The 72,089-nt window shown below is 39.5% G+C and overlaps 1 pseudogene; it reads left to right on the top strand.

Annotated features, from left to right (window-relative positions):
- Positions 1–27,592: 27,592 nt before the first annotated feature.
- Positions 27,593–49,954, top strand: LOC122068846 (annotated as a pseudogene).
- The last annotated feature ends 22,135 nt before the right edge of the window (positions 49,955–72,089 follow it).

Genomic DNA, 72,089 nt, shown 5'->3' with positions numbered 1-72,089 from the left:
ATATTTCCTTAGTCCCATGCCAGGAAAATATTATATATTCTTCATCATCTGATTTACTGGCGGACTCCAGATTGCTTCATAGTTAGCCAGGATTTCCTCCTTTGGAACTTCTTTGGCAATGGTTGCTCAAGTAGTATCTAATTCAAAACCACTTAGTTGAACTTTCTGGTCTTGTTCTTCTCCATTTTCAATATTGGATAAGGTGTTAACCACCTCGGGATCTCTGGCTACCGTGATCACCTTTTCCTTCATGAATGAACTTCATTTTTTGATGGAGACTAGAGGACACTACCTTCGCATGATGCTACCAATGCCTTCCCAAGAGCATGTTAAAAGTTACCGGTATATCAATGACTTGGAAATCAATATCAAACTTCACCGGGCCAATTTTTACAGCAAGGGTGAAGATGCCAAGAATCGTTCTCTTGGTATTGTCATATGCCTGTATGGTTTGGGTAGTTGGCCTCAATTCTTCTAGGTTGATGCCAATACTCTTTTCCGATCTCAAAGGTAGCACATTCAAAGCAGACCCGTTGTCAATAAGAACCTAGGGAACCACCTTATCAAAGCATTCTACCGTGATGTGGAGAGCTTGGTTGTGCTAGACCCCTTTGGGGAGCTCTGAATCTGAGAACATCAAGGACTGTACCACATAGGTTGCCCCTACTATATGTGCGAGATGTGCTAGATTTATCTCGATCGGCACCTGTACATTGGTGAGAGACTTTAAAACTGCTTCACGATGTGTGGGGGAGGCCATCAATAGTCCCCAAATTGAGATATTAGCCTGAGACTTCTTAAGTTGAGCTAGGACAGGATTCTCAGGCTCCTTCTTCAAGTTGCTGGTTCTGGTCTCATGGGTCCCTGACTGTTCCACTGCTAGAGCCTTGCCCTTATATTCTCTTCTACTTCTAGTTTCCATCACGTTGATAGGTTTCTTCACAATAATCTCTATGGGATAACAATCTTCATCATCACTATTTGTTATGGTGATTATCCCTACCAAGGGATGACCCTCTTCTTCTGATTCTCCCTCCCTGCTTGGGGTGGGAAGTCGAGGTCCTCCACAAATATCCACAGCCTGGTTCGTAACTTTTTGATGCATTAGAAAGCTGTTGGAATGCAACGTCTACTACCTCTATGAATGTGTCATCTAGCCCTATTTCCTCCAGATCATTCAGCTTCTCACGGTAGTAACGATCACCAATAGTTACTTCACCCAGCATGTTGTCAATTTCTTCTACTCTTTCTTGCATCCTCAATGTGTTGGAGTACACTTCACACAGCTTTTCTTCCACTTCTAATGTGGAGTTATGTTTGTCCATATAGACTTATGTTGGCTCTCCAGATTCCTCATCATTTTATGGATCTGATGTAGAATCATCTCCTCCCATGCAGAGGGAAGACTGAATGCCACCTGTCAGATCGACTATTAGGTCATCGCCACTGATAGTGTAGATTGAGAAACATGTTTGGTGATCTGGTGAGTAATATTCTGACTCATCATCATTATCATTGTACTAAGGCCCTTGGTAGTCATCCCAGTCTGGATAGTCATCATCCTCTTAAGAATCAAAGTCATCTCCATCCTTCTCATATTTATTCTCATCCTCGTCGTTGTCATCATCATCCTCTTCTTCACTGATTTCCCTCTCACTTGGTTCTCCACCAGATTCCTCTTGACTATCAAATTCTCCTGCATCCAAAAGCTCGCAGTATTTAGAGCGTATAGACCGAAAGATCTCCCCAGGTTTAGACTTGACTTCACTGGCTCAAATTTGGATCAGACCTGATTCATCATCCTCTGTGTCACTCCCTGTGTGGATTAGGGAGGTGTGCTCTTTGATCTGTTCCTCTATGGTCAATGCAGTTACTGCTTTGAAAAGATCATCTATAATCTCTTCAATTACTTCTGGATTGTCCTCTGAAGATATAGCGGACTAAATTAGAAAAGTGGGATCACCCTCCTGGTCTTCCTCTTATGCTTTCACTAACCCTGTTGATGAAGTCATCTTTGGGGATTCTGGTAGTGCAAGCATATCCTTCCAATCGTACCCATCAGTCCATCCTTCTTTTGGGTTATATACTGAACCTTGAGAATGGGATTGGTATGAGGGTAATGAGGGATATGAAGTGGGATAGTATGAAGATGATGTAATGTGAGAGGTAAGATATGAAGATTAGGGGTGATAGGATGAGAAATTCCTTCTCCTTGATGGTGGGGGGAAGGTTGATGATATGGCAGAGGCTGGGAGTAATATGGTGGAGGCAGGAGGTATGGTGGAGGTTGGTAATATGGTATGGTGGATCCTTCTGTTGATGAGGAAGGATGAATGGTGGGAGTCTGATCTTCTGATTCTTCTTCTGATGATTCTCTCCTTTTGGGGGTCCTTATGGCTCTGGCCCTTTGATTCATGATTTTCCTATAAGTGCGAGCATTCATATGATTCTTCCAAGCTCTAGGTACAATGAGTTGAGTGGGATCACTCTCTGTGGCTTCATCATCTAGATTGTTCATATAATTGGGGAGTAGATTGGAATTGACATTGGGAGGTTGCTTTACCTTAACCTCAATGTTTCGGTTATCTACCAAGTCTTGAATTGTATGTTGCAAACCCAAACATCTTTCAGTGTTGTGCCCCTTTTGAGTGTGGTAAGCACAATATTCATGATCCCTATACCAAGTTGGAGAGGGTTGCTGATCAGTCTTAGAGCTACTATCCCTAACAATCCTTGTTTCTTTAATTTCTCATACAATGTTGTCATGGGCATTCCCAAATCAGAAAACTGCCTTCTTGGATGAGGGGCCTTCTGAGAGGGTGCATCTGCTTCTATTACAAATGACTGTGAAGAAATGGCTGGTGAGACTGACCGCTGAACTGCACTCACCACATTAGTTTTTGGACCCTTTCCACGTCCGACTTGGGTGTTCTTCCCTACATCTTAGGAGGATCCCTGATACTGAGCTTCCCTTAGGATTCTATTCTCCACACGTGTGCCAGTGGCTATTAGGGCATCAAATGTTTGTAAATGTTTATAGTAGAGGATATCATAATAATGCTTTGATAAGTTCTCTATAAACATCTCCACTTGCTCTGCTTCTGAAGGTTGATCTGCCATCTTGGTGGCCTTATCCCTAAACCTCATCAAGAAGGGGGTGAATCCTTCTCTAGGCTACTATCTCAATGTCTCAAGCTCCTGATGCTTTACATCCACTTCATTGTTGTATGAGTACTGTTTGGTGAAGGCTTTCACCACTGTTGTCCAATTCTGAGTTTGGGATGACTCCAACTGGGTGAGCCACCTTAGTGCTTTCCTTGATAGGGTTAATATGAAGGCCTACCCCATCTGGTTGTCTACAAGTTGCCATGACTTGGTGATGCTGAGGAAGACTTTGAGATGAGCCTTAGGGTCCCCTGACCCGTCAAACCTATCAGTCTGCCACTTGAATTTCTTGGGAATCCTTGCCCCAAAAAAAAAACTCATTTCATCAGAATCCACTATTTGACTTTTCGAGCCTTTCCTGCTCGAATCATATTCTCTAACTTCTCTAATTGCTCTCTAAGTTTCCTTTCTTTCTCCATCTTTGGAGGCTCCATTTGGACATTGTGGCAAACTCCTCTTCCTCATCGTCAATCACTACCCTAGGAGCAATCAGTACCCTAGGAGGAGGGACCCTAGAATAGGTCCCCCATTGACCATTTGGACGGATAGGCAAAACTCCTCTCTGACCGGTTGACCTGACTTGCTCTGGTTCTCCTAAGTCAACTCAGGAAGAATTTTCGTGATGACCTGTAGCTTCATTCTATTCCAAATCTCCTGTAGCTGATGCTGGCTCAGTCTTGGGATCAACTCTGGGAGCGTTCTAGAGTGCATACAATATCTAAGTTATCCCTCTCTTGACTTTAGCCATTTCTATCTGTAAGGTCTCTACGAGATGGACCCATGCCTGTTTGGGTGATTCAAGATAGTGTGGATCCATGCTGACTGGGCTGCAATCATTTGGTAGTAGATAGTCTTCGAGGAGACGATGGAGGTGATACTGGACTTAGGCGAGTCAATCGATTACCCTAATGTGTCCAGAGAGACCGCGAAGAATACTTGAGGTGTGGAATTATGCCTGAACCAAAAGTGTCTTATTTTAGTATCTTTGAATTCCTAGCCCATTGTTCACACCTTTACTAGATTAACAACCAATGATCCATCCAAAGTTAGTCCGCTTAATGATTAGGAGTGGATAGGGTTGGACGCCCCCAGTCTACTCAATGTCATAAGCGGGAGATTTATACAAATGGCTTGTTGAGAATATTCCCATAAGACATTCCATGTAATAAAGTCATGCTTTCCTTGCTCTTTTTCTCACTAGGTGTCCTTCCTCCTGATTTTCTCGGGACTTCTCGGGACTTTGCGTAACTCTAATGGGATTACCCCTGAGTCACGTATTTGGATATTTTTTTGGAGGGGCACCTTCTATTCGAAACCCACTTAGGAAAGCAATTCTTTAAGATGGGAATATAATGTAGGAACATTCCTTTTTAAGACCGCAAACAAGTTCTACAGTTAGCTTGTGGCGCTCCTAGCTTCTCCATCTATTTTCTAGATGATATTGAGTATGCAGTGGATGCAATAGGACCAACAAGGCTTCCCTAACAGGATCTATATACGCGAGGTACGTAATCCTTTTGATATACCCATAGGTATGAGATCAAGGGGGTGACTTCCTTGCCCATTACTCGTGATGACACATGAGAATAAGCAACTGGCCATAGGGTGGTGGAATCATGAGTGATTGTGTGCAAAAGTGTAATGCGGGAATACCATTATCCAATCTCAAAATGTCAAAGTGCATGGACCTCCCCGAGGGTTTTGACACAGTTATGAACATCCTCATCATTTCATAATACCCTACACCCTTGTATAGGAAGCAGGTATCATTTGCTCTCAGAGTACTCTCCATGATATGTGCTGACCTCCCCGAGGGTACGAGCATAACAGGGAGTCCCTCGCCAAATGATTTTACTTTGAGCATGATGCATGAAGCGGTTAGAGAATACAATTACAAACATGGGGTTAGCAAAACATGTTTTCAAACAAATGTGGTGGAAAATGTTCTTGCATTTAAAGGTAGCATCTAGTATCAGAATCTTGGCATTTATCCCCAGTGGAGTCTCCACTGTGAGGGTAGTGGTTGAAGAATCTATGGCTTCATGAGTCACCATTCCGTCCTCTCTCCTCTCTCTCTTCTCCTTTCATGAGGGAGGGGGTGTCATGTGTGCTTTTGCTTGTGGGCCCCTCACCGCAGTATCGTCGCTCAGAGATACGTGGAGGCCTATTTCGTAAGAGTGTAAAATTCATCATTTGAGACGGGGGTTTGATGATGGTCCAATACAGGGATTAGGATCATGCAAAAGAGTTTGGAGTCACCACCTAGGATTATGGGCCTAGGACCCCGGGGTGGGCCCAATTCTAGAGAAAAGGGCATGAAAGTTGGTCTGGTCCAAAGATTTAGAGTAAGCATCAGGTTATAGAATTGGGAAGGTGTTAGGCACCCAATATGCTCGGTTTAACCGGTCTTCCTACTAAATGCTTAAGAACGAACATTTTCCACAATTATTCCTATTTCACATGCATGGCTAAGTTATCACACATATCCACATTGACTGAATTTAAATGACTATGTACACTAAAATTATGTCTGTATAAAATCTACATGATGGCAATTCGATTGAGAAACTGTACCTAAACTTAACACCTGTTTCAGTTCAAGAGGGGTGGGCCCCTGATTAGTACCATCTCGGACTGTCTTTTGGATTCTCCTAGCTCAGGGGAAGATGGTCTTGACCTCCAACTTCCTTTCTCGAGAGATTTTGATTGTGATGATATTTGGGCAGAGTTCCGATTAGGAACGGTTACTTTTGGATTTGGATTCGGACAGAGCTTCGGCTAGGGAAGGCTATTTCTGGGCTTCAAATGAGGTGGCACTCCAACAGAGCTTCCGCTGAGGATAGGCTATGGGAGGGCTAGGATAAGGTGGCACTCCGACAGAGCTTCTGCTGCGGATAGGCTAGGGGAGGGCTAGGCTAAGGTGACACTCCGACAAAGCTTCTACTAGGAATGGCTATTTTTGGAAAGATTCCAAAAGCACTCAGATAGAGCTTTGGCTGAGAATGGAAATTTCTAGAAAAAATGGATTGAAGATCCTCAAAGCCCCAAAGAACACTTTGGAGATCCGAGTAGAACTCCGGATCTTGACAAAGATCTCTTCGTAGACCTGAAGAACCTCAAGGGGGGGTTTCTACTTTCGGTAAAGATCAAGAACACTCAAAAACATGTTTTTTTTTGGAAAAAATGGATTGAACTACAAACTTAGATTGAAGATATTCAAGATCCCAAAGAACACTTCAAAGATCTGAATAAAATTTTGGATCTTGACGAAGATCGCTTCGAAGCCCCGAAGAAACTTAATGGGGGAGGGGAGGAGGAGAGAGGGCAAAGTTTCACTTCCTAAGTGGGGTTGTGATTTTTGGTGTATTTTTTTTCTAAAGGAGAGGGGTATTTATGGTATTTTTGGGCTTAAGGGGAGGAGAGAGAATTCCTTTAACCACGACAAAAGGGGGTTTTTGGACTAAAGTGGGTGAAAAGGGTTTTTTAACCAATGGACAAAAGGGGGATTTTGGAAAAAACAAGAGGAGAGAGAAATTTTAGCCAATAAAGTGGGTGAAAAGGGTTTTTTAACCAATGGACAAAAGGGGGATTTTGGAAAAAACAAGAGGAGAGAGAAATTTTAGCCAATGGGTAAAAGTGGGTTTTTGGACAAAACGGGAGGAGAGAAAAATTTTGGTTTTTGGACTAAAAGGAGGTTGTGGCGTAAGGTATGCTAGCGGAGCAATGCAAATGCAAAAATGGGTGAAGAGAAAATTTCTTGACCCGCTAGGCCAGTGGAATGTAAATCCCGACCGCCGATGGCGGCACACAAGGTTGGGTTGAAAATGCATAGGGCATGACCAGCACGGATACACTGGAGGGCAGGCACGGTGCAAGGATGGGCAGGCAATGTGCACGGGCTGGGTAGGCACAGTGCACGGGTGGGCAGCAGTTGTGCATAGGCTGTAGCAGGCAGAGGCATGGGCTGCAGCCAGCAGGGGCACTGGTAGCATTGCGTGGGGGCATGGGCCGGGTTGTGCGGGGGCATGCATAAGGCTATACGGAGCCACACACAAGGCTGTGTAGGGTCACTGGTTGGAAGGCCAACGCGTGCATGTGTGCGGGCAAGCCTGCACACAACACGCGTGTGGAATATAGAATTTTCTGATGACGATTGTAGGAGATTCGATGATCCAATTTTAACGTGCCATATATTGTTGAAATCGTATTTGCGAGTAATATCCATCCGTATGGTCATCTTAACCAGATTCTTTCGTATATAAAAAGTCAAATTTAGACCCTCTTCTCTCCTACATGGGGGTTTCTAGGGTTTTCAAATAGGTGGAGAATGTTTTCGGGTTTTCCAGGTCAATCATCATCTCTGTTGATCGAAAGTCGCATCTAAGATCCAAATTTCATCATAGCCAGAGGAGGATGACAAAATTGGGTGTCTACACCACTGTAGTTTTAGGATTTTCCGTTCAGTGTTTTATTTATAATTCATTGTTCTAGATTTTAGTTGGGTTTTATTTTCTGTCATTTGCTTCAGTCATTTAAGTTTCCTAGACTTAGGCTAGTTAGGATTTTCAGCTTTCTGTTTTTACTTTTATAAAAATGGTGTAAGCTTATATAATCAAATTCTTTATCTAATGAACAGCTTTGACACCTATGTTTACCTCCTAGTTTGTGCAATTCTATTATTGTTGTCTTTAAGATTTTTATTTAAATCCTAATTTCCCCATGTGATAGTTTGGTTGAGATTGTGAGTTAAGGTAGAGTATCGCGCTCTGATACCAAGCTGTCACACCCCACTTCCAGTAGACCCAACTTAACATTAAGAATACTGGTGGTATGAGTAAGACACGTACCTATCTTATAACCTACCAAGACCTCTGATCGTAGTACCTTAACATTTCACAATCTCGCATCACAAACCAACCAAAAGCAGCGGAATCAGAGTATAATAGAGGAATCATCAATAAAATGGGGAAATATCTAATGAAAATATAATATCCATAACTAAGTTATTCTATTACAAATTCAACCAAGACTTAGAAACATAAATTCCAAAATATACCATCCACAATCTATATCAAAAGTATCAAAATATGTTGTACATCTCACGGTGCGACGTAAGCATAGTGGTCGCAAGCACAATCCTGATCGTGCTCCTCCGCTTTTGGTATCCACTAGTCGCTCATACTATACTCTGACCAAGAAGATATTGGGTCACATGTCATCGGCACCACAGTACCTGCATCATCTAAAAAGGAGTGTATACATAGGGTGAACTTTCCAACTTGCTCAGTGAGGGGTGGGGTTTATACACATCCAAGCATAGGATTCACATAAGTAAATATGATGCATGATTACGAAAATTAAACACATAATCCATGATCCTAGTGATGCAATTTATTTATTTTATTATCCATCTAACAATATAACAAAGTCTGGTAAATGCTACTAGGCACATTAGGTTGTATCCCTCGTCTTGGAACCACCATCGACTACGCAGGGATATAAACCCTAGCCATGAATAAAAGCTTTCCAGTCCCCGTATGAGTCCATGGGTCACGTAGCAAATCCTTGATAACCCCCTCTTGGCTGTCATGGCACCGGTACCAATCATTGGCCATGCCTGATAAGTTCCCATCTCTAGCAACAAGCACATCGTCCCATGGGTGTGGCATTTCGGAAAGGCACATCGAATATACCATAATGGGTTATCCAACACCTTAACCCCTATTAGCAAGGGTTCGTAGCATAGAGAATGATACCTAACCATAAATATTCTACATGCCTTCATAGTGATACAGTTAGTATGAATTACACAATACCAGTAACAAATTAGCCACAAGTGTAATCCATCTCCAAGTACAATCCTGGGTATACGATACCGGTAACACCTCGGCCACAAAGTGTAACCCATGACCATTTACCTAATCTAGCATGCATATAACAGTTGAGTATGGACTACATAACACTGGTACCAATCATTGGCCATGAAGTGTATCTATTTTCAAACGCAGTCTCAGAGCACACGATACCGATAATACATCGGCCACAAAGTATAATCCACGACTATAACTAACTTTAATGCACATAATCAATGCATGAATGCAATGACATACAGCAATTATGGTACCAATACCACCTCGGCCACACCTGATTTTGTCTCATACAGACCACAAACACGCAAAGAGCACGATACCGGTACCACCTCGGCTACACCAGATCCCGCCATGCATCTCCATAAACAATTCATATCATAATCATAAAATGTAACATGTGATAGAACATCATTATCATTGAACAATATAATTAACACGTAATTCTACACATATGAGTAGTTCTAAATAATAAACATTCCCAAAATAAAAGCAATTCATCCCTCACCTTGATTATGCTCGTATGACCCAATTCAATTCAAGCTTTGGGGTTCGTGTGTGTCATTATCCTAGACACAAAGGGAATCAAACAACAGTACTTGTCGGGAACATCAGAAGAGGCCCACATGGGTCACCCCCAAAAGGTACAAACAAAGTCCATCAATGACAATAATGTCACCGGAGACAGGGGATATCAGTCCTATTTTTTATGGAACTGGCAGAGGGATCATAAGGCTCGAAGGTTCACCAGAAACAGCCCCCCAGAAGCAAGCCCAGTGTTTCCAATGGCTTGTTTTCGGTGGAAGTATAGCAACTGCCAATTGAATTGGGGCTTTCTGGCTCGAGCTCGATCGCCAGGATTTATTATGTGGAGTTTATGGGGGATGCTCCTAGCATCACTATGAGCTAATAAAATCCCAATTCCACTAAGATATTTGGGAGATACGTCGATCGAATGGTCAAAACCCTAGTTCGTCATTTGACCAATCTTATTGCCAAAGCTCACCGGACTCGGTTTGAGCTTGGCAATGGCACCGGGGACATGAAATACATATTCCTTGAGCTCAAGAGGGTTTTTACACCAAGATCAATTCTATACCTATCCTAACTTAGGTCAAAACGAAGAGAGAGAGTAGTAAAAGAGGATGCACTCACCTTCGACAGGGATTTTGGCAACTAGGCAGTAGCCAGGAGCTAAGGTAAGCATCCCTTAAATTCTTCTTCTCCTTCTTCTTCTTCTTCTCCTCTCCTTTCCTCTCTCACGGTTCTTGTACAAGTGAGAAATGAGGATTAATTCCTCATTTCCACTTATATAATTAGTGAGGCCTTAGGGCCTATTTGGTTTGGCACTAATTGGGACCGAATGGGTTAATCCAACTTTTAGGGATCGTGAACCCGACTACTTTGGTCCCTAATGTGTTCATGCCATGTGGAAGGTGTGGGGAAGGATTTATGATTATCCAGGGCTATCCATGATGCGGGTGGCGGGTCCCACGGGCATCAGAACCCAACCAACAACCTGATTGGTCACCAAAAATAGCCCACCAGATTCAGGCCCATGCTGTTTTCGGTGGCTTATTTCCAATGGTCAAGACAGCCTGCTATCTTGACTACTTGTTGTCCTCCAATTGGTCTCACACAGGTAGTTGCCCTCGGCCTTGCCCATGATCTTCCCATAATTTTTGGTGAGTGTCGGGATTCAAGGGTGAGGAGTCAGGTCACTTACTGTCTGGAATCGGAAGGTATGCATCACCTCCAGTTAGACTGGCATGCAATGCACAAACATGTGGGGTCATCTCTTCCCCTTTGACAATGGATGGCCATGAGTCAAAACCAGGTTGTACTTCATATCTTCGATCCAAGACCTATCACAACAGTTCAAATTAGACCAGGTCAGGGTACGGGTGTAACACATACATACTGCCAAAGCTAGAACCATTAATAATTATTCCTCTCTCTTTATTGTTAGATGGTCTAAAATTCCATTTACAACATTGTTCTAGGACTTCCATCTACCATCGCAAGTGGTGGTTGAAGATAGAATCAATGTGGGTGGCAGATGCCAAACAAACAAATAACAAACAACACCTCAGACTTTTTCCAACTCAATGGGGGTTGGCTACATATATTTGTGAGAGGGTAAAATAAAAAGAAAAGAGAGAAAAGAGAAAGAAAGAAAAGGAAAGAACAAAGCAACACCACTGACATTACACCTAAATGTTGTCGATTGCATAGACACCAGAGTCAAGATCTAACTTTTGCATGTTCTTATTTACAACATCATCTATGGTTATTTTAGGCCTACCCTTAGCTATTTTAGCTCCTTCTATTTGGATCAAATAACTCCTTCTTACTGAGGCATCCTAAGGCTTTTGTTGAACATGGCCATAACACATTAAACGAGACTATCAGAGCTTCTCCTAAATTAGGGCAAATCCCAAAGCACCTCTAAACCAATCAATTCATACTCTATATCTCTTAGTTTTACCACACATACATCTCAACATCTTCATCTCTACTACACTCAGCTTACCTATATTACGTTTCTTTGATGCCTAATATTATGTCCCATACATCAAATTCAGTCTTACAATAGTCCAATAGAACTTTCCTTTAAGCTTTAGAAGGATACATTGATCACACAACACTCTAAATGTACTTCTCTACTTCATCCATCCTATTTTAATTATGTGGGAGACATTTCTAGATCACCTTTCTTATTTATGGTTGACCTAAATATCTAAAATAGTCACTTTTGTGGTATCTATCTTTCCCCAGTTTTCATCTTTTTGTTCCTTGTGCGACTAAAGTTACACACCATACCATCCATCTTTGTTCTACTTATTTCAATACCTCTTAACTCCAAGGTAGATCTCCATAACTCCAACTTATCATTAATCCTTGCTATATATTTACTCGACACCTTCTTCTCTAATACATGCCAAATAAACTCTATGGACTCTATTGTGGCTTTTTTCTAGGTCGATGAACACCATATGGAGATCCTTTTTGTAGGATCTAAATCTTTTCATATGCCTCCGCAATTATAGACACCACATTTTTTCACCCCAAGAGGTTGCACAGACGATGATGAGTATCCTTTGAGGCATAAGGATCCTATATCTATATACTTGACACGTTCAAAAGACCATCCTATTTGAAATGACCAAAATACCACTAGAAGGAAATGTTATTCGAATGAGGTTTTTGGTCCCAGAAGTTACCGAGATATCCCGATGTTGGATTATTTTGTCATACCCCTATTTTTTTAGAGGGAACTGAGCTCATTTGCTCTTTATTTAAGAAATATTCCATCTTAATAACTGGGATTTTTCCCTGGAGGCAACCCCTACTAGCTAGTACAATCCCCAATTCCTATGCCCAAATGATGTAATAAAAATATGTGAAAGAATAGATTTTGAATCATCAAATTCATACATCTATAGCCTAAGTTATAGGCATACTGACCAAAGAGGCAAAAAATGCATCAAAAGCATCCTTATATGCATCAACACCAGAAAGGGTAGTGTCGACATCGATGGACCAGGTCCATCAATGTCGACCAGTACTTTGTGGATGTTGATTGAGATCCTCTCCCTCATTGACACTCAAGAGCTTCTATTGAATAAAGACAAGACCTGCGTTGACATCGATTCACCCTGGCCTCAATGTCGATAGATGGCCAGTTGAGGTCGATTATCTAGGTAATTTTAGATATGCGAATTTCCTCAGATTTGAAGAGTTGTATACGATTTCAACCTCTTCTTTAAGGTTGAGAACTCGTCTAAGTTGATAAACATCTCATAAGTTGGATAGAGTTTGGTTAAGTGTGGCCCTATTTTGCACCATTGATGTGATGATTCTCCCTTTGATGATTTGTGAATGGTTTATATGGTTTTTCTTAACCCTAAAACATGTGAAAGAGGTTGTAATCCCTCCAAAGTCTATAAATATAGGGCTCTCCACATTAAGAAGGATCCCTAGATCTATTGTTGGTCATTTGGCATATTTTTGGTCTCTTGAATCCTCTATTTGGCTAGATTGTGTTTAAAAGAGCAAGTTTGGAGCCTAAAGGCATGAACAAGTAGGAATTAGCGTGGAAGATTCTCTCCTAAGTCTAGAGCAAAATTCAACCATATTGTTATTATTATTATTATTATTATTATTATTATTATTATTATTATTATTATTATTATTATTGGTTTCTCTCCATCAAGGTGAGTCTTTTTTACCTATTTTACTATTGTCACAACTGTTTTCTTTGTGTTTCCCAATTGTTTCGCATGCTCTTATAGTGTGGGATCCTATCTTCTTAGGTAGAGTCATACACCAATGAGGATATTTGTTTTAGGATAGCTTGCTATACCATATCCATGATCTATGGTGTTTTCTTTCATAAAATACATCTTCTTTTTTCTTCTCTTTCACATAATAGAGATTGGATGATATGTTAGTCGTATGACGTGTTTCTATCAAGTTTTCTTATTGTTTTTGTCTGAAAATGTTTTTCCTATCTTTATGTATTTTTAGGGGATTTTTCCTGATTTTTCTAAGCATGTAATTTTGTTTATTTTATTGTGTACGAATTTCTATGATTATTTTAACGTGTTTCTGGTTGGTAATCGATGTTTTATCCTTCTTATGATTCTCTATTGATTATTCCATACATTCATGCATAGGATTAAGGTTTGCCTAGTTAGGGTCTTGAATCCATGTTTTCATTTTACATGTTCCATGTTTTTTCATTTCTCATTTTCCTTTGAATATGTCTTGATTTTGTAGCGAGACCTTTGGGTAAATGTTTTCCAAATCCTAATTCTTTTTATTTTTAGTCTTTTGTTCTTTAGAATAGTATACGTTGTATGCGTAAGATTTATTTTAGCCAAGTAATAGAAAAATTGACTTGTATCGGGCACACTGAGGTGTTTAACACCTTCTTTTGACTATAACTTAAACTCTTACTTAGACTGCTGGTTCGACTAATTCTCCTATAGGGTGGTCATGGAGTTAATCTTTTGTTTTATTAGGTTTTAAAACCCATTTTTTAGGTGGTGTCTTTTTCTCCAAGAGATGAGATAGAGGACAAGTGTGTGTGCCCTTCCTCTTCAAGCTAGGGTTATAAGACACCCCATTGTCCTCACAGTCTAGGGCCGATGTTAAGACATCGCCTTATTAGACTAGGTCAGACTTCTGATGTGCTTTGCATATTTCTTGTATTGCGATAAAATGTTATTTTTTATCATTTGCTTTTGTATGTTACCTTTCATAGGCGAACCACAGCATGCCATTGCATACACTATCACACACACTTGTTATGACAAGTACAACTCATAGATTTAACCCCTCTTTACACCTACATGACATAACTCTAGGGCCCGATGTTAAGACATCGCCTTACCCTTGGTGAAATCACAACTCTTTAGTCTAGTACCTCGGGTATATTAAAGGGTCACATCGTCGTACCATTTAATCATTTATGCGAGGGCATTATGAAAGGTATATAGTTGCACCCTACTGAGGGGATCCTTCTAAAATGTTCTATTATCCTAACCGCCTTGCATCATGTAGGGATTTAGAGCCCAAAAATTTAGGTGACGCTACATTAATAGTAATATTGTATGATGACTGAACTAGAGCCTTGTTGGCCTAGTTCGCCTAGTCTAAAGTTATCTTGATCAAACTATCAATCCTGTTCTGGTGTGGTTTGTGGTAATGACTACCACAAAATTTGATCAACTTGACCCCTACACTTACTGATACTTGTTTGAAACGAATTGTCTAGTTGTTATTAGGATTTTTTTGTGCATCATTGCATCCATATAGTTTAGTTGTAGGAGGGAAATTAGTGGGAATATTCAAGCTACTAGGGGTTTAAGGTCCCTTTTCGAAATTAAGGTTGATCTAACCTGATCCTATTTTATCAGGCATCATTCCGCCAAAGGCTAAGAAGGCCGGCCCACCACCATCTTGGTTTAGGTCTAAGAATAAACTAATCCTCATTGAATCATTTTACCTATCCCATATCCGGATATCGAATTTGAAATGAGTGATCAAGGAGATCTGAATCCCATAGATGAGATGAATGTGCATCTTTTGAACCTTACTGCAATGATGGCTCAATTTATGCAAAACCAATCGGGATTGATAGCATCCCAACCCACTACCAATCAGAGTCATACTCAACCCACACTTGGAGAGCATAGGACTAACCCTAACCTAATCCTTGAGGAAGAAGTTGTCATGATAGGATTATTGCCCACGATGGAGTCATCTGAGGCTCTGATCACAAAGGGAAAAGGTAGATAGGTTAGAACATGCATTAAAAAATATGAAAAGGGTAGAAGATCAGATTGCTGACACTGAAGGGTTATGTTTCTTTCCAAAGGCTAAGTACCAGAAATATTCAAATGGAAATCAAAGAAATCTGATAGTTTATGAGACCCATATGCACATTTGAGAGTCTATATAGGACAAATATGGCCAAAGGATATACAGACCAACAAATGGGCCAAGCTTTCTAGATGACCCTTTGTGGATCAGTGTAGAGGTGGCTCATGTCCTTAGATTCCTTCCAAATTCGTACATGGGTAGATAACACTGAGATGGAACTCATTAGAAGGGACTGAGAAACCACTAAGCAACTGCCTGGTTAAGGGTTCACTCAATTTGTCATGAAGTTCAGAAATAAGGTAGCCTTAATGTGGGATAAGCCCACAAAAAAAGAACAACTTGTAAGATGTGCATTAAGGCTTGACAACCAAGGTAGAACCAAGGGCTATAAGCCTGAGTTGTATTGCATGTATCATCAACAACATGGTCATGCTACTGATAGTTTTTTCCACTTAAGACATGCAATCCAAGATCTTCTTGATGAAGCTAAATTCGGAATACAAAAGAGTCACCCCAATGTGCAAACCACTAATCTTCATTCCAATAATGGAAACAACAATACTTCCCATTAACCTCATTGAAGGAGAGGAAGGACTACTCAATCCAGAAAACCTAATAGTTCCATTATAACAATCCCAAATCTGGTCTAGGAGTTTGGTCATTGGTGGTCCAAGATCAATTTCATTTTAGGGAATGAACTAGTATGGATTTCCACAAACCATGGGAATAAGCAAATAAAATAAATAAAAAGATGCAATTAATTCATAGAAATGTACAAAAAAAGTCTTAAATATTAAATAATAAAATAAAAGACACTTCCCCCATAGGAAGGTTTAAAAAGAAATGACATTCAAGGTCCATAAGCCTTACGAAAGACTTTAAAGTAAAAAAGCTAAAGAAAAATAGGATCATCAAGAAACTAGAAATAGCCTCAACCCAAGTCAGAGCCACCCTCATGCTTGTTAGACCATAGGTATGAAATAGACTCTCCATCTCACTCTCTATGAATTTCAATTCCATCAGCTGAAATATTGTAAGGGGTAAGCTTTTGGGGAAGCTTAGTAAATGGTGAAAATCACAATTTACACAAGTTTGAAAAAAAAATAAATAAAGTTTTCTTTATAGATGAAATGTGAACTATTATGAAAATAAAGGAAAATCTAACAAATCAATCAAATAATAATAGATATCAAAAATCATGATTAATGAAATTTAACACCACCATCCTGTACCATACTACAACTCACACCGTACAGTGACCTTAATCGGTGTGTTAACCCATTCACATAATTCATAATCTCAATAATAGTTCCAACATATAGGAATGACATGTGCCCCTGTATCATACTACGACTCACACCGTACTGTGACATTGATCCACATCCATCCCATATGCAAGATATTACAATCACATCATTGGTTCTTGTAAGACGCAAAACACCCTTTATCGTCCTGTATCGTACTACGGCTCACAACGTACTGTGACCTTGATCGATAGTGAGGTTTTCGCACAAAAAAAATGTGCTCAATGATAATATACATCATCCAAAAATCCACATAAGGACATAATGTAATAATCACAAATATGAAAAGAAAATGAAATAAATATAAATAAGAATTTCTAATATGCTTTCATTTATTAAGCGTGAAATACCAAACCCAATAAAGGGAGAAATTTCAAGAGAAATAAATTTACAATTGTGAAAAAAAAAATAAGTCATTTCATAAACATACAAATTAATTTTTTATATCACATATTAATAATTATATAAAAAGGAAAACCATGTGTAGAGAGTTAATTAAACCGTTTGCAGCTTTCACAGAATGCCAAAAAAAAAGAAAAACCTTTAGATATGAGGTCTTTAACAAACGTCTCCCTCCTAATCAAAAGAATAGAAACCTTTAGATATGAGGTCTTTAACAAACGTCTCCCTCCTAATCAAAAGAAGCTAAGGGAAGGGGTTGAACCTTTATTGTTCTTCTTCCCTCTTCTCTTTCTTACTTGAATCACCAAGAGAGGGAAAAATTATGGGGGTGTGCCTCTCTCTCTCTCTCTCTCTCTCTCTCTCTCTCTCTCTCTTCAAAATCTGCAGCCTTCTGAGTGGCTGCCAACCTATCCTCTTCTTTTTATTTTCCAAGCCCTCTTCCTAATTCAAAGAAGGAATAAAATCTTTAAGGGTCAATCAACTTTCTCCCTTATCAATTTGCTTAGCAAGACTAAGAGGAGATGCCAAAAGTGTTGCCCATGTGCCCCCTTGATTATACAATTTGTCCCCCTTGATTTGATCATATATTCCCCCCTTGATTTGAGTCTTATAAAGAAGAGAAAAAGGATAATCAATTTACCCCCCATTGATTAAATAATTTGTCCCCCTTGATTTGAATCTCACAAGGAAGGGGAAAAATACATCACTAAGTTAGTATAATTAAAAGGATAGTAATCTAGGTGTCAAATCTTAATTGCATGAATTTGAATAATTAGCATAATAGGTAGGGTGGTTTGAAAATCAACTATAAATATATAAACCAAATAAGAAAATAATGTGAGGTGATGACATAAAATACTATATTTAATATGATTTATAATAGGCAGGTAATTGTAAGGCAAATTAGGAGTTTCTATAAGTGACCGACAACCAAAAAGGCAATTATGCCTCACCACATAGTTACCATAAAAGGTATGAGTCTAAAAAAGAATTTTGCAATTCAAAAACATTTAAAAAAACTTACCAAAAATAGAGTGGTGATAAAGCCAAAGATTCTTGGACTTTGGTCAACAAGCTTACATTTTGACCGCCACATCATCCATTACAAACATTGACTTTGACTACCCCATCATCAGCTGACTCATCACTTCAGGTCAGGGTTAGACTAAGTTAAAGAAAAATCAGGGATATTACAATCCTCCCTCCTTAAAGAAATTTTGTCCCGAAATTTAAAAGTTCTCTAGAGAAAAAGAAGTTGAGTATAGTATCAAAGCCAAGTTTCGATCTTGGGACCTGTTGGTTATGGGCCCACCACACTTCCACTACGCCACTCTGATACTATGGGGAAAATAGTTGTTGAAGAAGGTCATAGTGAAATGTGCCAATGTAATGATCGGGTCTGTGGCCGATAAGATCTGCTCATATGTCATCCACCATGAGTATGCTGCGTCTTGTAACATGAAGGTGGCACAAACTACTTTCTGTGAGTCAGTGTAGGCTAAAGCCCTAAAGATTTTCTCCATCTCCTAGATCCATCTTGAAGGCCAGAGAGCATCAGTGCTAATGCCCTTGAAACTTGGTGGATCGAGTCTCTTGAATCATTCTCGAACTTTTCCCTGATCGTCTTCCCTAGCAGCTTGAGGATTTTGGGGGCCATCCGGTTGTTATGAAAAGGGTTGTTGTTATTTCCGCCTACAGTTGCATATTGTTGCATGACATTCAAGAATTGAGCAAAAGCTCCCATGAAGTCAATAGGGTTTAACCCTGGTGCCAGTGGTGGTGGTGGTGGCAATTGTATTTCCCTTTCAATTCCATTACGTGCGGTGTTCCTCAATGTTGGTTGCCCCCTTTCGGGTTGACCATTGGCGTTGTTCCGATTAGTTCACCTTGTGTTCATGACGCCTATGCAAGAGTACGCACTTATAATAAAGGGACTCCAAAATACAAGAGCATACAAGGTAGCATTTATTTATTTATTTTATTTTTTACCAGCATGACGTTTCATAACCGCCGTGCCATTTTAGTGATTGTGAAATTACATCCACAAACAGAAGGTTTTCGGATTGAACCGACTCTCATTCGGCATACCTTTTTAGGAGACTTTTGGAGTTCTTGACCAACCGACACGTAATTTCTCTAACCGGCATATCATCTTTGGTTCATTCAATGTTGCTTATTTCTGGGGTCAAAATCAATTCTAATTTGGATTTGAAATCAAACATTGAAATATGTCACCAATTGAAATCGTGTAAAAACTAAGTTGATGCTCTGCGCCTATTAAATAAGTTGTAAAGATTTAATAAAGTTTATGATGGTGACATAATCATTATTGTTTATTAGGACAACAACTATTGAATCTGTCCAATTATGAGGTAAAATACCAAATAAATACTTCTGGAACTCTAATTTAGGTGAAATTAAAATTTATGAAATCCAACTCATAGTTTTCACCTATTGAAAAAGATCTTATCATTTTGAGTTTTATAAAATGGGTTTCTGTTCACTTAAAGTTCTTTGTTTTAAATCTGCGAGTTTCTGACCTATCCCTATATTTATAAGTGAAAACTAACTTTCCCAAACTCAAATTGATCCCTTCTTTTTTTGGTAAACATAAGACTTAAAATACATCTACTGTAAAAAATCAGTCCAAAAATAAATTTCTAAATAGCTCTGCTAACCTCCATATTCTTGGGTACAAAATTTTTTAGAAACAGGATATATCTCTTTTCATGGAAGTATTTGGCCTAGAAAAAGATTTTAAAACCTTAATATATTTTATGGAGATAATGATAACATAATGTTACAACTACAGTAAAATTTTCAGCTCATATATAAATTTCTAAAATATTCGAATAAATCATAAAAAATTGGACATATGCTTAGGAAGTTGCTGCCAAAGTGAAAAATCATAATTTTTTTTTTTAAATCATGTTTGTATAAAATTTTGAAAATACAAGTGACTTGTGCTATGATCCTCAAGTAACCAAGTGAGGACTTCTCTACTTGGGGAAGGTAGTGTTGTGCAATATTTGAAAATTACCATAAGATAAAAAATCAGGATCATATTAAAAATCTCGACAAATCAAAATAGGTAAGAATATCTACTTGCTTAAAATAGGTTTGTAGGTTCATGGATTCCCTCAAACATTGCTCTAATACCATACTGTAACAATCGTAAATCCGGTCTAGGAGTTTGGTCATTGGTGGTCCAAGATCGATTTCATTTTAGGGAATGAACCGGTATGGATTTCCACAAACCATGAGAATAAGCAAATAAAATAAATAAAAAGATGCAATTAATTCATAGAAATGTACAGCAAAAGTCTTAAATATTATATAATAAAATAAAAGACACTTCCCCCATAGGAAGGTTTAAAAAGAAATGACATTAAAGGTCCATCAGCCTTACTAAAGACTTTAAAGAAAAAAGCTAAAGAAAAATAGGATCATCAAGAAACTAGAAATAGCCTCCACCCAAGTCAGAGCCACCCTCATCCTTGTTAGACCATAGGCATACAATAGGCTCTTCATCTCCCTCTCCATGAATCTCAATCCCATCATCTGAAATATTGTAATGGGTAAGCTTTTGGGGAAGCTTAGTAAATGGCAAAAATCACAATTTACACAAGTTTGAAATTAAAAGAAATAAAGTTTTCTTTATAGATGAAATGTGAACTATTATGAAAATAAAGAAATCTAACAAATCAATCAAACAATAATAAATATCACAAATCCTGATCAATGAAATTTAGCACCACCGTCCCATACCATACAACGGCTCACACCGTAATGTAACCTTGATCGGTGTGTTAACCCATTCATATAATTCATAATCTCAATAATAGTTCCAACATATGTGAATGACATGTGCCCCCGTACCATACTACGACTCACACCGTATTGTGACCTTGATCCACATCCATCCCATATGTAAGATATTACAATCACACCATTGGTTCTTGTAAGGCGTAAAACACACTCTATCGTCCCGTACCGTACTACGGCTCACAACGTACTGTGACCTTGATCAATAGTGAGGTTTTCACACAAACAAAATGTGCTCAATGATAGCATACATCATCCAAAAATCCACATAGGGACATAATGTAACAATCACAAATCCGAAAAGAAAATGAAATAAATATAAATAAGAATTTCTAATATGCTTTCATTTATTAAGCGTGAAATGACAAACCCAATAAAGAGATAGAAATTTCAAGAGAAATAAATTTATAATTCTGAAAAAAAGAATAAGTCATTTAATAAACATACAAATTAATTTTTTATACCACATGTTAATAATTATATAAAAAGGAAAATCATATGTAGAGAGTGAATTAAACCGCTTACAGCTTTCACAGAAGGCAAAAAAAAAAAAAAAAACCTTTAGTTATAAGGTCTTGAACGAACATCTCCCTCCTAATCAAATGAAACTAAAAGAAGGGATTGAACTTTCTTTTTCTTCTTCTTCTTCTTCTCTTTCTCTTTCTCACTTGAATCACCAAGAGAGGGGAAAAAGATGGGGGTGTCCCACTCTCTCTCTCTCTCTCTCTCTCTCTCTCTCTCTCTCTCTCTCTCTCTCTCTTTTCAAAATCTGTAGCCTTGTGAGAGGCAACCTACCTACCCTCTTCTCTTTTTATTTCCCAAGCTCTCTTTCTAATTCAAACAAGGAATAAAATCTTTAAGGGCCAATCAACTTTTTCCCTTGTTAATTTGCTTAGCAAGGCTAAGAGGAGATACCAAAAGTGTTGCCCATATATCCCCTTGATTATACAATTTGTCCCCCTTGATTTGATCATTTGTCCCCCTTAATTTGAGTCTTATAAAGAAGGAAAAAAGGATAATCAATTTAACCCCTTGATTTGAATCTCACTAGGAAGGGAAAAAAATACATCACTAAGTCAGTATAATTAAGAGGATAGTAATCTTGGTGTCAAATCATAATTGCACGAATTTGAATAATTAGCATAATAGGTAGGGTGGTTTGAACATCAACCATAAATATATAAACCAAAATAAGGAAATAATGTGAGGTGAGGAGATAAAATACCATATTAATATGATTTATAATAGGCAAGTAATTGTAAGACAAATTAGGAGTTTCTATAAGTGACCGACAACCAAAAAGATAGTTATGCCTCACCATTTAGTTACTATAAAAGGTATGAGTCTAAAAAGGAATTTTGTAATTCAAAAACATTTAAAAAAAACTTACCAAAAATGGAGTGGTAATAAAGCCAAAGAATCTTGGACTTTGGTCAATAAGTTTACATTTTGATCGCCATGTCATCGATTACAAACATTGACTTTGACTGTCCCATCATCAGCTAACTCATCACTTCAGGTCAGGGTTGGCCTAAGTCAAAGAAAAATCTAGGGTATTACATCCATAGAAGAGAATGAACCACCAACAGGTTGGACCGATAAGATGATCAATGCCTTCACTAATTTGGCTATAGCATAAACCTTAACAGAAGACTTATGCCTCATCCACTTTAGTAGCCACATAAATGAGAGTGTTCCTGACAATCAACATGATCCCACTTCAGCTAGAGATTATTTAATGACAGTGATAATTTTGTAGATATCTTCAATATTGTTAAAAAAGGCCAACAATGATTCTGGGAACGAAACCCTAGATGAGCCTGAAGATCCTCAAGAAAATTCTGAAGAACCCCGTGAAAATGAACCAGAAAATAGTGAAGAACCTAACAACCATAAAGATGGTAACAATAATGATTAGGTCAATTAGGATAATCAAAATTGGGATCAAGATGATGAAGATAGTTATAGCATACACAAGAGTGATGACTCAAGAGAAAGGATTGATAGGCATGGAAATAGATTCAAACAAAAAATCAATCAAAATATGCAAGCTTGTTTGTGCCATCAAATCATGAGGGAAATGCAACAACATATATAGGATATTTAGGATCACCATGAAAGTGGAAGATTATGTCCAAAGCCATATTGAGAGCATCACTAAGAGGGTTCAAACAATAAAAGAATTCCTCCTTGATCGTGCTCAAGAAACCCGATAAACCATTGACAACAATATGGCATCCCCCCAGTTGTGGTAGATAATGGCTTACTCGTTGCACCTCCTCAAGGATTAGATTAAGAGGTCATACTAGAAAAGCCTTGTCCAAAGGTATATGTCTTAATCTTCCTAGACGGGAGGAACTGGATGAACACATCCCTGAATCATCCCTTAGTGAACAAGAAATTGATATGATCATGGTTAGTGATGAAGAATCAGATGATTTCAGTGAAGAGATAGGATGCTTCACCAACCAATTCTGTTCTAAATTAGATTTTGGACCCAATAAGGAATGTAATCCTATCAATGCCAATACTAGGAGTGGAAAAGGTTTCAAAACTTATGAATTAAATGTGGAAAATCTAGCAAAATTGATTAGACAAAGAGGTTAGATTCCAGTTAGACTTGAGCTAGAGAATGAAGTCCTTAAGCAGTTGAAGAAGACACAAGCATAAATCTCTATTTGGTGTCACCTTACTGGATCGAAAATCCATAAGGATGTAGTCCTTAAAGTTCTAGCCAAGGTACATGTACCTATTGAAATTGAGCCAACACAGTTAGCCAGTAGAGTAGGGGCAATGTACGCAGTCAAAGCTATCATGTTCACAGATAAGGATCTCCCTCCAGAAGGCCCTAATCATACCAAAGCTCTGCAATGGACAACAAAGTCTTTAAGATGTTGGACCTGAAGGCTGAAGATCTCTACTATTAAGACATGAAGACCTCTTGAAGATCTGGCTGACCTCAAGCATCAATAATTGGAAGATGTCAAGTGTACAATATAATGTGAAGATACGGAAAGACAAATATACAAGAAGTTAAGATTGAAGGCCCAATGTGTAGAGTCTTGGGTAGAATCTTTTGTAATAGCACACACTGCATGGACTACACTACATAGCATACGTACATCATATAGAGTGAACCTAGGTGGTGCTCATTTACAATGCTCTAAGACCCTTGGTGTGTTGGTAATGCCAATTCACATCCCTCTGCTAATATAAAACAGCAAGGTCTTAACTTAAGGGTATTTTAATCATTCTTAATGGCTGAATTTAAAGTTAATGTAAAACTAAAAAAAATATAGAGAATTGAGTAGTGAAACCAACAAAACTTAAATCAGGTCAATTGGACTTTGTATGAGAAAGTTATGACTATTTGAATAATAGCGGACAGTCAGGCCAAAATCACAGAAGCCTACCAGTAACTACCAATAGGAACCGGTAACCATCAGTAGAGTTCTGTGATTAGGGAACTTGTTAGTCACAGACCAACAAAGGCTAACCGGTAACAATCAGACCCTGTCGGCACCTTATTGGATGCCTTTTGATAAGGTCCCCGGCTAGCCAGATGCCTACCGGATGGTCTGAAGATCTCCAATGGCTATATTTTTCTTATCTCCAACAGATCTATTACACCCAATGGTCATATGATCCAGGGTAGAAAGAAAAAATTCCCATTAAGTCATATTTTTTTCCTCCAAAATTGATGATTTTCTTACCTAGTTTATTAATAACCCATATAAATACCCCACTTATGATTTATTAAATAAACAATTAATCAATCAATTGAGCAACATTATCAAAAGCCAAAAAGTGTAGAAGGGTGTTAATCTTTTGAGTTCTATCATTGTGATTTCTTCTAATTCAAGAACTCAATTCAACCTATTAAGTCTTTTACATTATTCCACATCTATTGTGAAGACGATTAAGGTGCATGCTTATATTATCATTGCATATTCATATCACGCATCGCATGAGGTAACTCGAATCTTTTATTCCATTTGTTTTCATATTTGCACTAGTCTAGACTGTACTTAGGCTTGTGTGGCTTCTCTTATCTAGAAAATATTGTAAATGCCACTTTCTACCTATAAAGGAGATTGTGAAGGTCCCTCTCTACCTTGGAAGAGATTTGTAAAGGTTTTCCTCCCTACCTATTGTACTGAAAGGGAAGAACTAGTGGAATACCTTACAAGTGGAACTTGTATAGAAGTGGACTAGACTCAGATTGAATTGAACCACTATAAATGCTCGTGTTGTGTGATTATAATTATTTTCTATATTTTGCATTGTCATTTGCAATCACATACTTGGAGAATTTTTAAAATCCACTAGTATAACCTATTCAGCCCCCGCTAGGTTATTTCAAGGACAAAGGCGTATTAGAAGGGGAAAATAATTTTGTTATGGACACATTTGAGTTTCCAGGCAAGAAGTTTGGTGACAAAATTTATACAACACATTGGAGAGGCTGATAGGTCTGAACTCCTCCACCAAAGTGGCCTTATTATGTTTGGGGATAAGGTAAAGAAGAGTATGGTTCACTCCAATGGTAAGGAGATATCCCTGAAGAAAGAAGTGACAAAGTTACATATGTCAGGATGGTCTAAGTCCCAAAATTTCTGGAAAGAAAAAAAAAATGGCTTGAAAACTGTCCATCCTAGGGGCTTTGTATGCTCCAATAGTGGACACAAATTTCTGAATTTCCTCGAAAGAGGGGATGGATTAAAGCATGTTGTCATAAAAAACATCTAAATATGGGGGGAATAGACATTTAATGAAGGTGGGGTCTAGTGGATTAGAAGTGGTGAAATTGTCTGAGAGATAACTAGAAAATCCTCTAGCAATATCACCAGGGTTGGTGAGGAGAGATCCTTCCCTAGAAGTGATGGAGTCAATACATCTCCTACGGCAATTAACTTTAGCCATGGAGTGATAAAATTCGTGTTCCGATCACCCTGGGAGATAAACAACTATCTAGATTTCTAAAACCAGAATTTTTCCTTAGCCTTGAAGACCCAACTTATTTTAAGAGAAACAAAGTTGAGCTAAAAAAAATGGGGTGGTGATTGATTTTCACACTGAAGGTAAGATTGAAACAAAAAATCTTCAATAGTAGACAGGTTGCCAAAACAATTGGTGTTCAATCGGGATAAAATTCAGCTAAAATTGGAGACTTTAGCCATCAGATTCTCATCACCTAAATGGGACCAATTGGAGAGCATAACTAGTTGAATTATGGGTAGTGAGCCCAAGCATCCTGGAAATGAGACAGTTTCTTCAGATGAGGTTGTAATTGAGGTTTATAGAGGAAGATAGCATTATGGTTTGACCTAGTTGAAGGTAGCTTACGAAGGTAGACAATGGGGAAGAGGGAGAATCAAGAAGGTGAAGCTCAGGCTTTATCAATGCATTCTTTTATAAGCTTGGGAGGTTTTTGTTTATTAGACCAACTGTTGTGATTTCCTTGCAACCGAATTTCCACAAGATTCAGGTTGATCAACAAGTAGAATGGAAGAGGGTTGTGTCTAAAGGGGGATCCACCCAACTTATCCTCAGCCTGGGTAATCTCATTGAAATCACCAATAATCAAGAAGGGAGAGTTAAGGGAAGATGTAAAGGTATGGAGTTCCCACCAACTTTCTTTATGGGAAGCTTGGTGAGGGGGAGCATATAAAATCTCATCGTTGTTGATGCTTTTGCATGTGCTCCTTGTAGAAACGCAACCCTAAAAGTGATGCAAAAGGTAATGAGAAAATAAGAACAAATAATGCACATAGGTTTATGAGGTTTGGCAAGATTGCCTATATCCTCGGTGAGATGAGACTGTGCTTCACTATCAATGGAGAATTGGGTTACAACGCTTGTCCTCACACCTTTCAGTATTGCTTGCATTATAGGGAAATAAAACCTCACTACTAATATATAGTGAAAAAACTCTAATCTGAAAAGTACAAAATTGCCCTCAAATAAAAAAATTCAAGTGGGGGGTTACGCCTCCTACACCCCCGCTATGAAGGGGGCCTCCTGCCCCCTTGCAACCCCCACAGCCGGCTTATTGGTAAGCAGTACCGTCATTCTGTTCTATCGAGGCGCCTATATCAGTACTCCCTGGATTAAACTGCGACGAAATACAATACATCGTATACCAACACTCCCATTGGTTCCCACACTGGTGTAAGGGCCATGCTGCCTTTAGAGAACCTTCTCCCATAAATTATTTATATATATAATACAAGAGAGAGAGAGAGAGAGAGAGGGGGGGGTGAGAGAGAGAGAGAGAGAGAGAGAGAGAGGGGGGGGGGGGGAAGGGGACCTACAATTTATAATACAGTGCTATTGCTATAAAGTGAATGCTAGGCTTTGATCATATTTCCTCCATTGACCTTATAAATTGCCCTTGGTCATCAGCTGAGTCGTTTTTCTTATTTATTTCCAAACTGGAGGTCATGTATTTCTTATAAGTAGTGCTTCCATAATACATGACAACCCGGTCCACTCAGTCCTCCCAGATTCCATAGTTTTGGTCGACATCTAGTTCAATACTTCAATCTAGATTCTTGGTCGAACCACCTGGCCTATTTCTCCTTACAGACCAATCTAATTGAGATTTGGAAGAAGAGAGAAGGGAAGAAAGAAAAAAAGGGGGGGCGAAGAGCCGACTCCGCTGCATAGGCATGTGCCTTTTGCTCCCAGGAATACGCCTCACACGATAAATGGCCGTGAGTTTTTCTAGCTAGAAAAAAAAAAAAAATGGCAGTGAGTTTACTGTTCGTCTCTTCATTCCTTCCCTCTCTCACTCTCTCTGATCTTTACGTCTGACTCTGCTTCGTAAGACTTCGCTTCTATGATCCGCCACCCTTTTGTCAGTTCCATTTACACAGAAATTTCAAGAAAGGAAGGATACCTCTGCCAAGCTTGTACCCTCCCTGGATTTTCCTTCTCTTATTATTCCAATTCAACAGAAGCTGCCGTAATTTTAATGTCCTTCGGATCGTGCTGCGTTTCTGATGCAAATTGATTGTTGATGGAAGCATCCTATTTTGCATACCCATTTGTTTAAGATTCAACCCCTTCTCCTTTGACATTGGATCCCACCCTTCTCCTTTCTCCCCTATATATAAGATGCTATCGTGGATTCTGCTTTCGTTATTAGAGGGAGGTAGTAAGTGGACATTTGTTGGATACGGGAAGAGCCCCGCGAGCTTTCGATGCGAGAAGAGTTTTATTGCATTCGATAACCCACAAGGTGAGAAATTCCACAGAATTCAATCCTCCTTCCATAACAATGCAATCAAGGACATTAACGATAGAGGACGGGAAGGACCCTTCCGTCTTACCCAGGGCAACCCACTCGAGGGTTATGCCACTCAGGATTTTTCAGTTCTTTGCGTTATTTCTGTTTGTCGGTATTGGATTTTCTGTCACTAGCATGTTTATGATCCGACATTGGGGAGTTCAGAACGTCGTGACCACATCAAGGTCTGAGTTCCATCGGCTCATGTTGGAAATGCCTGGTAGTCTGGAGCGTTGGATCACGCTTCCATCTAATCTGATGCACACCATGACCGATGAGGAGCTGTTTTGGCGGGCGTCATTCGTCCCCCGAATAGATAAGCATCCTTTTGAGTTCCTAAGATTGCGTTCATGTTCCTGACGAGAGGGCGCTTGCCGCTTTCACCAATTTGGGAGAGGTTCCTCAAGGGTCACGAAGGGCTCTATTCAATCTATCTTCATTCATTGCCATCTTACGTGTCCAAGTTCCCACACACCTCCGTCTTCTATCGAAGACAGATTCCTAGCCAGGTATTACTTCTTTGTTTTCCTATCTATGCAGCTTAATATATGACTTATTAGTGAGAATGCTAATTGTGAAGAGAAAGTTATAGTTGTTATGAGGTTTGTGTTCTTTGCATTCATGTTTCTTGGACAAGGTTTCTATAGACCCCGATGCAGTCTCTAGTCTGTACAGGTTATTGTGCACTCCCATGTAGGGAGATGTCCTAGTAAAGGATGCAGCTACATGTTTAATACTTGTACATCTTTCTATGGAATTAGATCTCAATCCCATTTTGTTAAAAAACGGATGGTTTCTTTCTCTAGCATAACTATTATGTACTTAACTAGACATCAGATTACAAACTTGAAAAACCTAAGTCAAGGTCATGCAAGATGTTCTTGTCCAAAGCCATAGCTGCTGCATCAACAGCACCATGACCCTTTCATCGGTGTTGGCACCATGCAATAGTGTTACAATTTACAAATGAGGATGACCATTCTAAATAGAGAATGTTCGCTTGTTCTATTTTGAGTGGAATGAAAAGCATCCACTCAACCATGTGATTTAAATCCAGAACTCCACAACTGCCATCATAATTTTGATGTCAATGCTCACTATCTGTAAGGATTGCACCTATGTTTATGTGAAAAATTCATTGAAGGCTTCAAGAATATGATGATTTAGATGCTTATGCTTCCAGCTCTGGATTCTTAAGTACCAGTGCATGATGATGAGGAAACCAGTCTAACTTCCTTCTGTAGTCCACATCATAAGGGACCTGGATTCTCTTATGCCAGATTTGGTGGGTTAGGTGTTTCTGTATTGGGATAATGGTTTCAAGCATCTTCTATTCGTGAACTTCGGATTCTTTTTTTGATTAATTTTTTTAGATGGGAAGAGAACTTTGATCTGAGTCAGAAATGAAGCTGTTAAATGGAGTAAGAAGAATTTAAACCTCCTTTTGTTTGAGATGACATATTGCATAGCGGCTAATTACAAGGTGGAAGAGGAAGTGATATTAGAACTAGATAGAGAAGTAGCATGATTAGCATTAATTAGTTGTGATGAGCATATAGGAGTTCATAAAGAATGAATGTCTCAGACTACGTGCATACTAAACATATAAAACAAATGGACATAATGGGAAATTAGTTGTTTATTCATATTCTAGGTTATGCTTAAGCTGGATTTTGTCTTCACAAATAGCAGAAAAGAGGCACTGCGAACAAGCATCTGTGAATTATTTCCAAAATTTAAAACTGAACTTTTGCACTGTCTATGTTGTCAAGCTTATGCTTATCAACCTTAACTCGATATAGGAATGATATTTAAGCATGGCCATTCAATTTTCAAGGCTAGTACTGATATATCATTATATTTCTAAAGCCTGTTATTAGTTCAAGTGTTTGATGTCTTTTGGCTTAAATTGGGAGCTAGCGTGCCCAGCCCGTGTCACTCTCTCTCCCTCCTCTTGGGAAATGACCCCCATGACCCTTTCATCCCAGCCCTCACATTGTTTGAGCTGCTAGTTCTAGGAATGCTAGCGGCGTGCCCAATCCTCTCACTTCAATTTTATGAAATGGAATTGTGTTATTAACTGGTAATTTAGTTGCTGTACGCTTTGTGTCCATCCTAGAAAACTGGATTGTCATCTGGATTTTAGTGTAACTTAGACACAAAAAAAGAAGGCAAGGAATAGATGCTAAGCAGAAGAAATGGGCAGAAATACATTTAACTATAAATTGATGTGTGCATATATAACTTCTGCTCCTTCTTCTTCTTCTTCTTCTTCATTTTTGGGAAATTGGTACTTTATTGCTGAAGAAAGGATTGAGGGAGTAACCAATAAGCTCCAGCAAGGGGACAGGGTGAAGAGAGAATAATAAAGAAAGATCCTTGCTGTTGCAGGACAAGTAAAAACTTTATTATTCATGATCATCTACATACCTCCTGAGAACAACACTATTCCACACTTTTAGAAACATTGGGAAAAGACAAGCCCATTGAGACATCACTGGCTTTACATTTTACATAATTGTTTCTTCTGAGAAAAGCTCAATAATGTAGGTGCTGGGTGGGAATGGCAGCACTTATGGGTGGTGGATGATTAATTCTTTCCCACCCCAATTAAAGCATGTACAGGCAGGATAGTCGACAACCAAGAGTTTCATTTTGGAAAAAAGAAAAGAAAAAAGGAATTACTATTGAGCACTTATAGGAAAGATTAAAAAGAAAAAGGAGGAAAAACTCTATGCACTTCTATGGATCTAATAATAACATGAATAACAGTTCTAAGTTTTGGTTTGAACATTATTTTTTTAGTTTTATCATGTTAAATAGTTCAATTATTACATTTTGAAAACCTTGAAATCAAAAGAAAATCCTGTCATCATTAAAATTGAAATTTCTTGTAGTTTTTTCCTATAAATGAGATGCTTTATTAAGAGGTGGATGGCTTGTAATGACTTTTGATCTTGGAGGCTGTTACGATGATAACCATTACTGGCTAAAGGTGCCATCATTACTGAGGTTGACTTGGTGGCTTATGGCTTTACTTGTCATGGTGTTACTGCTGAGAGTTGTATTGGTGTTATGGAAATGCTTAGCTAGCTGTGTGCAGTTGGCTCATGGAGAGCTCTTTTTGCCACTGTTGTCAACCTGTAATTGTGACGGACAAGATTGTATACGTCACAATAAAAATTGGAACATCGTATAGTCAAAACCTATGCTTTGGAGGAGTTTAGGTTGGTCTTGTTGTACCTGGTTTTCTATTTTGTATTAATTCTTAGATTTTATTAATAGAAGTAACTTGTAAGATTAATATTAGTACTTTAAATGGGAGTTTTCAACTTTACGAGCTTGTTTTCTATTATTGTTCTTTTTTCTCCATTTATTGTTTATAATTTTTTATATCCTTCATTGCCTTATTAGAACTAATAGCTTGATTATTATAGGTAATTTTCATTTTGAGGCTATGGCATATTTGTTCATGTTAAAAATGTTTTCTGGTCTGGTAGTCTATGGATTATGCCACATGGAGGGATGATTTGGAAATTCTGACTGTCGGATATCTAGGGAATGGTTTGGATTGGCCATATGCAAAATTTCAAACTCTACTTTGGTCAAATGCACTCCCATGTATTGGTATTCACCCTTTGGGTAGTCTAAGCACTGGTGCATGCAGTCCAGGAAAGCCCCTTGAACTTCACAGAGCAGGGAAACCAAGCCCTATTTTATTTCAAACACATGCTTCTTTTTTTGTTGAGTGGGAGCTGACTTGAATAACAAATGTTTTTGAGCACATGATATGAAATGTTATTTTATTTGACTAACATCTGTTTATCTTGTAAATTATATCGCTTAGGATGTCATAGATGATGCCTTCTTTTGTTCAGATACAGAGTGCTGCATGAGGTGCTTGTAGTTTTCAACTTTTTTCCACACTCTTGACACAATTGACTCTAAATCAGCTTGGTCTTTAGACTGCCATTTAGATCATGCAATGGGATTGATAATGTATCATATTAACAACATGAATGGGCAGAATGCTGATCACGCAAGCACTTTATTTATACAAGGCAAAATAGAGTCATAACAGGAATACAAGTCAAGTCACAACCCAATTACAAGTATACCCCCCCATCCAACCGCCCACTCTAAATAGGTCGGTGGAGGGGGGGGAGGTCCTATTGTTCCCCTTGCGGCACACTTAACCTATATTCCAACACTCCCCCTCAAGTTGGAGCATATATATCATATATGCTCAACTTGACTAAACAAAAATGAAACATCTTCCCAACTAAACCCTTAGTGAATACATCAACTAACTGATCTTTAGACTGCACAAAGGGAACACAAATCAAACCGGCATCTAACTTCTCTTTGATGAAGTGTTGTCAATCTCCACATGTTTGGTACGGTCATGCTGTAATTGTGGGCAATACTGATAGCAGCCTTTTATCACAGTAAAGCATCATAAGAAGATGAACAAGCACACCCTTATCATCTAAGAGTGTGCGTAACCACAATAACTCACAAATTCCTTGTGCCATAGCATGAAACTCTATTTCAGCACTAGATCTAGCCACCACATTCTGCTTCTTGTTGCCCCAAGTGGCAAGGTTCCCACCCCACGAAGGTACAATAACCTAAGATGGACTTTCTGCCAAGAGATCCAGCCCAATCAACATCTGTATAAGCTTCAACTCTGAGATGATTATGAGGAGACAAAATAATTCATTTTTTTGGAGCAGACTTCAAGTACCTCAGGATACGTAGGACTGCTTCCATATGGGAGGAATAGGGATCATGCATAATTGACTTTCCAAACTGACAGCCACTTATCAGGCCGAGTATGTGAGAGATAGATCAACTGGCCTACCAACCGTTGGTAACGCTCCTTGTCAACAAAATCACCCTCTTTTTCCTTAAGTTGTGTATTTAGCTTCCATAGGTGTATCAGAAGGGCGACAACCAAATAAACCAGTCTCTGATAATAGATCAAAGATGTACTTCCTCTGGGATAGAAAGTTGCCTTTAGAAGATCGAACAACTTCAATCCTAAGAAAAGTACCTTAGCTTCCCAAGATCCTTTATTTCAAACTCTCGACCAATAAAGTCCTTGAGGCGACCAATCTTAGCACTATCATTCCCAGTCACCACAATGTCATCCACATAGACGATGAGAGTAGTAATTTTATCAGCAGATCGCTTAATGAACAATGTGTGCTCACCATTACTTTGCTTATACCCCACAGATGTCATCGCCTTGCGAAATCTTCCGAGTCACGCTCTAGGTGATTCCTTCAAGTCATAGAAAGCACGCTTCAACTTACAATCCTTGCCCTGAGTTCGCTTACTAGAGAAACCTGGTGGAATATTCATATATACTTACTCATCTAGCTCTCTATGAAGGAAAGCATTCTTGATATGAAGTTATTGGAGATCCCATCCTAGGTTCACAACGCATGAGAGCAACACTTGCACAGAGGTCAATTTGGCAATTGGTGCAAATGTCTCTTGGTAGTCAATGCCATATGTCTGAGTGAATCATTTAGGCACAAGTCTTGCCTTGTACCTAGCTACAGAGCCATCTATCTTCTGCTTCACCACAAACACCCACTTACAACTGAATAATTTTTTTTCCAGGAGGAAGAGTCACAAGTTCCCATGTAGCATTCTTTTTTAGGGCATCCATTTCTTCCACCATTAAGGCCTTCCATTTTCCACTGGCAAGAGCTTCTTGCCAATTCTAGGGAACACGGGCAGAAGAAAAAGGACAAAAGCATGATAGGAGGGAGAAAAGGAATCATATGAAACAACATGGGATATAGGGTTTTGAGTGCAAATCCTAGTGCCTTTTCTAAGAGAAATAGATTGGTCAGAAGAGGAAATTATACCTGTCACAGTAGCCTCAGTCGGCTATAGATCAAGGCTTGGCAAGGGGATGTGTAAATGTGCAATAGTGGTGGTAGTGGTCTCAAGTTGCTTATTTCTAGTCTGACCCCTACGATAGACTTGAAAAGTTGAATTATTAACTATCTCTAAAATTCACCAATAGTACACTAAACGGGAGTCAACTCCCCTTGGGCAAGAACAATGGTCTCAATCTCCCCTTGAGCTGGAAGATCAGTAGTCTCTGTCTCCTTACTCTCAGTCAAAGATGGTAGATACATTGAAGGTGGAGCAAACAGATTCAAAGTCGACTCTTCACTGTCAATACCGGACTCCCCTTGAAGAGATGGTGAGGAATAATAGTCAACGGATTCGTGAAACACAACATCCATGGTGACTATGGTATGCCTAGTAGGAGGATTGTAACACTTGTATCCTTTCTGAGAAGGAGAATAACCCAAAAAGATACACTTGATGCTACGAGGTTTTAATTTTCCTGGTGAGTGGTCATTCCTGGCATAACAAAGACACCTAAAAGTCTTCGGAGGAACCAGAAAGGAGTTATCCGCATGAAGAACGACAACAGGACTACGAGAATCAAGAACCTAGTAGGCATGTGGTTGATTAAGTAGGCAGCAGTCAAGACAATATCACTCCAATACTGAGAGGGAACTTGTCTGGTAGACATCATTGCGCGGGCAATGTCCAGTAAGTGTTTGTTCTTACGTTCGGTAACCCCATTCTGAGCGGGAGTGTCAATGCAACTAGTTTGATGAAGGATCCCATGTTTGGCAAGTTACCTCTGAAATTGACCCTCCATAAATTTAGTACCATTATCTGATGTGGATCCGGGTTCCAAAAGCAGGGATCAGATTGCTTGGGCCCACTTGGACACTCAATAAAACAATGGCAATAACCAATGGCAGATTCATAATTAAAGTAGAGCTTTAACTAGATGGCAGAACTGTAATTAAAATCAAGTTTATAGGAGGGTGGCAGTTTTGTAACTACTGAAGTAAACCACACTAGTTAAAATAAGACAATAGGACTGGGTCTAATCAGGAAGTTATTCTTAAAGTGGGGAAATTCTGTAAGAAGACATAACAGAGGCTAAAGAGGAACTAAATATTGGTAAAGGGTAAATATGTAACTTCAGCAAGGGGTTTGTTTGCAACTAAAAAGGTTGTTCATCTTCAACCTTAGGTCACTACAGAGAACAAAACCAGCAGTAGCAGCAATCTACAAATCGACCCAGCTCCTCAAGCAAGGTCACCCATCTCATGGAAGATCGCATACAGGGTCGTGTAATCTCCAGCGCTATCAAATCCCATCCTCACAGATGACAAACAAGGTTTGGTCACACATTCAAGTTCTGAAACTTCTTCAGGTGACAAGCAGAGACCAGATTTGTAAATCGATCAATTCACACAGCAAGAGAAGTTCCAGGAAGTGATACTCCAAGGTTTTGGTCGCCTATAGGTAGGGAACCCTCGAGAAAAATCTCAGTCCAAGCAGTTTAGGAGTGAGGGAGATCGATCCACCTGTTTTTTGCTGCAACTATCGCCCAGAAACATGGGCTGGGAGAGACAACCAGAAAAGAAGAAGGAGAAGATAAGAAAGGAAAAGAAGAGGAGAGAAGAGAAAATCAGAAAAGAGAAGGGTATGCAGTCACGGCAGCCACGGTTCATGCTCAAAAACTTCAATCCAATTTCAATTCTTCAAATCTGAATTCTTCTCCATTACATGGCTATATAAAGAAAAATCAAAGCATAACATTGGAAGTTAATTAAAATGGAAACTAACCTAAATTGGCAATTGAAATAAAAATTCAATTTCCTACTAATTTGACCACATCCTACACTAACAATTAAAGGAAACAAATCAAATTACTAATTATTCCCAAATCATCCCATGACCAATTGCATTATTATCACTCCGAAGAATTTTCAGAGTAGCATTGAACTATGTTTGAATCATCTTGTGGAAGCGTTAAAAATAATTGAACACCTCACTTTTGTGCTACATCTTATACACCCATGTTGTGTGAGAGTGACAATCAATAATAGACACAAATCACCATTTACTAGAGTTAGACGTCCGATGAGACAGACCCCACACATCAGAGTGAACTAAATGGAAAAGTTCAGAACTTCTTTTATTTAATGAAAAATAACTAGAACGAGTTCGTTTAGCCAGAATACAGGCTTCACAAGAAAAGTCATCCCTATTGCATTGTTTAACTAATTGCAGAAATAAAAGAGATAATGTACCAAGCAGAGGATGTCCTATATGACAACTCCACTGTTGCAAATCAGAGGAGACAAAACGTAGCTGATGAGGAGTAGTAGAGACTGCAGTTGTAGGAAGACAACTATCATCAAGCAAATAGAGACCACCTTGCACCTTACCACATCCAATCGTCTTCCCTGTTGCCAGATCTTGAAAAACGCAGTTGGAAGGAAACAAAGGTTACTTGACAATTCAAGTCCCTAGTAAGGCTACTAATAGATTGCAGATTAGTAGTAAAACTAGGGATATGTAAAATGGAATTTGAAGTGAGAGAAGTAGAATACTGAATATAACTCTTTCCAGAGACAAAAGATAGGGTGCCATCTGTAACCTCACTTTTTCTCAGCCTGAGGTGAGTAAATATTGGTGGAAAAGGTTGGAAGAACCAGTCATATGATCAGTGGCACCAGAGTCAATGATCCAAGGACTGGAGACTACTGATGCATAGTGACCACCAAACAAGATACCTGAGTGAGAAAAGTTAGAACCTAAGGGACTAGAGAATTGGCAGGTGCTGATGAATTGGAAGCCTGGAGCATACGCCTAAAAGCCTGGAGTTCCTCTCCTGTGATAGACCAGTATCAATTGCAAAAGGTTTGTCAACAGTTTCAGCCTGATGGGCCTTGTTCTTGGATTTACCACGAGCACGCTTAGCTTTAAAATCAGTTTCCCATAAAGTTTCCAACATGTGGCTTTGGTATGATATTGTTTGTTGCAGTGTTCATATTTCATCACTTCTTTGGTAGTGTCACTGTTATGGGTAGCCCCCTTAGACGTAGTAGAACCAGTCTGGAGGGCTGATTTCTCAATAGGGGAAGTGTGAAGCATAGAGTTATGATGACATTCCTCTATATGAACTCGGGCAAAGGATTATTCTAGAGTACGAGATTTGCTAAGTACTCGTACACGAATTTGATCATACTCTAACATTCAAACCAGCCAAGAAATCATATACCATAATTTTGTCCACATGTTTTGCATAGGGAGCAATATCTTTAGCACTAGATGGATGATAGTCTACAAAGTGATCACGCTCATACCACAAAGTTCGAAGTTCAGAATAATACTTGGACACAGAGAGATCCTGTTGAGTATTAGTATGCACTTTCCACCTGAGCATCATTCCCTATTTGTCCATAGGTTTCTTTGGCAACAGCCCAGATTTGAGAAGTAGATTCTAACAACAAAAATCCTCTAGAGATAGATTGATGTATAGAGTTGATCAAAAAGGCCATTACCGGAGAGTCATTGGTGATCCATTTGTGCTAAGGAGTATCCTCCTCATAGGGGTTTTTTTGATTTGCCTCTGAAATGTCAAGTGAGACCTCTTCCTGCACTCGTAAGATAAGTGGTCCTGAACCAGATGAGATAATTAGTTCCATCCAATTTCATAGAGCAAGCACAAAAAGGAATATATTCATTGCGACCTTGCCCATCAGAGTTTGAGGTTGCAGTAGATACAATAGTTACTCTAGACAGGATGATAATAGGGAGAAGTCAACAAAAAATGGGAGAAATACAGATCTTCAAAACTAGTCATCAGAAAAGGCCAATACTTGGATCGAACTGCTCAGTAAGGGTGGTGAAGAACACCTCCAAGTTACATCTGATTCTGACGAAGAACTACAGAGATGGTCCAATCAGGGTTTCAGGAAAAACCTTAAAAATGTTCAAAGAATAGGATCGCACACACAGCCTTGGCAGACTGGGCCACAAGGCTGGTCGAACTCCTCTGTAGGGGTGACAGAGATATCCTAAAAATCTCAATCGATTCTGAGGGAGGGAACCCTAAAATCAAAGGAGACAAGGTTTTGAGAGGGAAAATAAAACTAGTTTATTGAAATCGCAAATGAGGGGAGCTTCAATCTTGCGGGTAATGGTGGGTCCTTTCCAGGTTGCTGTACTTGATCTTCAATAGGTGGAGATTTGTTCTTAGAAGTAGGAAAAACCAAATTCCAAAGGAGAAGAAGACTAAAAAATCGTAGTAGACAAGACAGAACCCGAATTTTTTAATTTTTTTGGTTTAAAACATTGAGGTGATGTGTTGGATAGCAACTAAATTCATATGAATCACCTCATTAGTACTGTCCTATAGGTAATTAGGAAGGCAAATGTGGGAGAAGAATTCATATGAATCACCTCATTAGTACTGTCCTATAGGTAATTAGGAAGGCAAATGTGGGAGAAGATGATGTGTTGGATAGCAACTAAATTCATATGAATCACCTCATTAGTACTGTCCTATAGGTAATTAGGAAGGCAAATGTGGGAGAAGATGGAGGCTTGTGAAGAAGATGAAAGATGAGAGAGGAAGGGCTCATGATTTTTGGAAGAAGAGATGAAAGGTGGCTGACAACCCTAGATCAGAAAAATTAGCTTTGGTACCATGTTAACAACATGAATGGGGAGAATACTTGAGTGATCTAACTGATCACACAAGCACTTTATTTATACTAGGCAAAATAGAGTCATAATAGGAGTACAAGTCACAACCCAATTACAAGTTTACCCCCCCATCCAGCCGCCCCATAGTGTAACACCCTGAAATTTGAGGTAACTGAGTCCAAGGGTATGGCCCAGCTCATAATATGAAGTAGGTTGCTCTGCTATGAATTGAATGTAAAAAAAAAAAAAAAATGTTTTCTATGTGGGGTCCACCTCTCTGTAAGCCAACTCATCATGTCTACCCCATGCATAGGGGTCTATTTGCTGAGTGTAACCTATGCTTAAGGTTAGTATTTGGTGGGGTCCATTAAAGGAAATAAAAGTTTAAATAGTTTTATGTTCTCAAAAGTAGTTTTCAAAATTAATTTTAGAAATTAAGTAATTCAGCCAGACAGACCCTAAGGCCTGTTTTGGCTTTGAATATAAGGGATAAGGCTGTGTTCTCGTCATTTGCTTGCTGCCCAATTCGGTGGAACAGCAGCAAGAGAAGAAGAAGAATAAGAGGAACAAGAAGAAGGAGAAGAGAAGAGGAAGGAGGAAGGAGCTGCTGTCCAAATGCTCCTGCTGCCCTATGGTTCTCTGCTGCTGCAGAACAGAGAGAGATGCATGCAAGTGTGGCTGGATACAGCTGCTGTCCATCTGATGCTGAGCAACAAACTGCAGTCTGGGATGATTTCTGCTGAACCATAGAAGCTACTGTTCCTAGTTTAATTATAGCTGCTGTACACACATCTGAAGGTCAGAATTCATCCTTGAATTTATTTTACAGTACCCAGACTTGAATTAGGAAGGGTATTCAGCTTGGTTCCCAAGCATACAGCCACCCAGAATTGGGAAATTTGGACTGCATGCAAGGGAACTTAGCTGATTTCTGTTATAGAGAATGAATTGATATATAATTCCTGCTGTACCTGTAAATTTAAGGTAAGAAACTATTCTCTAATGGCTGTAGTATGTTAGGGTTATGGTTGCATGTGTAATTGTGAGATGGAATTGAGTTTTTAAATTGGGTTTTGATTCCCTGTAACTGCATCCTTGGTTTCAGAATGGGTTTAGGGACCCAATTTGACTCGGACCCATCTCTGGGAACCCTAGATGTTAGGCCTTTTTCCATGCAAGTAAAATTTTATGAAATTGGAGTTGAAATGGTGGTATGCATGCAACTGATTTTAATGTTTGAAGTTTAGACATACTGCTGCTGTATTTTACTAGGTGAATTGGGAAGAAATTGCCCAATTGTCCTCTGTCCCACCTGATCTCAATTGGAACTGAAGAATGGTACTGCCATGTATCTTATAATTCCTCAGCCCCATATGAGTGATAAAATGGATGGGAAGGTCCCAATTGGATGATGTGGATATGAAGGTAGTCAAATTGGGGCTAAATTAATATAATTTTTATTCTTGGATTATGAATGACTAAACGATTTTATTGTGGGAATTTAATTGGAGCTAAGACCAGACTTATGCTACTGTATTCAAGTAAATTCAGCTCCAATTAAGTTAGTGTAAGAAGTGGAAAATTTCTGATTTCTAAATTATATGGATTAGGCATGCAAATTTGGAAGAAATTAGGAAGTGTATCGGAATGGAATTTTGATTTCTGTAATTGATGGTTTTAGGGGTTGTAAAATGACATTAAAGACCCTATAACACCTTCCCCATGTTGCCATGGTCAATACCCATCGGCCATGAGCAGCCCAAGCCAGGGAAACTGGCAGAACAACCTCTGGGAGTGCAAAAATTTCGACAAATTGTCTCTCACCTGTTGGGCAAGTGGCCAGCCAGTTGTCTCCCATTGGTTGGGGTGTTTTAAGCCCAATCAACCCTTGATTTGGCTGGTTATTACCCTACCCCTTGTGTGTTATGTCCCTTACTTTTTTACGCAAATTAACCCTATGGGTAGGGGTAGTTCGAGGGGCTTTTCCGAGACTTTAATTTAGGTTAGTATGTGGGTTGTTGAGGACTTGAGGGTTGTTAGGTTCAGCATAGAACCTACACTAAGTTGTGTTAGGACTTATAAATATTTAATATGATGGTACATAATTCAAATAGGAACCTAACTTACCCGGCGAGGATACGCGTGGACGGGAACGAAAAGGCATCAGATTCGGGTATCAGGTGAGTGGTTGTTTGTTTTATTTTACGGAGTGTTTCATATATATTTTGATGTTTGCCTGCTCATGTGGAATGTGATGATTACCATGTTATGGATTTATTTTATATAAAATAATATATTTTACATGTTGCATGATTTTACCGACTTGGATGTGATTGTGGTTTTGTGGATGTGTAGTATGTTAGCTGTGTGGTGATGGTTGTAATATTGAGGGTCTGAGGCACAGTGTGGCCGAGGTTCTTTCCAGTACTGTGGGCTCAGAGGTCAGTGTTACAGTTGTGACCACAGATGTGTGATGGATGCTATGATTGATATGGATGCATGTAAATGCATATGGTTAGGATCACATCCCAGTGCTATAACCCCTTGCCAATAGGGGGTAAGGTATTGGCTAATCCCACTCGGTGGTAGGTCACGGAGGACTACTACGCCCAGATACAACGTACTGTATCCTGAGAGGGCACAGCATGGTATGACGTACTGTACGCATAACTGTCGAGCAGCATGGGAGACTGATGATGGTGTGGGATTCCGGAACCATGGTTGTCAGGGGTTACTATTTAGGGGTTGGCTGGGGGACCGAGGTTCTTTCCGGGACTGGCTGACTCCTACTTGCAACTAGCTTATATCTCCAAGGCTCGACGTATTGGGAAGGGGATGCCACCTATGCTGTTTATAACACTTATACCCATATGTATTGAGACTTAGGAATTAAAATGGATAAATATAAATAAAATGGATCATGTGGCTGTGCATCTGTGATATTATTAAGAGTGTGTGTGGGTTCCATGATGTGTGTGCTTGCATGCACACCGCTCACTAGGCTTGTGAAGCTCACCCCTCGTTGATTACTATTTTTAGATGGTGGAACCAGTGCTGAGGCTGGATTGGACTTTGGTGGCGGTTGTGAGGCTCGTGTCTATGAGACACTGGGTTGCTGATGGATTTCATTGCTGTTATTCGGTAATTTCTTTTGATGTACATTGATGTTATATGCAAGAGGTAAATGTTACACCTGTGGGTTGTTAACAAATGAATTTTTGTATATTTGTAATTTATCACTTTAGTAAATCACAAGTGATATTTGTATGATTTATTAGTGTACTCTGATTTTAGATTGTGATCTTGGTGGCATTTATGAAATTAAGGTACTGCATCTGTGATCCTGGAGGGTTAGGCTGATTGGATGTGGGTGTCCAGTGCCGCACACCTTGGCCAGTTAGTGGTGGGATGTGACACATAGGGTTGGTGGAGGGGGGAAGTCCTATTGTGCCCCTGCGGCACACTTAACCATATTCTAACATAACAAAATTTAGGCGTAGGGTGCAGAAGTAGGAAAAGGTTAGTTAACTCAGGGGTTTTCCGGGCAAGGTTTTAAAACTCGATCTCGCCAACCATCTTGCTATCCCAAAAAAAGAGATATGGCGAGATCTCGCCGAAACCTTGTATTTTTCGGGTGGTCGACTCGCTGGTAGATCTCGGTGGGCATATGACCTTTATAGGCCCTAAAACTATGTATTTACCCTATTTTAGCCATTCTAAACACAATGGAAATATTAGATTTGCAAAAAACAAATTCAAAATGGTACTTTGACAATGTACCCTATGTAAGTATGCGACGAGTCTTCGAACACTTCATCTAGTATGATATATTCATCAATCCACCTTCCACAATCACCATTTTGACACAACTTAATCATTAGAATATATAAAAGCCATAATTTTTAATACCTATTGCTGATTGATGAATCACATACATTCAAGTAACAACTAACAAGTAACAATGTAACATGACAAGTAACAATATAGCAAGTAAACATAAAGTCATAAAGTACATAATATCTCCATCCTAGAAACCATGACTCCTAGTATAACATGACAAGTAACAATATAGCAAGTAAACATAAAGTCATAAAGTACATAATATCTCCATCCTAGAAACCATGACTCCTAGTACTGAAATGAGTGACGGGCCATATCGTCATAGCCTCCATGTTGTTGCTGTTGATGTCGAAGTATGTTTTGCTCTGATTGAATCACAAAGGCTGGCCATGTCATAGTTTTATGGAAGTAATATTCAAAGTCAGTCACAGCAGCCCTATAAACATCATCACCAACAAACTGGAGGTACCCAATCCTTGGGTAAATATCTCTAAAACTAAATGAGCTGGAACACGATCCATAGCTGCTGATTGGTGCTTGACGGACAGGAATCACAATATATGGCTGGGGCTGGGGCTGAGGCTCTAGAGCCCCAAAGATGCTATCCACAAAACCTGACCTAATCTGGGAGCGTGAGTCGTGTGACTGACCCCCATACTCAGTGGCAGAGGGGTAAAAGCTGGCTTGTGGCTGTGGGTATCCAAACTGGCCAAATTGACTATAATGACATAGTCTGAACCGGTTGTCTTTGTGCCATAATATATAGCTGAAGGTGCATCCAACGGCTCCCACATGGTTGTAAACAAATGCGGTCACTTGTCTTGCCCATTCAACCACACCTGCTACCAAAGACTTCTTTGCAATTTCTTTAAGCATTAAGTCAACGGAGTGGGCAGCACATGGTCTCCAAAAAAGGTGGATGCTTTTGCTCTTCCTATTCATTAGTCTCTCCCCCACTTTCTTGAAGTTGCTCCCATTGTCTGTGACAATCTGAACAACATTCTCGGGCCCCTTCTCTGTGACAACATCCTTTAACAACTTGTATAAGTACATTATATCCTTCTCTTTAGATGCATCAACAGACTTTAAGAATACAGCCTTCCCATCACAATACACCATGAAGTTCTCTTTAGATGCATCAACAGACTTTAAGAATACAGCCTTCCCATCACAATACACCATGAAGTTGATGATGGACTATCTAGTTGGTCCAGTCCAACCATCACACATCATAGTAACTCCATATCGTGCCCACTGAGTCTTCAAGCCATTAATGTACTCATCTAACTCCTTCTGATGAGGCAAATAAACATTCATCAACTTATAAGGAGTGGGCCCCTTTGTTCCTGGACTAGCCCTTCCTGCAGTGTCAATCATGGCCTGGTAATATGTCCCTTATGCAGTATTAGCTAGGATTCTATTGTAGAAAAAAATTTTGACATTGCATTCCCAAGTTGTTGTTTCCATGTATCCCAAGCTTGCTTTATGGTTCTTTGATATGTATTCTACTGTCTAAATAACAAGGGATCTTGCCTCTCATCAGGATCTCTTCGGGGTGGTGATGGGGGTGTGGTAGCCCTCACACTCTAAGCTCTCCTTAGAGGCACATCCACATTCCTTTGCTTCTTGTTCATTCTTCGCTCTGTGGGAGGCACATCTGATGCAGCTGCTCTAAAACCAGAGCCACCTGCTCCTCTCTTCATCTCTACATGCCTAACATTTTCTAATTGATGAGAGACCAAGCTCGCTGCCTTAATTTTTGCAATTCTCTCCATTCTGCCCTTAACATACCTGATTCTGGGTTGTAATCACTATCAGAGTCATCAGAGTTAACATCCACTGTTGTTGGGTGAGGATGACTCTCTAAGACTGCCTCATCGAATTCTTGGTCCAACCTTTGTTTCTCTACCTTCTTTAACCTTCCACCTCTTAGACTACGTTGTATATCTTTTATGACTTCATATGGCGCTTGGGGGCATTTGGCAACATCCTTATACCCCCCAACCAAATGCTGCTTCAACCTAGTAGCACCTCCAGAATTTATCATATTCTGACAGTACCTACACCTTGACTTTTTCTTATCATCGGACATAGGATCCCCTTGTAACCATGCAATATCACCACCATGAGAAGTAGACATTGTTCCCCAACTTGAAGTCTTCAACACTATTACATAAAAGTGTTTGTGCATGAATTAGTAAATAGTAAGTTAGTAACTATTCAACATAAACACTATATTGTAAAGAATGCATGCATTAAGAGCTACTTAATAACATGTAGCTATTACATATTAATCCCCTACTTTTTATAATTTTTTCTGTAATTTTAAATCATATTTTATTATTAATAATAAATCAAAGTTCATAATAAAGTATACTAGAGTGCAACTAATAACACCATTTTCATTTCAAAATATACAAACAATATTTACACAACATTAAAGTAATTTTCTATCGAAAACAGAAATTATTTTCATAATTTTTTGATTTTTCTGTAATTATTTAATATATATTATATATTTCAGAAAATTAATTAATTAATTTATTGGCTGAAAAAAAATATGGCCACCATGAGGCTAAAAATGAGTACCAAACATCGTACATAAATCATATTTTTCCAATTTTTTTCCAAGAAAAGCATTTATTGTAACAGAAAAATAAAAAAATTAATTTAAAGCAGAAAATTAATTTTTCTTCCATGAATGTATAGATCACCCTTAGTATCATGACATATAAAAAAACCAATGGTAAGAAACAAGATTTGATGATGTTACTTTGAAAAAAATGGGTTTGGGAAGAAATTTTTACCTTAGAGTGTTCTTGAGGGGAAAAGCCACCACCAATCTTGGATATTTTGGCTTCAATGCAACTTAGAGCGAAGATCCCAGCCAAAGAATAGATGTCCCATAGTTTTTTTTGTTGATTTTCTCTAAAAAATGGGAGCTAGAGGAAAAAAGAGGCGAAACCAGGCAAAACCAGCGAGAACTCTCGCCAGGTTGAGTCGAAACATGGCCTATTAAAGCCATGTTTGACCCAAAAATGGACCGAGATGAACCGAAATGGTTCGAGACGAGTTATTGGACCGAGATCTCTGCGAGATCTTGAAATCTCGCTCGAGATATTGCAATTTTTCTACCTTGCCTGTGTGAACAACTCGCCTTTTCAGAAAAACGAGATCTCAGCGAGACCTCGCCGAGTTCTTGAACCATGCTCAGACCTTAAGTCTTGTTATATAAAGTCTCTTACCTTCTTCATAAAAAAGGAATTATGTTGAAAAAGAAAACTCTGAAATTTATTTTCGTTAGTTGTGTTGATGAGAGATTAATTTTTAGTGATACTTGTCTTTGAGTTGCTAGATAATAGGATATTGGGAGGGTGACAAATGGAGCTAGATTATTAGCTATGAGAAACACCTTTCCCTGATTAGAGGCTTGTTGCAGCTATCTTGGATAACTGGAAACGATCTTGACCATGTAGACCTTCTAACATATGAGAATTAGAGATGTTTTATTGGCTTATTCCTTCATCCTCTTCAGCCTTCATAGGGAAAGCTTCTGACTTTGATTATTCATTCTGCGCTGTCAAAATTGGAGGGTTTGGTGGAATCTTGCCCCTCACTTCTGCCTCTTGTTGACATTTATAATTTCTCTGCGAAGTTCTTTTTTGTGTGGCTTCAATGGATACAGTTACTATTGTGGATCCCATCCTAGAGTCTGCTATTTAGTGGCTCTGCAACCTTTCTAATGATTTGAGCAGGAAGCTGCTGAGAAAATTAGAGTGAACTCCAATTTAGGCAAGAGTTGAATCTTTTTTAGTTGCTAATCCAGTGTCAGGGATTTTCTTGGAGCATCACTGTCCTGTGATGGAACTTGGATAGTTGGACGTGGTTGGTGCTTAGATGCATCAGTGGTGACTGCCTTGCTAAGGCATGATCAGTTGGATCAATTTCTTGAAAATTTCAATAGCCCCTTTTTCTGATGTTTATTAGCTCAAATTTGAGCAGTGTATGAGTGTGTGTGCATGGAAAATGAGTACAGTTCATTTCTGAGCATGGCAATAAGCAAACTTAGTTCTCTTATCACTGAGTACAGTTTTCATTTGCATTTATATGTTAGTCTATCCTGTTGTTATTGTTTGAAGTTAATTGAAATGTTCTAGTTTGACCACTTGGAGGAGAAATTGTCATCCTTCTTGTCTGGCCATGATAAGATATTGAAAACTGACAATATTGCAGCTTTTCCAAACTCATCTGTCTAAACCCATGGGAGGATAGAAATTTTGTCTTTCCATTGGTCAAAGTCTTTTTTTGGAAGATATTTCCCAATCATTGGGCATAACATCTGCTATTTTAATTTTCCCTCTGATTTGTAGCAGATTGTAGGACTGAATTTGATATGGTTGTCTATGCTGCTTATCCCTCCATTCATCTATCAGTCTGCTTGTTTTGGTTGTTTCTCCTGCTTATCACTCCTTCTCACTGACCAGGTTATTTGTTTTGTCTTTCTTGCAATCATTGGATATAGCTCTCATCTGCTATTTTAATTTTCCCTCTGATTTGTAGCAGAATGTTAGAATTGAATTTGATATTGTTGTTTACGCTGCTCATCCCTCCTTTCATCGATCAGTCTGCTTGTTCTCTCTCTCTCAATGGTCTGTGACACCCCCTATCAAATTAAATAAGCAAAAGAAAAAATGGACTTTTCTCTACCCTCTCTCTCTCTCTCTCTCAATGGTCTGTGACACCCCCTATCAAATTAAATAAGCAAAAGAAAAAATGGACTTTTCTCTACCCGATCCTATAGTGTGCATTGTGTAGTACTATATTTGAAAGAATCAAAATAGCAGGCAGTTGACAAGGATCTATGCTCAAAAGGATAATTTAGATGCAAATAATGAGGACTAGGAGTGAAATAAGACAACTATGGAGGAAAAACAAACAATATCCGTGAGGGGAAAAACAGTAATTTCTATCCCAAAATTAGTGTTCAGAAATTATGGTAATAAAGCGCAAACAATCTGTGATTTCAAGAGATAACTTGAATCAACAAACGGAAGCAAAACATTAACTATTTGAATACGAAACATTAACTTTTTCTAGATCTTGAGAAGGGAAGGAGCAGAATTGGTATTTTACAAATGTCTCCATCAGAAAGGTCCCAACTTTGAATCAATCTCCAAATTAGGGTGTTTGAATGCCTGATTGAAATTTGAGTTCAATCGGATGACTGAATTGCTTAATCCAAAAAAAACATGTGACATCCAACCTTCTAGGAAGACTTGAAGAAAGTGAAAGAAAACTTGAAGAACAATACTAGTTGTTGAATGAAGAAGATGATGAAATAAAAAAGAAAGAATGATTGAGTTGGGATAGATGTGGGTGGGATAGCTATCTCAGCCCGAGCCTCTCACCCACAACTATCTTCGCTGTTAAAGAAATTCTCCCTCAGAATTTTCGGAGCACAAAGCTGTAATTTCATTCATAAATTCGTGTACAACTGTAGCACCTTGCAAACTTATATAAAAGATTCAAAACTCGACTCTAACTAAAACTAATGAATTAAATATCATTTTCCTACTTTCTACCCATATTTTAGGCCCATTGCAGTGGCCTATTACAAAGAGAACCCATGAGATCAAAAGCCCAACTCCTATATAACCCAACCCAAAGCTTATTTCCAATAAAATACGCCCTTTAAGTGGCTTATCTGCATCAATACTATCATTGTGCTACATGGACAAGTAAAATGGCTGTTTTGTCCATTGGATATAGGGGAAATGGTCTGGATTAGCCACATAACACATTTTAGAGCCTAATTCATTCAAATACCCTCCCTGTAACATGCATCTCTATCTATGTACATGCACACCTATTGGTATTCCAACCACTACTACGCACTCTAAGATAGTCATGATTGTTTTGAAGCTCTATTTTTCCATCGGAAAATTTTGTTTGGGCTGACTTGTGAGCAGGGGACCTTTGGTTTACCTGTTCTCATAATATGGATCCCAACTGAGTTGCCATGTGGCAGATATTTGGACGGCGGATAAAGCCCTTCCTAGGTGGGCAGCATGGGAAACCCAATTGAGATGTATCAGTAGACACCCAAAAAAATGTCATTGGACCGTCACCCTGTTGAAAATAGGCTGAATTTTTGAAAACAATGTAAGAAATAAAAAATGCCTTCGCTTATGTATGGTGCCAATCTGCCAGATCCCATGATTGTTATGTTCTTAATTACCACTTACTAGTATGTTCCCTTGAGATGGATTTTAGTTGTTTACTTTTTGGGGGAACTTCTTCACAATTCACTAAAACTTGTTGCTTCTTTCTTTGCAGGTGGCTGAGTGGGGCAGGATGAGTATGTGTGATGCTGAGAGAAGACTTCTAGCAAATGTATTGCTTGATATCTCCAATGAATGGTTTGTGCTTGTATCAGAGTCTTGCATCCCTCTCTTCAACTTCAATATTGTCTACCGTTTCCTATCAAGATCCAGTTGTAGTTTTATCGGTGCAGTTGATGATCCTGGGCCCTACGGCAGAGGACGCTACAATGAGAACATGGCACCTGAGGTTAACATCACACAATGGCGTAAAGGGTCCCAGTGGTTTGAGATTAACCGAAGGCTTGCAACCCATATCGTGGAAGATGTGACTTTCCACCCAAAGTTTGAGGAGTTCTATAAACCAGCATGTTATGTAGATGAGCACTATTTTCCTACAATGCTGACCATTCAAGCACCACATCTCTTGGCAAACAGCAGCATCACTTGGGTGGACTGGTCAAGGGTGGTGCTCATCCAGCTACTTTTGGGAAGGCTGATATTACAGAGGATTTCCTAAAGAGGATTCTTGAAGGACAAAGCTGCCTTAACAATAATCATCCCTCTACTGACTGCTTCCTTTTTGCCAGGAAGTTTGCTTCTAGTGCTTTGGAGCCTTTGTTACAGCTTGCACCAAAGTATTTTGGGTATTGACCTGTGCCCATTGAGGTGTGTTTGCTTAATTGGAAGAGAAATTGCGGGCTGTAGAAGATGGGATATGGTAGATCAATTGAATCTTATGCCTCATGTGTTGGTCTTCTCCAAATTGCTTCATGGTATATTATCATACAACGATATTTAAGAAGGGTCTGGTTTTGCATGTTTTAATGTATGTATGCTCTCCTTCACCTCCGTTTCAGAAGAAAATAAGTATGTCACTGTAAAAGCATTTTTTGGATGTACACACTTCGAACTTCCAAGAATTAGAATCCAACATCCATTTTTGTATCCATATTTTATAGTATTCTTTTGGTAATGTGATATGAATGTGTTCCTGCACTATTTTTGCAATTTCTGATATCTGCCAGATGCATTTGGGTAATGTTCAGGGCGACTGAATGGAATTTGTGATGTTGCATGTGCTTTCTTGTACCCTATATAGTCTTCATTAATCAAGTTTTCTCCCCATGCTTGGCATCTAACATTCCAGTTTATTCAAGTAGACTATTTTTCTGTTTGTCATGTCCTGTATTTGGGATGCCATCGTTCTCAGCTGACTCCCTAGTTGTTTTCTAGAGCTTTCAGATAGCCTACCTCATGGAGGACTGCCTGTGCAGCTACACCTCCATACCAGAATCAGTAAATCAACTCATCTCAGGTCTTATCCCAATTAAATGGGAGGTGGCTACTTGGATCTTTTTGAGTTATATTCAAAGTCATACTTGTTACTAGTCTTATGCTATGTATGTCTTTCCTCACCACTTCTACTGTTATTTTTAGGTCTACCAATAGTTCTTTTACTTCAATCTGAAACAAATCACCCTTTCGGAGCATTCTACTGTTATTTTTAGGTCTACCAATAGTTCTTTTACTTCAATCTGAAACAAATCACCCTTTCGGAGCATTTTAAAGCGTACATGCACATGTGTTCAAACTACTTTTTGTCAACTTATAATGTATCATAGCTACTCCTAAATTAGTTTTATAAATTAGCTTTTGTTTTTGCACTTGGCAGGCAAATTTTGGTCTTAAATTTACCACATTGATAGAGGAAGGCGAGGGGAAGCATATGGACCCAAAACACTATTTTGAATGAATTCGAGTTTTTTTGAATGTCATGAATTTCTTTTGCAGCCTCAAATGATTAAGAGACCTTTAAATTTCTCTTTTAATCTTGTATAATTGCTGTTTTGCCAGTAAATCATGGATCTGGGACCTGCTTAGCTGGGTAATACATGGGTGGGTAATAATTATCATTAGCAGATATAAAAAATAATCCGTAGGTTGATGATTGCTATGATTGTCCATTATAAAATATCAGGAAAATTACAAAAAACCGTTAAAGAAACGGCTGTGTTACATATGAGAGAGAGAGAGAGAGAGAGAGAGAGAGAGAGAGAGGGAGTCTCTTCACTATTCTAAAATTATAAATCAGAACTCTCGAGGGAAAGTAGTATAATTTGGGGTTTGAAAAGGCAAAGTGTTTGGTAAGGTTAGGAATATGAAGAACTTTATTTAAAAAATATTTATAAGTGAGTCTTCAACAATCCAACCGCCAAAGGGATTATTTATTTATTTATTTATTTTGATTAAAATAAAAAACTTGGATTAAAGAGAAGAAGATACATTATCTAAAGACCGGGTAACCAGCCTAGGATTAGTAGTAGAAACAGCCCTCAATAGAGCTGCCACGACAGTGTTAGATTTACCTTTGTACACAAAATCGATGGACCGGGAGAGTTCATGTATTTTACAAAAAGTAGCAAAATGAAGTAGTGGCCATGCACCCTTGGTTGGAAATGGAATGAGGTGGAGTAGCTTCTTGTTGGAGAACCATACTTCAGAAACTTCCCAATTCTCATTCTTTGCTTTCAGTAGACCTTATAGAATGCCTTCCATTTCCACTGCTTCTTGTTGATCAGTTTTGGTAGTACCTGACTCCAGGAACCCAAACTCACATTGGGAGAAGATTCCAATGGTCCATCCTGAATCTGACTGCAAAAGATTAGAGGTACTAGTACAAACTAAAACTATACATGTCAATAAAAGGAAGGGTAGAGCTTTGATTCATGCTTGGTGGACCATCTGTGGGCATGAGAGCATACATGATTAGTGTAACATTATAAAGATTAAGATCAGCAATCCATTGATGAATATTTTTCAATTTAATAAGTGGATTAGGTTGCATATGAGATAACACGACATCATTCCTATGTTTCCAATGAAATATATAGCGATTGCAAAGATGTTAAATAGCCAAGAGTGAAGAGAGGGTGAGAGATGTTGGTGGATGAAAAAAATACCTTTTACCACTTACACAAAAGATAAAGTAGTTAGATTCTGTAAACGTAGACCCAAAAGGCCAGCCATCCAAATATGTGATGTAAAATCACAATGTAAAAAGAGATAATCAAGTGATTCAGGATGAATATTGCAAAATGAGCAAGTAGTAGGTATATTCAGCCATTTACCCAATTTTTCCTTGACTGGTACCCCATTATTAATCGTATGTCAAAAAAACATAGTGAATTTAGGATGTATTTTCAGTTGCCAGAGAAAATTCCACCATCTGTCAAGCATTGGTCTCAAAGACTAAGAAGATGACATTGATTTTATAAAATGGGCTCCATATCGGGTAGAGTAGCCTCCATATGTTAAGGACGATGTCCATTTATCCTCCTGGTCGGAAGGGAGAAATCTACCCAAATTGTGGGTGATACAGGAGTATACAGAATTGGTGAGTAGAGCCATATTCCAAGAGTTCCCCTGTATGATCGAACTCACCTTGGCCAATGGGTTAATATCTCTCAAGTCAGTCCGTGAGGGAGCCAAGGAGTCCTGGTAGATCCAAGGATCATACCAGAGAAAGGTGTTTCTCCCATTGCTTATTTTTAATTTAACACATCATCTAAGGCTAGGGATGATTGATACCAGACTATTCCATACCAAGAACCACATCGGTTGAGAACTTTTCGGTTAAACAATGACCTGTTATGGAAATATTTCAAAAGAAGGATTTGTGCCCAAATCGAATTGAGTTGAGATAACAAGCTCCATCCTAGTTTTAAAAGAAGGGTTTGGTTATGGGTTGTTGCGTCCCTAATACCTAGACCCCCTAGATTCCTTGGTTGACAATTTTTCTTCCAAGCAATAAGATGTAGCTTCTTCGATCCCTTCCAAAAGCAGGCACAAATCGAATCAATGCTTTTATATGTTTTGGCTGGGAATGCAAAACATGACATCAAATAAGATGGGATGGAATACAAGGTTGACTAAGTATTTTCCGACCTGCATAGGATAATATATGAGCTTTCCAAACATTGAGGTGGTTGTTAACCCTGTCAACAACTTTATGGAGGCTGGCTACTCTAGATCGTGGGTGTAATAAGTTTGTGCCAAGGTAAATCACATTATTGGATATTTTAATAATTCCAACAATGGAGCTTAATCTGATGCATTCATTGTTGGGCACATTCTTGCTAAAAAATAACCCACTTTTATCAAAGTTAATATTTTGACCTGCAAGGTTAGAAAAAAGATCTAGCACAGCCTTAATTGTCATCAAATCCTCAGATGTTGCATGGCAGAAGATAAATGTATCATCTACAAAAGTAGATGGGATACCTCTGGAGCATTGCGAGCAATCTTAATCCCTTTAAATTGGTTTAGATCCTGGTAAGTTGATAAAAGCCTTGAAAGAACTTCTAGCATAGTAATCAAAAGGAAGGGGCTCAATGGACAACCTGTATATGCCCCGAGATGGCTAAAAAAAAAAAAATCAAATGACGAGCCCTCCAATTTGACGGAATATGTGACCAAGGTTACTAGGCAACTGATTAGGTCACACCAGTGTTCCCCAAACCCCAGGAATTCAAAAATTGCCCCGATTATGCTCCATTCAACCCTATCGTAAGCCTTGGACATATCAAGTTTGATAGCTACATCCGGTCTTACCTCTTTTCCTCTTCATAAAATGGAAAATCTCATGAGAAATGATGACATTATCAGAGATTTGGTGGCTTGGAATGAAGACTGCCTGAAAAGGTGAGATGAAGCTTGGGAGGATTGACCTTAGTTTAGAAGCCAATATTTTTGCAATGATTTTATAAGATACATTGCAAAGGCTAATTGGTCTGAATTCTTCCACCCTGGAAGCATCATCCCTTTTGGGAATTGGACAGATCAACGTATGGCTGATTCCAGATGGAAATGAGTAGTGAGTGAAAAATTCCTTTGCAAAAGCAGTGATGTCAGATCTAATTAAGTTCTAGTCTTTCTGATAAAAACATGCTTGAAAACCATCTGCCCCAAGAGCCTTACACGGACCTATTCCGAAAACTGCCTCTTTGATTTCCGCCTCTTCTGGTGGAGTTAAGGTTAAGGTACTCTACATCAGTATCCAAAAGAATCTTTGGGAATAAACATTCCACAAAAGAAGGGTCGAGTGGATTGGAGGTCAGATAGAGGTCCTTAAGGAATAATGTAAATTCCTTAGCAATGCTTAGAGGGTCATCAATCAACTCATTATTGGCATTCCAAATAAATTCAATTCTCCGCTTCCGTATATGGTGTTTTGAAATGGCATGATAGAATCGGGTATTTCTGTCCCTGTCAGTATATGAAGGTGTCTAGATTTCTGGAACCAGAATACCTCTTCTGCATCAAAGATCCATTGCAACTGTTGAATTTTCTCACGTAATTGTGAATAACAATGGTCATCCATATATTGGGATTCTAGTGCCAATATTTTTTCAAAATATCCTCTCTTGAGGGTATCAAGGTGTCCAAATGTAGAGTAGTTTCATTTGGACAATAAGTGACTAAAGTTGGTCAATTTGGTTATTATATTTTCACCTGTATTTAATTGCCATGTTGAATTGCAAAAGTTTGAAAAGTCAGGGTGATGTCACACCCCATTCTCACAGAATTAGACCGGTGACCGAGTTAACTCCTATTAACCCAAAACCTGTCAGGATCATCTGATGTAGTAACCACTACACAACATACACACAACTAAAGAAAGTAAAGTATATATTTCAGTGGAAGTCTCACATGTATATACCTGCAAATACCCCAATACTCTTGATACCCAAATTGTATTACATAATACAATTACATGCGGGCCCGTAGACATGATATATACACAAGAAATACAATTTAAATATCTAGAGCACAAAAGGGGTAACATAACAAAATAATCAAAAAGAATCCTGGGTAGGTATCAATGTTGCTGTCCCACAACACAACTTTTGCATGGGCACTTGGTTCTATGCCCAAGATCTTCGGGGACCCACTAGTCCTCGACTGGAAATTCTACGGTGGGTCCTGACTCTAGCTCTTTGTCCGGATAACCTGCAAGATCATCTAAAAATGGTGTGCACGTGGGATGAGCTCACTAGTCCAGTAAGTGAAAAGAAAAACCAAATAATCATTCGCAATACAAATGAACCTATATCTATGCAAGTTCAATTTTATTATCCTAAATCACCTAAGCAACATATCTAAGTCATAGGTTATATGCTATTCACAACCACAGTGCGTGTACGCCCTGGGTACGAGTTATGAACTCCATCCCATGATACGCCCATAGGGTTGTCGGAGAAGGCCAGCCTTGGGTATCGAAAAATTAAATTGTTGTTCCTCAGTGACATTAAAGTAAATTACTGTTTCTTAGTACATTAAAGTAAAATAGGCTTTGCCCTGTATTAAAGTAAAAGCAGTACGATTGACCCTCTGATTATAACACCAAAGTTGCCGACCGTCTTAGTGATCAGCCAGGCGTACTTCTAATCACCACTATTGGTACACAACCTTGGGCTTCCTCCCAGTGATATACCCGACAACTAAACCTCTGTTGAGAAGGGTCGTTGCATAGGAAAAAGTCATTCCTAACCGCATGCTTCTATATGAGATAGTATGACTGCATAGTATAACCGTATCCCATTTCACGGGTCACCAATGCATTGTTTCCAAGTCGACTATGGCATGTAGTCTAGCAATACATCACATTCAATAATTTAAAATCATCCCTCTCATAACTCATAGTAAGAATAAGCATTTAACAATTAAAGATTACAACATAACAAATCATAGATGAATTTCATAATACACAATACAATACATGCAAATGGCATTCGTGGATGACTAGTCTACACACAATAATAAAGTGATGACATGGCTAGTCTACAACAATAATGGAATGATGCAAAAACACTCCAAAAATAAAGTCAACGTCCTCTCCCAACTTACATAGATATGCATAATAGCTCACGCTTGGTACGAGCGACATCCGACGCGAGAAGACACGTGTTCTTAGTAAATCCTATCATAAAAAGGTTGAGTTTAGCATATCTCTCTACTTTAGGTTCATAACTAACGAGGTATAATGATCCCAACGTGTTTAAAATCACTATAGAAGGTTGATCGACAAATTTGGGCCCAATTGGGACCTGATGTGTCGGACTAGTAGGTCAACCGACCGGTCAAGCACCCATCAATCCTTTCTTGCCACTAGACCCAGGGGCTCTACCTAGGCTAGTGGGCCAGGAGCAGTGGGCTAGGTGCCCACCTATCCTTGCTTGACGGTGGAGCCAGAAGCCCAGCTAGGATAGGCTGGCCCTGGATTGGTCTGTCCAACCACTTACAGGGCACCCGCCAATCAGAATCAAGACTTTGCTGTTCACTTCCATTGTTCATCTCACCTTGGAAAAACCACAAGGGGTTGATTCGATCACATTTTCCACACATCTAAGGTCCCATATTGTGATTCTAACCTAGATCTAGGGTCAATTCAAGGTTTTAAGCTCATATCTTACCTTTTTGCTCAAGAACACCTTCAAAACCCCAAATCTCTTCTCTAGCTCAAGAAATCACCAAATGCTTTTCAAATCTTACGATTTCTTCCTCTAAAACCTTTAAAAACAACATGTAGGTCTTTCATTAAACCTTAAATTCATATTCTCAAGTGGGATTAACAAGATCTAAAGGATTTCTACCCGAATCATAGGGTTTCACTTAGGGTTTCTTAAGGGTTTAAGAAATATAGGTTTCACTCACTTCAAAATGTTGACCTCGTCGCTGCACTACAAGCACCTCTTCCTCTTTTTTTCCTTCTTCTTCCCTTCTCTTTCTTTGTTTTCTCTCTCTTCTTTACTTTTCTCACCCACCTTGTAAAGCAATAAATGAGGGAAAAAAAGTAATAATTGTTATTTATACCTAGGTCAAAATATCTAATGATCAGAGTCATAGGTCACACTGGTGGGCCCGACCCACCTATGATCACCCACCAATCAGCCGAAACTTAGCCGAATAATTGGGATTTTGACTGGACTCAGCTCCTGACATGTATTTCACTCTCGGTATATGATTTAAAACATATACTCTCCATAAAATATGGCTACGTACCTTTATTGTGAGTACATGGCCCTGTGATGCATGCAAATGCATGGCTTGGGTATGCAGACTTCACTAGGCACTGGCTCAGATTCGTCTAGTCATCCCGAGTTCAGGGTCACCCTTGCTACTATATTCCATAGGGTACCCAACTCATCTCGATTGGGTTTAGATCTTGTACGACCAAATTGAACCAACCAGGTAAATAGACCAGGTTTAGAAAGTAGGGTATCACATTTACTCCCCTTTTTAAAAATTTTATCCTCAAAATTGTAGTACCTGGTTGTCTGAAAAGATGAGGATACATGGCTTGGATGTCATCTTCTTTCTCCCAGGATGCTTCCTCTAGTGAATGATTGGCCCATCGAATCTTTACAAAAGTGATGGAGATTGTGAAATGTCTTCATCTTTTAGTCTAGAATTTTAGCGGGCTATTCTTTGTAGGTTATATCAGCTTCTAAATATTTTGGTTCCACGGGCAGCACGTGAGATGGGTCATGAATGTACCGTTTCAACATGGAAACATGGAACACATTGTGAACATTGCTGAGGGAAGGTGGAAGTGCTAACATATACACTACGGAGCCAACTCGTGCCAAGATTTCAAATGGGCCAATATATCTCAGACTTTGCTTTCCCTTTCTGTGGAATCTATGCAACCCTTTGGTAGGAGAGATTTTAAGAAATACTTTCTCCCCCACTTGGAATTCAATGTCCTTCCTGCGATTGTCCGTGTAGCTCTTTGGACGTGATTAGGCTGCTTTAATCCTCTCCCGAATGACATCAACCTTGTCACATGTCATCTATATCATTTTTTATCCTAGCATCCGATGCTCACCTACTTCATCCCAATATAGGGGTGTTCTGTACTTCCTGCCATACAGTGCCTCATATGGAGCCATCCCAATTGTAGCTTGATAGAAATTGTTATAAGCAAACTCCATAAGAGGTATGTATTCTTCTCAATTGTCACTCATTTCCATTGCACAGGCCTTGAGTATGTCTTCAAGTATTTGTATGGTTTGTTCTGATTCGCCATCGGTCTATGGATGGAAAGTAGTACTCAGATTCACTTGTGTCCCCAAGGCTTACTGGAGGCTTTTCCAAAATCTAGATGTGAACCTTGGGTCTTTATCTGACACAATGCTTATTGGCACTCTATACAAATGGACTATGTTATCCATATAAAGTTATACTAGCTTTTCCATGGAGTAATTGGTCCTGATTAGAATGAAATGAGCAGTCTTGGTAAGCCTGTCAACTACCACCCAGATTGCATCCATCCCCTTGGGTGTACAGGGTAGCCCTGTGACAAAGTCCATGGTGATCCTGTCCCATTTCCACTTTGGTACAGGGAGTGGATGAAGGGTACTATATGGTCGATGCCATTCCACGTTGACCTTTTGACACAGGAAACACTGTGCCATATACAAGGCTATAGTAGTTTTCATTGCTGGCCACCAATAGCTTTGTTTCAGATCTTTGTACATCTTTGTACTTTCAAGATGGAGTGAGTATTTAGAACTGTGTGCCTCCTTCACTATCTTGTCCTGTATTTCCCTGTCATCGGGCACACACAACTTGTCTCAAAGCAGTAATGCCCCATCACTAGCTATTGTGAAGTCAGGGTCTTTTATTGTCTGCTCTTAAATTTTTACTTTGATTCCTTGCAGCTTAGGATCCAAAGGTTATTTCATTATCACCTCCTGCCTGATGGACGGATGTACCTGTAGGGCTGTCAGGGATATGGTTAAATGCTTAACATCATCTGGCTAATGTTTGAGCTCCAAGGTTGTTCCCTCAAATAAAAGGATTTCATCCATCAGTACCACTTCTTGTATAAGCTGTGGACTAATAGCTAAATACGAAAGTGCTACAGTCTGAGCCTTCCGACTTAGAGCGTCTGCCACCACATTAGCCTTGCCCAGGTGATACTGAATGTCACAGTCATAGTCCTTCATAAGTTCAAGCCATCTTCTCTGTCTCATATTCAAATCTCTTTGGGTGAAGAAGCATTTTAGACTCTTGTGATCGTTGTATATCTCACACTTCTCCCCATGCAGATAATGGCACCAAATCTTCAAGGCAAAGATGATTGCTGTCAGTTCTAGATCATGAGTAGGGTAATTCTTCTCATACTCCTTAAGTTGCCTGGATGTATATGCTACCACCTTGCCATATTGCATGAGAACACAGCCCAACCCTATCTTGGATGCATCGGTATAGACTGTCATCCCACCTCTACATTTGGAATGGTCAATACAAGAACCGACACTAACTGCTTCTTCAATTCTTGGAAGTTGTTTTCACATTCTTTTAACCGCTTAAACTTCATACCCTTCTTGATCAACTTGGTCATCGACGCAGAAATATGAGAAAAAATTTCAATGAAGCGTTGGTAGTAGCCTACTAAGCCCAAGAAGCTTCTAATTTCTATTACATCCTTGGGTGTCTCCCACTCTACTACAACCTTCACTTTCTCTGGGTCCACTTTGATCCTATTCTCAGACACCATGTGTCCTAGGAATCCAACTTGCTTGAGCCAAAACTCATATTTACTGAACTTGGCATATAATTGCTATTCTCTTAGTCTTTGTAGTACCATTCTCAAGTGTTTCGTATGTTCTTCTTCAGACTTTGAGTAAATCAAGATGTCATCGATGAAAACGATGACCCACTTATCAAGGACATCATGAAATACCCAATTCATTAAATCCATAAAAGAAGCTGGTGCATTGGTTAGCCCGAAAGACAACACTAGGAATTCATAATGACCATACCGAGTTCTAAAAGCTGTCTTTAGTATTTCACTGCTCTTAATCTTGAGCTGGTAATAACCCGATTTGAGATCAATCTTCAAAAACACCTTGGCACCTTGCAATTGATCAAATAGATCATTGATGTGCAGCAATGGATACCAGTTCTTGATGGTCAACTTATTCAGTTCCTGGTAGTCGATGCACATACGCAAACTACCATCCTTCTTCTTAACAAACAAGATTGGTGCACCCCAAGGAGACACTTGGGCGTATAAACCCATTTTTAAATAAATCTTGCAATTGTATCTGTAGTTCCTTGAACTTGGTTGGTGCCATTCTATATTGAGCCGTAGATACTGGGGCAGCTTCAAGAATTAAATCAATGGAAAACTCCAACTCTATGTCAAGTGGTAGCTGGGTTAGATCATCTAGGAAGACATCAGGAAATTCCTTGACTACCTCCAATTCCTCTAGCGGTGTAACCTTCGCATCCACATCTAGTACTAATGCAAGGTAGACCTAACATCCATCTTCTAATAATTTCACCACCTGCAAAGCATAGACAATAGTCTTTCTAGTCCGCTTTGCCCTTTTAGCTTGATATACAAGCTCTTCTCCTTCACCATCCAACACTTTAACTTGTTTCTTGGCACACATCACATTTTCTCGATGAGCCGACAGCCAATCCATGCCCAGAATGACGTCAAAATTTTGCATGTTGAATTTGATGAACTAGACATCCAGCTTCCTTCCACTAATCTCAACTGAACACGGCTCACACACTTCTTTCAACTGTTCCACCGTGCCTATATGCGTGCTAACAACTAACTTGCATTCTAAGGTCTTAGATGACACATCAAGCTTCCTAGTAAATCTCTTAGACACGAATGAATGCGAAGCTCTGGAGTCAAATAAGACATATCCAAGTATACCTGATATAGATAAGACACCTAGCATCGCATTGCATATAAGCATAACATACTACTCAACATTTATCATAAGATTTCTTAATTAAAGTGTAGCTGCTACTACTTCTATGCTAGCTTCAGCCTCCTTAGCTAATAAGGCGTACATTCTTCCCTGAAGCTGGTTCCCCTGGGTCAATATAGGTCTACAGACAGGGAGCTGCTTTGGCTTGACAAAATGCCTTACTAATGACAGTTATAACATCGATTCTAGGATGGTTGAACTGGAGCGAGGGATCTCTGTACTGATCCTAATATAGTTGGAGGATGAGGTGGTCTCGAGGCCGTAGGCGTCGCACTAGTGTTTGGGCGGAAAGGTTTAGTGCCTGGCCCTCTAGTTGGTCGGGAAAGATAACCCGATGGCCTGTAGGGCTGCCTGTAAGAGGGGCTGGGCCATAATTGTATGACCTATGGAGGCTCTTGCTCATGCCACCTTAATCAGCATATGGGTTTACCCTCTTCCACAGTCCTGGTGTAAGGGATGGCTTTCCCTTCTGTTTGTCCTCCATTGCCTTGGCTTTTTGCACAATCTATGCATAATTGGTTAAATCCAATACCTCTAGCATTGTACCAATGATATCTTCAACACCTTCAGAAACTTCGGGGCTTTTCCTCGGCTGTATTTATACGGCGAGGAGAAAAATAGAACAAGCTTTCAAACTATTGTTGATAATCTAGAACAGTTTTTCTCCCTTGGGTTAATGCCATAAATTCTACTTCCTTATGGTCTCTGAAGCTTCGAGGATAGTAATTTGACAAGAGCAATTCTTTGAATTTCTCCCATGTAGGCTCTGGGTGAGTTGCCATCAACATAGGCTTAGAAGCTTTCCATCATGAATCAACTTCATTTTTAAGTTGCAACCCTGAACAGATGAGCTTCTGTGTCTCTGTGCACTCTACAATATCAAATATCTTCTCCAGCTCTTGGATCCATCGATCTAGCTCCAATGGATCATTACCCACCTTCGTGAAGATGGGTGGCATGTATTTCTTAAAAGACTCTACCACCTTTTCCATAGTGGTAGATGGTGGGTGATAAGGTGGATAGGCCGGATAGTATGGGTAAGGTGGAGGCATCATAAATGGAGCAGTGCCAAATGGTGGAACCAGTGGGGTACCTCCTGGTTGATCTTAAGGTGTAACCCCAGGCGGTGTTCCTCCTGATTGTACCCCAACACTTGACCCTACAGGAGGGTCCTATAAAATAACCACTCTAGGTAGCTGACCCGGCTGAGTAGGGTTCAGGCACTATTGCATAGCGGCCATAAAAGTTTGTTGTTGTTGAAGCAACTACTGTTGAAATGCCTCTTGCGACTGTTGTATAAGTGTCACAACATCACATGGAGTGATGACAGGTGGAGGACCCAGAATCTCATTTATAGGTGGGTTACCTTGAACTCCTTCCAGTCCAAGGTCCACTTGTGGTTGTGGTGGTGGATGTGAGGATTGCCACACGGATCGAGATCCACAGGGATTTGGTGGTCAACCAACAGGTCGGGGACCACGTGTGGCACCTTGAGCATTGCCATTGGATCTGGTGTGTACCATGGTGCTCTGTACCTAGATTATACCAAAATGTAACATTGATTAAGTGCCACAACATTCATATATACATTCATAACCAATTGCACTTTACATCATAAGTTACAATATTGCACCCTACCACATGACCTTACGCACCCACATTTAATTACCAATACATAGATTATCGCACAACGATGCCTAACTATGTGGCAAAACACTCCTATTGGCACCTAATTGGGGTCCATTACATATGAAATAGGAAAAATCTCAAACGCAGGGTGATCTAGGCCTTGGAACACAAACCGGTGGGCTAAATCAGCAGGCAAGGTCAGGTTGTGGCCCACCGGTCAGCGGCCTGTCGATCGCGACCAAGGTAGTTTAAAAAGGGTTTTAAAAACCCATTTTTTCACTTTCTTCTATCTTCTATCCTAACTCCAAGCTAGGGTGATTTGAGGGACCTATCCAACGCTTCAACTTGCGATTCTGCTTAATATTTGGTGTTCAAATTCTTCCTCATCTTCTCTAATCCTCAAGTAAGTTCTCTTTCCCCCATTTTCTCTTTGAGAACCATGCTTTCAGTGTTCTTTTGCTATAGAAACCTTAGAATCTCAACATATATTTCATTTCTTCCGTTGAATGTTTGTTCTTTGATAATGTGATGATTTATTTGTGATCTCCATTGCTTGTTGGCCTTGCTTGACTGATTTATAGAGAGAGGATCCCAAATTTTTGCTCTAATTTCTTTGTTTTAGGGTTTTATTCTCATTTCTCTTCTTTCTTACAAATTGATGGTTCAAATGATACTCTTCACTCTCAATGCACACACAAATTAGTAGAAAATTCATTGTGTGCATAGGTTTCCCCTCTTTTGATATGAGATTACTCCTTTATGGGTTGAGATCCTTTGAGCATGTAATGGTATGGTTGTTTGAAAATGGTTGGTAAGAATCCTCAAATTTTTTAATGAAGTAAAGTGGTGTGCCATGTATAGTTAGATACTAGAAACTTATTGAGTTTCAATCACCAATGATCTAGACGAGTTTTTTTATGGCGACCGAGAGCACTGTGGAAAGAAGAAGACCTGAGGACGATGATGCTGATAATGGCGACTGAGAGGCTTTGGATCGTGGACCACCTCCTAATGAACAAGCGGTAGAGTCTGCCCAACCTACTGCCCCAAAACGTTCCTATGCAAGGGCAGTGGACAGGTCTCCTGGTCTGCAATTGATTCCCTCTTGGAATAGATTCAGGCAGGAAACACCACGAGGATAATTTTTCCCTAGAAGGATTATGAAGCTAAAAGGCAAATATTCAGATTTGCGCTTATTGGTCGGGTAAACTTTTGATTCATCTCGTTAGATGATCTACGTAAGGAGGCTAAAGATAACTGGAACCTGAGTCAAGGGGTTGTGATGCATCCTATGGGGAAAGGTTATATTATTTTTCAGTTCCAATGCGAGAGTGATAAGGCAGCCATTTGGAGGCGAACCCCATTACGTGTGGGGGAGCAGCTGATTAGATGTCAACACTGGAGACCCAATTTTAATATCCATGAGAAGTAATCTTTCACAAAACTGGTTTGGGTTCGATTTCCAGATCTTCCTTTGGAGTACTGGCATGAGAATGTCCTTCTATCAATCGCAAAAGCAGTGGGGCACCTGGTTGCATTGGATAGGACTATGAAACAAGGAATCATGGGGCATTTTGCTCGAGTATTAGTAAAGGAAGATGCTTCCGAATCTGCAACTTGCGTAGAGGAGGTTCAGGTTGAGTGCTTGAGCCATGGACATCAAAAATTTTTGAGTTCCGCCAATGGGTGATTTATGAAGACAACAGTGTGAAGTGTGGATACTGTAAATGTATGGGACACCAGGTCAACGCATGTCATCAGAAGAAGGCAAAGGATGAGAGATAGAATGCTAAGGATAAGTTGGGAATACCAGGTGCTGTGTATGAAGAAGATGGAGTTGACTCAGTAAGAGCCAACTCGATGGGTCGCTCGATCCAATTTTGGAAGGAAATAATCATGAATCTTCCCAGCAGTTACCAAACGTAGGTCAAAGGGATATTACTGAGAATATTCCTTAGAATATTCCTACCAGGTTACCTAATGTGGAGGGGGTGATATTCATATTGATTTAGGTCCTTCCAAATCTTCTCTCGACAAATCAAGAAAGGAGGGTCTAGTGCAGGAAACAGAGGATGTGGATGAGGATTTGATGGAGGCTGATGTGGATCACTTTGATTCTGAGTACAGTTCAATGTCATACCATTCTGATGCGATTGGGCATGATGAACTGACCCATTTGGGAAGCTCCTTAATTCCTTGTCAATAGGGCACGTAGGACCAAACCCAGGACATTGCCATGAGAGCTCACCACCCTGACGCTGTGAGAACTTCCTCTCGCCCAAAGAGGACAGTGGTGGCATAGAGTACTAGACGTGGTGGTATGACTAGAAAGAGTGGCAAGCCAGCTCTTATCAAAGACCCTCAAACCTCTTCTCAAGATCCTGTGAGTAGGAAAGAGGCGGCTGTGATGGGTGTGGTAGCGATTGATGAAGATATTGTCTCCCTTGAGAAAGGCACAAAGATGGTGGAAACAAGGAGAAAGAATCAGAAAAAATAGGGTGGTTAGGCTGGTTGGTCTGATAAAAATCTCTGAAAAAATTATTAATCATACGTGTTCTTTTTTAGAACATCCGTGGTGTGAAAAAGGAGGCAGGTAAGAGGGCTCTGAAAACTATGGTGCATGAGTCTTCTCCAGATTTTATTTGCATGGCAGAACCAATGGTTCGGGTTAGTAGATTTCCTGCTCTTCTCTTTGATAAATTGGGGTATGTTGCGGATGTTATTCACAATATTCGCTAGGATAAGGTCCCTAATCTCTGGATTATTTGGAAACGGAGGTTGATGCGCCCTTCCATTGTTTCTCTTTCGGACCAACAATTGACTGTTGAAGTTGACTGGATAGGTAAAATCGCTCACATTTCTTTTATCCATGCTAGTTGTTTCAAGTTGGAGCGTAGAGTTCTATGGTCTAATCTCGTGGCAGTTTCTATTGTTTTAGCTCTGTGGATTGTTATTGGTGATTTCAATGCAACCTTGTTGTCTCATAAGAAAAGAGGGCCAAGTGCATTTAATATTGGGTCGACAGTAGAATTCCAGGCAATGGTGGATGCTTGTCTGCTTTTGTCTAGTCCTTCTCAGGGAAAAAATTCACATGGTCCAATAATCGTAGATGAGGGAATGTTATGTCTGTCCTAGATTGCAGTTTTTACAATAAAGAATGGATTGATGTCTTCTCAAATATTTCTCAATGTGTTCTCACTTGTTCAACCTCTGTCATGCCCCGCTCTTGATTCAGTCAAGTGCAATTCCTAAACCTCAGAACATTCCTTTTCGTTTTCATAGCTTTTGGATGGAGGATGATCGATTTCTGCCAGTGGTAGAGAATGCTTGGTCTCAGCCTGTCAGTGGTAATCCCATCTTTAAGTTGGCACAAAAATTAAAATCAATGAAAATCGCTATAAAGGATTGGGCTAGAGGGGCATTCCCTAATTTAAATGAGGAGGTGGCAAAGGAAACTATGGAGTTACAAAGGGTTCAGGAAGCTATTGAGCTCTTTTCAATGAAGAGGCAAATGCAAAAATTGCTCTCTTAAATGCTTCTAAGCTATAGGAGAAGATGTGGTCTGACAAGGCTAAAATCAAATGGCTTAAGAACAGGGATCGTAACTCCAAATTTTCACTTATCTGTGAAAATCAGAAGATCTAAAAATCAAATTCTTTCTTTACGGTGAGAGGATGGCTCACATACATCAAATCAATAGGATCTGTCCAGCCACGTGATTGAGTATTACAAAAAATTTCACTCTGAAGTTCCTGTTTCTTCTCCTTATGACCTGCTCGACCATATTCCTAAAGTGCTCTCTGAGGAAGACAACCTTCTCTTGGATGCTATTCCATCTTGGGAGGAAGTGAAGCAAGCTGTGTGGGAGCTTGATCCTAATAGTTCTCCTGGTCCTGACAGCTTCTCAGGTCAGTTTTTTTGAAGGTGTTGGGCAATTGTGGAGAAGGATTTTTGTCAAGCCATTTATTCCTTTTTCTTGGTGGGGAAGTTGCCTCATGGGGTAAACAATTGTTTCCTTACTTTAATCCCTAAAATAGATGGTGCATCCTCATTAGATAAATTTCGCCCCATTTGTATGGGAATTTTTTTTTTTAAGGTCTCAAAGATTACTACTTCCAGATTAACCTCTCTCCTCCCAAGGCTTATTTCTGATGAACAAGGAGCTTTTCAGAAGGGCAAGATCATTACAGCAAACATCGGTCTTGCTTTAGAACTGGAAAATTTGATGAACTCGACTGTTCGAGGTGGTGGTATCGGGTTAAAGCTCGATGTGCAAAAAGCCTATGACTCTCTATCTTGGGAATTTCTTTTTGCCACATTGGGAAAGTTTGGTTTCTCCTCCAAATGGATCAACAGGGTTCAACAGATGCTGGTTTCAACAAGAATCTATATTTTGTTAGATGGTGGCCTACTGGGATTTTTTGGTGTTGGTTGTGGTCTAAGACAAGGGGATCCCCTTTCTCCTATCTTTTTTATTTTGGCTGAGGAGGTCCCTTGCAAGGGATTGAAGAATTTGATTTTGAAAGGTAGATTGAAAGCTCTCTCAGGTCTGCGAGGCATGACTACTCCCTCCCATTTGCTCTTCACAGATGATATATTCATATTTATGAATGGATCAACAAAATATGTCAACAACTTCATGAGTTTTTATCCAAGTATCAAGATTTCTCTGGTCAGAAGATAAACTTGGAAAAAAGCAAGCTATTCTTCGAGAAAATTGGTCCTCACAGAAAATAGTATATCACTGAGTACCTGGGAATAACAACGGCTTCCCTTCCTACTAAATATCTAGGAGTGGTGATCTTCAAAGGTAGGGTAAAAAACTGACACCTTCTTCCCCTTCTGGAAAAGATTAAAGGTAGATTGGCAGGATGGAAAGGAAAGCTCCTCTCCATGGCAAGAAGGGTGAAACTTGTGAAGTCTATTATATCAGGCATCCTCGTTCATAATTTTTCTGTATATTGGTGGCTTGAAGGGACAGTAAAGGTGATGGAACAATGAGTTCAAAATTTTATTTGGTCTGATGATGTGGAAACCTCTAAGAAGATAGCGGTGAAATGGGCTGATGTATGTAAGCCTAAAAGGGAGGGTGGCCTGGGAATCAGGAGAATGAGTGAGGTGAATTTCGCTTGCTTGTGTAAGCTGGCATGGCAAATAAAACATGAAGAACCTATTATGAGCAATTTTTTCAAGGAGAGATTCACCAAAAAGGATGGCTCGCTGAGACAGGGGTATAAATCCTCCTCCATTTCATCGGGTTTGAAGAAGGTGTGGAGTTTTGTATCTGAGCATGAGCAATGGGTTGTGGGCAATGGTGAAAAAATTAATTTCTTGTTGGATCATTGGCTGGACTCCAAATCCGTTACAGATCAGTCAAATCTGGGCCCATCTTCCTTCTCTGGATCGAAGATCTCTATGGCTGATTTTATAAATGGATCTTCTTGGGACTTTCCTCTGGTGGAATCTGTGTTTCTTGCTATTATATGGGAGAAAGCAAAGAAAATCCACATTCATAATGTTGAAGATTCCTGTTTATGGCGCCTAACCTCTTCAAGGGTCTTCTCCATTAAATCGACCTAGGAAGAAATCAAGGAAAAACATAAAAAAATCGGTTGGTATGCTCTTATCTAGAACTTTGGCATTCAACCAAGGCAATTAATTTTTGCTTGGCACTTACTTTAGAAAAAATTACCAACTAATGATAATGTTTGTAGAAGAGGCATTGTGCTTGCATCCAAATGTAGCTTGTGTGGTAAAGAAGAGGAATCACTTTCTCACATCTTCTATAAATTTGATTTCATGATCAGTATATGGAGGAATTTTTGCGATGGCTTTGGAAAACAGTGGCCTCCTTTTGTGGATTTGGATGCCCTTATTCTTTGGTGGAAACAATCAGTAAGAAGCACTCATTTTATGAGCGTATATGTAAGTGGTTTCTCTCTTGTTCCATACATTATATGGCAAGAAAGAAATGCCAGGCGCTTTGAAGAATCCTCCAGACCTACGACCTTCTGCTTTGCACTGGTTAAAAGCTAGATCAGTCTCCAAGTAGTGGCTTCCACTAGATCTCCTCTTTCTTTTGATTCTTTGCTATGTACTAGGAGGTTGGGAATTTCTAGAATGTGATATAAGCCAAAGGAGGTGGTTGAAGTATTCTGGTGTTCCCCTCCTCCAGGATGGGTCAAGCTTAATTCTGATGGATGTTCCCTGGGCAACCCAGGAAATGCAGGAGGGGTTTTTTTTTTCAGAAATGATAAGGCGGAGGTCATGAATACCTTTAGGTATTTCTTGGGTGTGTGCGCTAACTTTGAAGCTAAGATTCTTGCAGTAATTCAGGGTTTGGAAATTGCCAGAGAGATGGGAATCACGCACCTATGGATAGAGAGCAACTCGGTGGCTGTTGTTCTCCTTATTTCAAACTGGAAAGTTCCGTGGAGAGTTTTTTAGAGGTGGATGAGTTTGATTCCATACCTGCAATCCCTAACTTGGAAAATTCCGCACTACCTTCGTGAAGCTAATCCAATTGCAGACTTTCTCACTAAATCGGTGGCAAAGTTTGAATTATCCTTTCCTATTGGATCTTGGCTAGTGCTTGTTGCTATGGAATTAAATATTGATAGTCAAAATTGGCCCAAATACCGATTGTTATAATGTAATTGTTTGGCTTTTGGTGGCTTGGTTTCTGTCCTGTTTTCTCTTTTGCTGGTGGCAATGCCGAAGGTGGATTTGATCTTAACTGATCCTAAGTGAATTTTCTCACATTCTTGTATATTCTTTTTATTTCTTCCTTAATACAATGATCTTCTAGCAAAAAAAGGGTTGAAACCCTTTGAAAATTTGGGGGGTTTTCCCTTATTTCTCTCCTTTTCCTTATGAATGAAAAATACCATTATGTCCACCTCTATCAATTTGTAGTAAATTTGTTTTAAAATAATTCTTTGCAGGCATACACAAATTTTCCACTACGATTATCTCAACTTCACCCATGTAAAACCCCTACTTTCCCCAAGTCTCTGTTGTGGGGTTTCCATCCCTTTTCTCCAAATTATTTAAACACCTTGCTATGACTTTGTTTATTGTTACCCATTCAACTGCATTTGGCATTGAGTAGATCCTCACACTCATATGCTTCCGTCTCCATATATTTGATAGGCATCCATGACTCATTTATCATTACTACATGTTCATTCATTTCTCTAAAATTTATCACTTCATACCAATGGAATTTGATAATGGCAATTGCACCCTAGATTTTTTTTTTCATTCTTTTCACTACTCTTAGTGCTCCATCCACCCCCCCTTTTCCACACTATTGCTTATTACATTCTTTTCATACCTCTTGTTTATTTTCACTCACATATCTCCTTGGCACTTTCAGGATGTCTTCCCAAAAAGGTAAAGAGGCAGCTTCTTCTTCCAAGAGGAGGAAGACAACCACTTCTAGGGGAAGAAACTCAGCCCCAGGTTCCTCTTCTTCATGGGCCCGACCCACGAGGGAAGCTTCTGTCGACCCCACAAATTTTGATGAGGGATTGTTCCACAGCCTTGAGGCGGCTATGGCTTAGCCGATCTTCTCCAAGAAGTCTATTATGATGGAGAAGAAGATAGTAGTGATGGAAGATTTTGATGCTTTCCAGATGTTGGATAAGTTCACTACCCTGGGTTGGCAATCCATGCTTGACCTTGATTGACTTTGTTATGAGGACCTAGTTCGGTACTTCTATTACAATTTGGAGGTCTCCTTTGAGAACAGAGAGTACTCCCTCACTAGCATGGTGAAGGGAGTAAACATCATCTTGACCGCGGATTTATTGGTGGGGATTTTGGGTATATCCACGGAGGGTACCCATTATTACAGTGCCCCAAGGATAAAGGTCATGGGTCCGGATTTGAGTTCAGAGATGCAGGAAGGCATTTATGAGACTATCAGTGGTAGCAAGGTGCGTCCCATGTCTGAGACTGCCTATAATGCAGATGCCCGTGTGTTTGCACTCTTGGCTCAGTTCAACCTACTCCCCAGAGCAGGTCACAGGAACCAAGTCAACTTCATGGCAGCCTACATTGCTTATTGTATCAATATGGCTTTGGAGGAGGGTGCTTCATGTCTATGCCTCCTATACATTATGTTGAAGACCATGGAGTACATACTGCTCATCCCAATGACTCTGGATTCCCCTATGGTAGGTCACTCACCAAGGTCTTTGAGTACTTCCAAGCGGACTTGGGAGGCGAGGAAGGGAAATTTCCCTTTGGTAGGTTTACTAGGGAGAACTTAAGTAGGATGGGCCTACAGAGTCATATGGGTGCACCATAGGGAGCAAGAGGGCAAGGAACGGAGGGCATGGAAGGAGGAGAAAGTGGAAGTGAAGAGGATGAGAATTACATCCCTCATCCTGACGAGGAGGATATAGATGATGAGGAGTATATCCTCATTTTGATGAGGAGATCCTCGAGGAGGAGTCTCTAGAGACCAGGGTTGTAGATCCACAGTTCAGAGCTCCACCATCATCAGGTGGGCCATTTGACTTCTAGAGTATGATGGATAGTATGAGTGCTCTGAAAGATGGGCAAGATCAGATTTTGAGACATTTAGACGAGAGTGCCATTAGAGAGAGAGCACTACATGATAGGCAGGGCGAGATTCTGGACAGAGTAGAGGAGAGTATGGCCGGTGAACTGGCAATACAGTATAGGCTTGAGAGGCTGAGGCTAGCTTCCACGCCCTAACAGAGGACCTGGATAAGGACTCCAATGGAATTGCCACTGACTTTCGTCGGGTGAAAAAGGAGGTGACCTTGACCAATGATAGACTTGACTACTATGATCATTGCCTCCACATCAACTCACGGCCTAGAGGTGGGGAGACATTCACTGTCGACAACGATGATTGAAGGAGTGGTGGACCCTTCCTATCTTGTCTTTTCTTGGAGCACTCTTCCATTTTCTCTCTTTCCTGACCTTATCTTTTACTCTTTTCTCTCTCTATTTTGTGGTGATGATACTATGATGGTTTGTGTATTCTAATACATTCTTATGGTTTGAGCTTGGTCATGTGTTTAGAACAATGTTTATTATCTTTTGGATAGTTTCATTTGTTTTGATGAACTTGTTGTGGTTTGGTGGTGACAGTGTCTGTCACCCTTCTTTTTGTTTGTTATCTTTGTATAATTGTGCTCTATCAAGTGATAATTTTGTAAATTTTTGATATTATAATTATAGCGCTGTTATGCTATCGAAATTTTGTTAGAATTAGAGATCTGGTTTATGGAAATTGGCCAATTGTCCCTTTGCTAATTTGATTAAGTTCCACTCTCGTGCATGCAATGGAATGCAAGAATTTAAAAAATTTCATCTTATTACAAGTTTTACTTCTTTAAAGCTTTTATATTTACCCAACCTCTAGTCCTATTATAAGATTCTATAGGGATCTATTTTGTATGTTGTGAGTGGGTAGAGCATCACGCTCTTATACCACCATTGTCACACCCTGTTCTCATAGAACCGGACCGGTGATCGAGTTAATTCCTGTTAACCCAAAACCTGCCAGGATCATTTGATGTAGTAACCACTACATAACATACACACAAATAAAGAAAGTAAAGTATGTATTTCAGCGGAAGTCTCACATGTATATACTTGTAAATACCCCAATACTCTTGATACCCAAATTGTATTATATAATACATTTACATGCCGGCCTATAG

Source organism: Macadamia integrifolia, unplaced genomic scaffold (genome assembly GCF_013358625.1).
Source record: "Macadamia integrifolia cultivar HAES 741 unplaced genomic scaffold, SCU_Mint_v3 scaffold462, whole genome shotgun sequence".
Classification (NCBI taxonomy): Eukaryota; Viridiplantae; Streptophyta; class Magnoliopsida; order Proteales; family Proteaceae; genus Macadamia; species Macadamia integrifolia.
Note: the sequence above shows the minus strand (reverse complement) of the source record. Positions and strands in the feature narration are given on the sequence as shown.